Source organism: Cnephaeus nilssonii (assembly GCF_951640355.1).
Source record: "Cnephaeus nilssonii genome assembly, chromosome: 6".
NCBI classification, from domain to species: Eukaryota; Metazoa; Chordata; class Mammalia; order Chiroptera; family Vespertilionidae; genus Cnephaeus; species Cnephaeus nilssonii.
In genome coordinates, this window is record NC_137077.1 from 20,467,083 (window position 1) to 20,536,099 (window position 69,017).

General features: G+C 48.3%; 5 protein-coding genes across 26 annotated transcripts in view; all 5 read right to left on the reverse strand.

The window, feature by feature from the left end:
• Positions 1-1,144: 1,144 nt before the first annotated feature.
• LPAR5 (lysophosphatidic acid receptor 5) lies at positions 1,145-12,210 on the reverse strand. Of its 2 annotated transcripts, none has more exons than XM_079775878.1 (2): positions 12,147-12,210; positions 1,145-3,882 (listed from the first exon to the last, which is right to left on the reverse strand). In XM_079775878.1, the coding sequence occupies exon 2, from the start codon at positions 3,669-3,671 to the stop codon at positions 2,565-2,567; it is 1,107 nt and encodes a 368-aa protein (XP_079632004.1). In that variant the 5' UTR covers positions 3,672-3,882; positions 12,147-12,210; the 3' UTR covers positions 1,145-2,564. The 2 variants fall into 2 exon arrangements, with proteins under 2 accessions (XP_079632004.1, XP_079632003.1); XM_079775877.1 differs by lacking the exon at positions 12,147-12,210 and adding an exon at positions 11,998-12,111.
• Positions 12,211-13,706: 1,496 nt separating this feature from the next.
• ACRBP (acrosin binding protein) lies at positions 13,707-22,051 on the reverse strand (the record flags this gene model as incomplete). Its single annotated transcript, XM_079775876.1, has 10 exons — positions 13,707-13,919; positions 14,508-14,591; positions 15,763-15,930; positions 16,058-16,237; positions 18,710-18,842; positions 19,313-19,811; positions 20,406-20,523; positions 21,221-21,315; positions 21,486-21,701; positions 22,009-22,051. 10 exons carry the CDS (start codon positions 22,049-22,051, stop codon positions 13,797-13,799), a joined length of 1,659 nt encoding a protein of 552 aa, XP_079632002.1. The 3' UTR covers positions 13,707-13,796.
• A 5,983-nt stretch (positions 22,052-28,034) lies between these two features.
• ING4 (inhibitor of growth family member 4) lies at positions 28,035-35,317 on the reverse strand. 6 transcript variants are annotated; one of them, XM_079775770.1, is made up of 8 exons: positions 35,235-35,317; positions 31,960-32,031; positions 30,118-30,284; positions 29,836-29,941; positions 29,554-29,659; positions 29,071-29,263; positions 28,802-28,863; positions 28,035-28,684 (listed from the first exon to the last, which is right to left on the reverse strand). In XM_079775770.1, exons 1-8 carry the CDS (start codon positions 35,269-35,271, stop codon positions 28,645-28,647), a joined length of 783 nt encoding a protein of 260 aa, XP_079631896.1. In that variant the 5' UTR covers positions 35,272-35,317; the 3' UTR covers positions 28,035-28,644. The 6 variants fall into 6 exon arrangements, with proteins under 6 accessions (XP_079631896.1, XP_079631895.1, XP_079631898.1 ...); XM_079775769.1 differs by having other exon boundaries at positions 29,554-29,662; XM_079775772.1 differs by having other exon boundaries at positions 29,116-29,263; positions 29,827-29,941.
• A 2,556-nt stretch (positions 35,318-37,873) lies between these two features.
• ZNF384 (zinc finger protein 384) lies at positions 37,874-57,289 on the reverse strand. 14 transcript variants are annotated; one of them, XM_079774967.1, is made up of 13 exons: positions 57,104-57,289; positions 56,846-56,895; positions 55,931-55,990; positions 50,181-50,251; positions 49,338-49,575; positions 49,055-49,102; positions 48,522-48,855; positions 47,606-47,698; positions 43,474-43,698; positions 42,597-42,779; positions 41,010-41,088; positions 40,108-40,266; positions 37,874-39,466 (listed from the first exon to the last, which is right to left on the reverse strand). In XM_079774967.1, the coding sequence occupies exons 4-13, from the start codon at positions 50,244-50,246 to the stop codon at positions 39,047-39,049; spliced, it is 1,845 nt and encodes a 614-aa protein (XP_079631093.1). In that variant the 5' UTR covers positions 50,247-50,251; positions 55,931-55,990; positions 56,846-56,895; positions 57,104-57,289; the 3' UTR covers positions 37,874-39,046. The 14 variants fall into 14 exon arrangements, with proteins under 14 accessions (XP_079631093.1, XP_079631086.1, XP_079631092.1 ...); XM_079774960.1 differs by lacking the exon at positions 56,846-56,895 and having other exon boundaries at positions 57,104-57,269; XM_079774966.1 differs by lacking the exon at positions 57,104-57,289 and having other exon boundaries at positions 56,846-57,097.
• A 5,222-nt stretch (positions 57,290-62,511) lies between these two features.
• The window catches only part of PIANP (PILR alpha associated neural protein), a gene marked incomplete at its 3' end in the record, with an annotated part of 6,694 nt that continues 188 nt past the window's right edge, over positions 62,512-69,017 (reverse strand). The window contains exons 1-6 of one of the 3 annotated variants that reach the window (XM_079775798.1): positions 69,011-69,017; positions 66,861-66,920; positions 66,096-66,607; positions 65,017-65,098; positions 63,991-64,218; positions 62,512-63,641 (exon numbers count right to left, since the gene is read on the reverse strand). The exon at positions 69,011-69,017 is cut by the window's right edge and continues 188 nt beyond it. In XM_079775798.1, coding sequence (XP_079631924.1) covers positions 63,620-63,641; positions 63,991-64,218; positions 65,017-65,098; positions 66,096-66,607; positions 66,861-66,877 — 861 coding nt within the window. In that variant the 5' untranslated portion in view covers positions 66,878-66,920; positions 69,011-69,017. Of the gene's footprint in view, positions 63,642-63,986; positions 64,219-65,016; positions 65,099-66,095; positions 66,608-66,860; positions 66,921-68,415; positions 68,440-69,010 lie in introns of those variants that run through there. The other 2 variants (XM_079775799.1, XM_079775800.1) reach the window with 2 other exon arrangements.

Below are 69,017 nucleotides of genomic sequence, written 5' to 3' on the forward strand. Positions count from 1 at the left end.
GGTAATTAGAGTTGATTTGTTCTTTTGTTCCCACTGGGTAGTAAACTACTTCACAGCAAGACCCAACTGTGCAACATTCCACAAATATTTATTTGTTCTAAGCTCCATCAGAGAACCATCAAACAAAAATCCCTGCCCTCAGGGAGCTTACAGTCTACCTGGGGAGAGGGAAGAGACAGACAATAAATTATAAAAATTATAATAAATAAATAAGTAAATTATATAGTATGTAGAAGATACTTGCTATGTTGGTTTTAATTACTTTGGAATTTATTTCATGTATCTGCATATAAAAATAATCCAGTAGTTTTTAAAAATTGTGTTCGGTTCTGTTTGTTAATCCCAGGGTTGGAAGGGCACGGGTGGGTCCTGAACCCTAAGGATGACGCAAGACTTAGCAGGTGCTAACCTCCAGGCCTCTTTTAGAACAGCAGGAGGCGAGGGCCTGCTCCAGGACTCTAACCTCCCGCCAGATGGTGGAAGGCACGGACTTGGAGGCTATCACGGAGGAATCTGGGTCAGTTCTCTGGTTTGGCCACCAGGGGTCATTTTACACCTGTAAATCACCATCTGGACGGATCACATAGACAAAAAGGCCCAGATACTCACAGGAAAACCCTGACACTGGCACGAGCGGGCGGGCGCGCGTACACACACACACACACACACACACACACACACACACACAGAAACATACAGCATTGAGAGACAGGCACAGAAAGGCATACAAGACCGAGGCATGGCAACAACTCCCTCGCTAATGCCAGGGTCTCAAGATGTCCTAGTGCCAACTCTGCAGCCCCTACCGGCTCCCGACGCCGACGCCGACTCCGGTAAAAAGGGAAGAAAGCAGTAGGTGGCCCATAAACCAGTCTTCCATTTCCTTTGCCTCCAGCTTGCTAAGAACAGCCCGCCGATTCCTGTCCTCCCATCACACTCTAACTTCCCTGTCAACTTCTTTCCTGGCTGCGGCACAGTTCCTGCTCCCTCTGGGAGAAGCCCCACCCCCTTCTCCCCAGGGTGCCTGTGACTAGTTCCACCCCCACCTTAGGGCGGCTGCTCCAGCAAGCCCAAGGCCAAGTTCCATTGGGTGCGCAGCTCCGACTGTCCCACCCCCACCCCAAACCCCAAGCCTTAAGGGCTACAATTATTAATTGATTTGTTGAGCATTGCTCTCTTCCACAGCAATAAAAAGCACTCTATATAATGCCCTGGGAAGAAGTTACACAAGAACTTTAATACTTGAGTATAGGTATAGTTCTCAAAGTGTGATCTGGGGACTGACTCTTTGAGAAGTCCATGAGGTCAAAACTGTTTTCATAATACTATCGTCGTTTGTTCTTTTCGCTTTCATCCTATCACAAGTACACAGTAGGGTTTTCCAGCGGCTTCATGGAAGATATCATTGCTCTCACAGCTAATGGAATGTGTGCCTGTGTATTTCTGTCTTTTCAAATATGTTTTTTATTTATTTTAGAGAGGGAGAGGGAGAAAGAGAAACATCGATGTGTGAGAGAAACATGGATTTGGATTGGCTGCTTCCTGCACGCCCCCCTACTGGGAATCCAGACCAAAATCCTGGGGATGTACCCTGACCAGGAATCGAACCAAGGACCTGTTTGGTGCATGGATGATGCTCAACCAGCTGAACCACAGTGGCCAGACCTGTATGTTTTGAAAACTTCATTTTAATTTCTAATATGGTCAGTATCAAAAGAACTAAGTATATTCAAAAGCTCTTTGGAATTCTCAATTTTTAAGGGTGTAAAGGGTCTGAGACCAAAAAATTTGCGAACTGCTACTTTAGTACAAAGAATTGTTTCCTTACTCTAGATGAAGCCGTGGGGAGGGGGGTGGCAGGAGTAGACTTAGGATCTAGAATGGAGGAGGTCTTGAAAGGGGGTTGGAGTGTAGGATAAGAAAAGACCTAGAAAGGGGGACAGGGACCAAGATTCTGGAGAAAAGAAAACCTTCTAACTCACAGTTTTGCCCTGCCCCCAACCACCCCAGGTTGAAGGTCAGGTCTAAATTATCACAAGTTTCGAAACAAGAAGGAAACCAGTTCTGTCTTATCCAATAAACTCTTGTATTATGCTCAATGCCGGGGAGGGGAGCCCAGGTGGGAATGAAATGTGGGTGGCACCTACGGCCCTAAGACTGCGGAGGTCAGTCTAAAACCGGGACATCCATTTTTCTGCTACATCTACCAGTGCTGGGCAGTGTTTCAAGTCCCCCGCCAGGGCATTTCATCCATGCCTCTGCCTCTGCCTTGGCAGGCTCACAGCACCACCACTTCCTACAGACTGGGGACGGGGTCTTCTCTATGCTCATCATCACCACTAACATGAAGAAGACATTTCCACCAGCACCCTTCCTTCCCCGCGCCCCTTGCTCCCACACTTTGCTCCTTCTGCATTTATGAGTTGGAGTTGCCACCCAGAAATCCAAGTGTCTGATCCACCGCCCTCCTGTACGCACCCTGCAAGTTTTCCGGTGCGAGAGGCGCGCGGGGGCGGGGGGGGGGGGGGGAGGTGGGTGTAACCGGGCTGGGGCCCTCTGTTCGCTTAGAGGACGGAATCCTCGGGGATTGGCGTCCGGGGGTTGGAATGCCTGATCAGTCCTTGGCTGGAGGCAGCAGGCCTGCTGGTGGGGGTGGGCTCCCGGGACAGTTGGGCGAGCGTCCCTCCGTCCCCGTTGGAGGCCGAGGTCCTGGGCCCGAGAGGCGAGCCCAGGCCGCGCAGGGTGTTGCGGAAACCCTCGGCGCTGAAGTAGTACACCAGCGGGTCGAGCACGCAGTTGGCGCCCGCCAGCAGCACCATCACCATCAGCACCCCGCGCACCTGGTCGCGGGCCGCGGGGCTCGCCGCCACCAGGTCGGCCCGCAGCAGCCCGTAGACGGCCAGCGTGGTGTTGTAGGGCACGAAGCACAGCAGGAAGATGACCAGGTTGACCAACAGGAGGCGCACCGTCTTCCGCCGCCGCCGGCTCTGCGTGGCGTCGGGCCGCGCCAGGGTCCAGAAGACGCGGCCCGACGAGTAGACCACGGCCACCAGCGGCAGCAGGAAGCCCAGCGCCTCGGCCAGCAGCACGAGCGGCAGCAGCCTGCTCTTCCACAGCTTGTCGCCGAAGCTCTCGAAGCACAGGTGCACCCGGATGCCGCGGTAGCTGCAGGCCGAGGGCCTGTGCACGAGCATCGTGGGCACCGCGAACACCAGGATGAGCGCCCACACGCCCAGGCAGAGCAGCCGCGCCACGCGGGGCCGCCGCAGGTGGCGCAGCCGCAGCGGGTGCACCACGGCGGCGTAGCGGTCCACGTTGATGAGGGTCAGGAAGATGCAGCTGCCGTACATGTTCATCTGGAAGATGGCGCCCGCCGTCTGGCACAGGAGGTCCGGGAAGGGCCAGTGGTGCAGCGCGTAGTAGGGCAGGCGCACGGGCAGCGACAGGGTGAAGAGCAGGTCGCTGGCCGCCAGGTTGCACATGTACACGCTCACCACGGAGTGCACGCGCAGCGCCCGCAGGAAGACCCAGAGGGCCAGCGCGTTGAGCGGGAGCCCGGCGAGGAGCACCAGGCTGTAGACCACCATGTGCAGCCGGTGCGTGGCCCGGTAGTCCGGGCACGGGAGATCAGAGCTGTTGGCAGAAGTGTTTGCTGAGGAGTTGGCCAACATGGTGCCGGAGTGTGCCGAGGGGCTAGCCTCGGGGCGTCACGGGGCACACCAAGGTCCTGACTTCGCAGTCATCTCCAGGGCAGGGCCTGGAGGCTGCATGGAGACAGTCCCAAAGCCAGCAGGGGTAGGGCCGGAGAATGTGGGTTATGGCTGCAGGGCCGATGGCTGCCTGGGGTGGGTGCCTTTGGTCAGGGCTTCATCATCCGGAGACCTGGAGTAGGAAGGCAAACCAAAAGTCAGCGTTATGCAAGGCCAGGGTGGAGGACAGATGTTTATCTAGCTAAACTGGCTGGCCTCTTGAGTCTTTTCTCAGCCTCAAGCCTTTTCCCCGCCTTCTGTCCTGCCAGAGTAGCTTTCTGCAGCAGGGCTGTATAGCAGTTCAGACTGCCTGGGTTTCATTTTTTTCTTTTCTTCTTCTCCTCCTCCTCCTCCTCCTCCTCCTCCTCCTCCTTCTTCTTCTTCTTCTTCTTCTTCTTCTTCTCTCTCTCTCTCTCTCTCTCTCTCTCTCTCTATATATATATATATATATATATATACATATATATAATTGATTTCAGAGGAAGAGAGAGAGAGAAACATCAATGATGAGAGGGAATCATTGATGGGCTGCCTCCTGCACACCTCCCACTGGGGACCCAGCCTCAACCCCCCGCATGTGCCCTTGACCCCTTGACCAGAATCGAACCTGGGACCCTTGAGTCTGCAGACCGACGCTCCACCCTGTGAGCCAAACCGGCTAGGGCAAGACTGCCTGGGTTTCAATCCTGGCTTTGCCAGTTCACCTAACTTTAGTCGTCAGAAAAATGACTTAATCTCTCTGAACTTCATTTTCTTTACTTGGGGGTGGAGCGGGGGTCGAGGAGTGGGGGTCATAAGGTCTTTAGATTAAATAAGATTACTGTATGTATATAAAGTGTTCAGGCTTTCACAGGCATGTTCACAGCAGTGACCAAGACAAGGCCTTGCCCCCATTCACTTCCATTCCACTGGGAGAAGCAGGTAATAAAGGGCAAGTAAACAGGTGTCCTGGCAGGTGGTAACGAGTGCTGTGGAGCACCTCCCCTGGAGCAGGTGTTCTCTGGTTCCCTTTTATCTAAAGAATAAAGTTCAAGCTCCCAAGTACAGGACAAAATCCCAGCCTCACTCTTCACACCCACTTTGCTCCTGTGTGGGCTGGGCTTTCGCTCAGAGCACCCTGAGTTTACTTCTGAGCTGACCTCTCTAAGTTTCTTCATCTGTAAAGTGGGGGTAATAATATAACAGGGCTCTCCTGGGCTGACCACACACCAGCCCAGCCCTGCAGGCCGGGCAAGGCCCTGTGGGTTGAGCTTTTCCCCTGGAGAATCCGACTAGGCAGCAGTCCCCAACCAGTGGTCCGTGAGGTCCGAAAGGCTGGCGACTGCTGGACTAGGGAACGCCCCAATGGGGTTCTGTGATAGGGAGAGATGGCTGTTTGTTAGTAAGAGATCAAAGGGGACCCTGAGCCCAGAGAGCAGGGCAGTGAGGTGAGAAAGTACCATGGGTACCGATGAGACTGCTGGAGAGAGGCAACAGCCGGCAGACAAAGGGTATAGTTAAGAGGTGGAGGAGCCAGACGACAGGACATGGTCTCAGTATCCCACCTTCCTTAATGCCACGAGGCCACAGAAGCTACCCAGATGCCATCTATTTTGTGTGTTTGTGGTGAAACATACATAACTTATTTACCCTTGTAACCATCTTGAAGTGTACAATTCAGTGGCATTAAGTACCTTCACAATGTTGTGTAACCATCACCAGAACCTTTTCACCATCCCAAACAACAACTTTACACCCATTAAACATTCCACCACCATTCCACCACCACCACCCCTGCCCTCCAGCCACTGGTAACCTCTATTCTACTTTCTGTCTCTGTGAATTTGCTCATTCCAGATACCTCGCATGGCTGGCGTCATATATCTGTTCCTTTGTGCCTGGCTTATTTCACTTAGCAAAAGTTTTCAAGGTCCATCCATGTTGTAGTACGTATCAAATGGCATTATTTGTTATGGCTGAGTAAAATATTCATATATATGTATATCACATTTTGTTTATTCATCCATCTGTCGATAGTTTCTTCGGTTTTTCTACCTGTTGGCTATTGTGAATATAATGCTATGAATATGAGTGTCCACATGCCATCTTAGGGAGCAAAGTTGTGCGGAGACCCTGAGCAATTATCCTAAGATCCTGGACTTACTCCTTTCAAAAGGAACTGCTTGAATTCTTACATGAAACTAAATTGTAAACCTGACTGTAACAAGTTTTCTTGTGGGTTTTTGTTCATTTGTTCTCCCTCCAACCACTACTAACTGCAGTTTAAGACTTGTGAGAGGTGTAGAACAGTTAAAGGGAATAAAGAAACACTTCCTAGGATTAAAAATGGCGGCAGAGTAAGATGCTGCATGGACATGCTCCTAGGAACAAACTGGTATTACAACTAAAATACAGAACAACTTCCTGAATAATCAGCGAAAAACTCACAGGAGAGAACCCTGATACCTGAGGACCGAAATTAGAGACCGCCTAGAGACTGATTTATTTTGTATATCGTAAAAAAATAAATAAAATAGTTTGGTTTTTTTTTTTTAAAGAAACACTTCCTCTCCAAAATACCAATTTCAACAGGGAAAAATTACACTAACTGGGGCTGAAAAGTAAATAAAACCAGGCTCTGTTCCTGACACATGCCCCATCTCCCATGCTCCTTTGCTCCAGCTACACCAAACTAATCATTTTGCACATACTTTATGTTTTCATGCTGTTTCCTCTTGAATTTCAACTTGGAATGAGCCTCCTCCCATTCTCCAACTGACAGACTCAGTCACCTCTGAGGACTCTGTGAGGCCTTTCCTGACTCCCTCCCCACAAGGCAGATGTGGTCCCTCACTGGCGCTTCCCCTGGGTGCCCGGGTTTATCACAGCTGTTCCCGCCCGCCCGTACTGCAATGAGCTGTTCTTTATCTGCACCTCCCACTCGACTGTGAGCTCCTTGAGGGAAGGCCTATGGACTGTGACTTACTCATCTTTGTATTGCCAGCACCTACGTCAATGTCAATAAATGTTGAGTGAAATAGCTGTCATTTACTGATTGTTCACCATATCCTGGGGTGTTTTATATGCACAGTATTTAATCCTTCCAACAGCCCTTGGACGTCGGTGTTTATCCTCATTTTTACAGGCAAGGAAACAGCTTAAGAGCTCAGTCAGTGAGGAGTGAAGTCAGGTTTCAAACCCAGGACTTCCTGGCTCCCAAGTCCAAGCTGGTGCTACTTCCAATAAGAGTGGATGGTAGAGATGAGGGTGGAGGCTGCACAGAGCTCCTGGTCTTTTACAGATGCCGACATGAAATCTGTGCCCATAGAGAAATGGTTTTACTTCCTCACTTGTCTAATTGAAATATGTACTTTTAAGTAATCTTTCTTTTTTTTTCCCCCACTTCAAACACTGGTAACATGTGCTCACCTGTCTTTCACACACACAAATAAGCCCCTCCTTATAATTTCCACTCATCTACTTAAGCACTTAGCTTGCTGCTTTGAACTCCTCAGGTTGTATTGTGTCTATTTGTTCCATTTCCCCAACTAGATGGTAAGATCCTGGGATGGGACCACATCTTTCACGGCTTTTCTTCCCAAGTGTGCTCACACCTCCATCTCTGTCTACTTAGCAGGCCCTTGTGGAATTCATTACTGCTGGCAGGATATCTGCCCCCTCCCCCATTGTCTGTTATATATCAAATCAGTCAGCTAACCACAACTAACCACTTCTTCTTCTTCTTCTTCTTCTTCTTTTTTTTAACAACTAACCACTTCTTATCACATTTCTGACTATCTTGTCCACATGTATAACTCACTTAGTAAAAGACCATGCCCCTTAAAAAGCCTGTTTGGAAACAGGTTGCATTAAAATTTCAGTAACAGTTCACACTATAATTACTGTAACACTTTATCATTCTTCATCATTACTTGGACAATCAATACTCCTTACAATTAGGGGGCACCTACTAGACGTTGAAAGAGTGAATGAATAATTATTCCCCCAAAATTGCAAGTCTTTCCGTTGACAAAGTTGCACTGTTTAACAGACCAAAATGTATTACATGAGCTGCTATTTAAAGGTAAAGTTAGGAGCCCTTTAGCAAAGCTGAGGCTAATGCTCTTGCTCCAAAAGAAGGGCGTCCCTGGGTTTCTTTATAGTGGAACCTATTTGTCAAAAAGTCACCCCTGCCGGACAGACTTACACAGAATGGCCCAAGCTGAGTGTGGAAAGCTGCCAGGCCCCTGCCCTGGTCCCCACCCCATCCGCCCCGCTTCCCTGAGGCTCCCCTCAGTGGAGCTGAATGGGCACCCCGCCAGGCCAGATGACAAGATGGAAAACTGCCAAAAAGGAGGCACACAGGAAACGGAAGGAGGGTGCTGGATGTGGGGAAGGGGCGGTCTGGGCCTCTCCCCAGCCCTGCCGTGAGGAAGAGGTTGGGTTGTAGGGGAGATGCAGGAAGTAAAGGAACAGCAGCCAACCCAGAAAAGAACCGACACTGGGGTTTCATTTCACAGGGGAGGAGGGATAGGACACGGAGGCCTGTGTGGGCTCAGCCACCTCAACAGGCACGGATGTGGGAACATGAGATTCCTAGTAACATGTCCCTCAGTGTCGCTGCACGCCCTGTAACCCACAAATGCATGGAGGCATGGACAGACGGCCCCAGGAGGAAGGGCAGACACAGCCCCTGCCTTAGGGCCCGTGTCCTTGCACCACAGAGTCAGGCAGCTGCAGGAGCACATACCTCCACGGAAGTGCACGAACAGATGCCAGCGCCAAGGCCCTGAAGGGCAAAGCAGCACCACACACATCGAGGCACCAGGGGCTGTGCCATCCCACATCACCTGCCCACCACACACTCACACCCGAGCGTGCAGCCACGGCCCTCCTCCCTGTGTCCCTGTCCTTCAGCCTCCCCTGTGCACCTCCAGACCCAGGTTCCTTCCTCGTGTCCTTAGGGCGTCTCACACCCGTCCCATTGTCCTCTGAGCTGGGCTGGGCACTGCTCTTTGCTGAGATAAGCGGGGAGGGACAGGGCTATTTTCTGCCACAGGCAGGAAGTAAGAATGAGAGAGTAAAAGTGGGCAGGAGGCTAGATCATGATCATTCCCTCTCTCCGCTACACAGAGCCCGCCAGCAGCACCCACCCTTCTGGCATCTGACCAACAACACAGACAAGAGCTGAAGACAAATGTGTGATTTGGGACAATGGTGGAGGCAGGGCGGGAAAGAAATACCTCCTCTTTGTCCAGCGTTCTTTTCTGCTGCCCTCTCCAGGCTCTTCTCTCCTTTCCCCTCCCACACATTCGTCAAATGCCTTGCTCTCTCTTCACCTCTTCTTTTTAGTAATTAATTCACATATTTCAGAAGTTTGAAAAGTAGGAATCTCAGATATCCCCGTCCTCCTTGCCCCAGGAGATCTGCTCTAGAATAACCCCAACCTCATTTTAGATTCTGAAATCCCGGCCTGTCAGTGTGTCCCACCTGCTACAACAAGCATGTCAAACTCAAAGGCTAAGACGGGCCCAATAAACAAGGTTTGAGTTTATGTGGGCCGCAAAAAAACAAAAGCTTCAATTTTCATAGAAATGTAGGTTTATTTTGATAGAGACATGCTGAATACAAAGGGCTGAGATAAATGAGTAATCATTAACATAAAACAATAGAACATTTTAATAAAATTTAATACTTTTTCTTGAACATTAACTTACCAGACACTGAATAACTCCACAAATTAATAAGTGTAACGCAAATAAACCTATTTTTCTTGTTCTCCGAAAGCGAAATATTTCCTATTGTGCATACCAAACAGGTCAGTCCAAGACTAATGACGTGGCAATCGGCTGCTACAATATTCGCTGCTAGTGTTAGTGGAGAGAAATGGTGCGCCTGCGCTTAAGGTGCGTAAGGGAAATGAATGCAACACGATTATAGTAATCAGCCATTAGCGAACGTTGTAGTTCGTTATTAATAATTATGTACAACAGGATATTGTAAAAGTTAAGTTACAAAATTCTTATTAAAACATTTCTTACATACCGTTATATTGGCTGGGCCGCAAAAATATTCATTGTGGGCCGCAGGCAGGCCGCGAGTTTGACATGCTTGCGCTACACAGCGTGTGCTCTAACCTGCCTTGTCAGCTAAGCCCACTTTCCTCTGCTGCTGGGCTCAGGCAGCATTGGGAGGATGCACCCTGGCACGCAGCCGGCTTCATTACAAAGGCCTCTCGGTATCTGTATATTCAGACTCCCCACACGGATCCAAACTGCCGAGCGTCTGGAAGAAGCCCTGACCCAATCCAAAGGCTTTGTGGAAAGGTCTGTCCCAGAGCTGCTTTGGGGACACGGGTGAATCCTGCTCGTCAGCTTGTCCTGGGTCTGAGGGCTCTGTGGTGTGGAGATAGTTCGAGGTCACCTGAGCGAGTAGATGGCCTCATCCTAACCCAGGGACCACGTTCTTCCCAAGGACAGGCACCTCTCCGGCACAGACCCCAGGGGATTGTCCTGTCCCATCTCCATCCACCCTCCTCCCGGGTTCAGGCCTGCTCTGCTTGCTCCAGCCAAAATGCCTGCCCCCACCCTGAGCCTGTCTCCTGCTGCCTTCCCAACATCATCCCCAGTCATGTCTTCTCCTGTCCCAGGTATTCTGACCTCATCCCTCCCGTTTCTTTCTGGGAAAAGGCAGAAAGTAAAGGCGGCCGACAGCTCAATCATTCGTTTCCTCAATGCGTGGTGTCACCTCCCCACCTGCACCTCTCTCTCCACCCTGCTTTCAAGAGCTGGAAAAACAGGAAGTCCCAATCAAGAGAAATCACTCAGAGGAGCTGTCCTGGCCCCGTGCTCTGAGGGTAGGCATGCATCTAACCTTGCTTGGCGGCCGGCCTGGCAGGGTCCTGCCTGCCTCAGAGAGTCTCCCGCAGCCTTCCAGCCTTGTTGACCTCACCCTGAACTCCCGGCAGCACTGAGTATGCGCCACTGGCTTCTGTCCTCACCCTTTCTACTGTCTCCTTGCCCCGTGGGCCTGTGTTGGGGTGTACACTGGGGGCAGCAGCGTGGGGAGAGCTGACAGCATCAGACACAGGCAGGCAGAGCTGGGCTCTGGTGTCTCTGAGTGGCCAGGAGGTGAGGCTTACAGGGATAAGATTCTGTTCCCCCCTCAAGCCTTGCCTCCATCTCCCCTTAGGGCTACAATTTCAGCTCACCCTAAAAGGAGCTGGAGATACAATCAGGTGGGAGGTCCTCTTCTCTCAGGGAGGCCCCCATAAACATAGATAATAGGTAGGCTGCTGCCCTCATTGGTGTGAGACAAAGGTATCATAAAGCCTTGCCCACCCTCAAATATTTCCCCCACCTGTGCTCAATATCTGAAATTTCATCTCTTTCATGCCACCCAGGAGCCACATTCTAGCATAGCTATAGGGACATTAGAAATAATTTTATCTAACCCTTTTATATAGATGAACGCATTGGGTTAAGGCAGTGTTTTTCAAAGACCCCATGAAAATACCCCTTGGAGGCCTTGGCCGGGTAGGTCAGTTGGTTAGAGCATTGTCCTGATACACCAAGGTTATGGGTCCAATCTCCAGTCAGAATACATACAAGAATGCACCAATAAATGCATAAATAAGTGGAACAACAAATCAATGTGTTTTCTCTCTCTCCCCCTTCATCTCTCTAAAACCAATGCAGATGATAGGTAGGTAGGTAGATAGATAGATAGATAGATAGATAGATAGATAGATAGATAGATAGACAGATAGAAATACCCCTTGGTTAGCTAGGAAGGATAACCATAAGAACACATTTGTGCCAGTGAACCCACTCATGGAGTTTAATCAGGTAAGTTTATTGTCATCTAGGAGAGGGGCTGGCCCTGGGAGGTGAGTGGGCATTAGGGGTTAAGTACTAACTGAGAATGGGAAAAGGTTGGAAATCAATCCCAGAGGACCCTCCTCATTGGTCTTGGGAAGTCCAGGGCTCGGCCTGACAGTGGGCCTAACGGGTGAAGGGGAGAACACAGCCTCCCGAGATGCCCCCATGTGGGGCTTCGAGCTTCAGAGGGACCCTCTAGGGTGTGTTCTGCCTGAGAAGGTCTCTCTGCCTGAGGCAGCCCCTTTTAGCTTTTTACTCTATTCAAAAGGTTTTCTGGGGCCCATGGCCCACCCTCACCTCCACCCCCACTCACATCTTCCATTTCTAAAAGTGGGGTGCGGCCCCTTATGCCCCCATGAGGTTCAAGCCCACCCGTGACACCCCCATACCTGTGCTCCCCGTTGAGCTCTGCCGCTGCCCCAAGCTGGCTTCCGCTGTCTGCTCTGCACTGGGCTGGGCTGGAAGGACCTGCTCCTGGGGCGGGTGGGGACACACCCACCTGGGCAGATCTCAACAGATTCCAGCTCCGCGCACTCACCCAACCCTGCACTCGCACTCCACTCGCAGGAAGAGAGAGGAGGAAGCAGTGCCTTCAGCAGTCTTCACAGACTGGCCAGAGAAGAAACCCCAGCAGATAATGGCACTTAATGTAACCCCAACTCTGGGCCAACTAATGATTCCCCCCCCCCCCCCCCCCCCCCCCCCCGCCCATCGCTCACATACTCCCCACAGTTTCCGGAAAGCCTAACTGGCACACCCACCCACTGATTCGATGACTAATCACCAGCCTCTAGATTTTCTCTCCAGTTCCCTCTGGGTGTCTCTCTTTTGGATCCCTGCAGGTGGCTTTGCTCTTGCCACCTGTGGCTTTGTACCGCCCCTTGCCTAGGGCCCCTCTGCACACTAGGGCTGCTGCTGGGCCCACTCTCACTGCAGAGTGTGCATAGCCTCTCCACCACAGCGGATACCAGGCTGGGCTGTTCCTCCTTGCTTCTGTCTCTTTCCAAGGCTGGGGGTTGGGGGGCTGGAGGGCTGGGCAGAGCTCAGATGACAGCCCCTCGTTTCTGTACCCTGGGGCCAAGACCCTTGTCCTCTGTATCAACAGGGCTGGACATGTTGTCCATGCTCAATACACAAAAATAAGTTCACGTTTTTGAGTGGTGAGTGAAAAAGGATATTGTGGTCAAGTGAGGTTGGAAAATGCTGGCTTAAACAGGTTTCTCTATTACAGGGCTTCTCAGAGCCTTGAACATGCCGTTGAAAGGTTGACCATGTGTTGATAATTGAAGCTGGGTGAAGCATAGGGGTGCATTATCCTATATTATAAAAGGCTAACATGCAAATCGACCAAACAGCAGAAGGACCAGTCGCTTTGATGTGCACTGACCACCAGGGGACAGACGCTCAATGCAGGAGCTGCCCCAGGTGGTCAGTGCGCTCCCACAGGGGCAGCACCGCTCAACCGGAAGCCAGGCTCATGGCTGGCGAGTGCAGCGGCCGTGGCTGCCTCTGGCAGCGCTAAGGATGTCTGTCTGACAGCTTAGGCCATCCCCCTGAGGGCTCCCGTACTGTGAGAGGGCGCAGGCCGGGCTGAGGGACACCCCCTCTCCCCCGAGTGCACGAATTTCATGCACCAAACCTCCAGTACTATTCTATTTGTGTGTGTGTATATATTTCAGAGAGGAAGGAAGAGGGAGTGATAGGAACATCGTTCAAGATGAAGACACACATGCCCTCCTGGCCCTAGGATCCCTGAGCCCCAGCTGTGGTCTTCTTTAATCCAACTCCCTGATGTTTAGGGCCTCTTCTCCCAGCAGATGGCTGCTTCCCTAAGCATCATTCCCATGAGATTATCTCTCCTATAGATGGATCCATAAGCCCCTGGGCAAGGGGGGGGGGCGGTGAGTTGATCCCCATGGGGCACTGTGGCAGTGCTGAGGATAGGATCATAACCAAAATAGGCCACATACGTTGAAAATAAACACTTTATGCAAAGACATCCTTTAAGGCAGGTGGAGTTCCCATCACTTTCAGGGACCCCTGCCCTGACCCAAGGAAAAACGTGAGTAGGGACCAGGTAAGAGACACAAAAGGGGCAGCCTGGACGCAAACTGATGACAAACGGAGTAAGAAAGCAATGGAGAGTGTGGACAGTCTGGGCTGGGGTGGAGACAGGAAGAATCCCAGCTCATCCGGCTTGGCCTAGAGTCAAGGTGCTAAACTCCTGGCTCCATCGAAGCACAAGGTCCTCGCTTTTGGCTGGGGTCAAGATATTGTAACTCTCGTTCTTCAGACATCTCATGCGGGACACCTACACGGGGATCGGGTACACACACAGAGTTATAGAACAAGGAGCCAGCGGTGTGGAGGTGGGCAGGTGTCAGAAGTCCCACGAGAACCAGAGGCAGGCAGGCAGGCATGGGCACAGGGCAGTAGAGGGAAGGAGGAAACTCAGATGTGGGTTTTTCCAGCTGCCAGACACACCAAGGGGCCCCTCCCCCTTTCAGAAATCAGGAGGCTGAGGCTGGGGGAGGAAGTGACTTATCCCAGACTTCTTGATGAGTAAGAGCAGAAAGCAAAACTGCAACCTCAACTTCTAATTCCCAACCCAGCTGAGGTTCTTCCTGTGGTGCCCTCAGGGCCCTCACCTCTCCTCCGCAGCATTCCTGCCAGACACCTCTGGCTGGGGCACCTTGCTTACTCCAAGGCTGGGGGAGTGGAGGAGAGCAAGTGCTCCGGTGGAGGCCTCTGCCCTGAGAGGCAAGTAGGAAACTGCTCTCCACACCCCAGCTGGGTGGAGCAGGGGTTAGGGTGTGGCCCAGAAAGGACACCCAACCAAGGTGACTGATTTAGAGGGGCTGATGGAAGGGGGGGGGGGGGGGCATGGTGACGAGCTCACCTTCTGATCCCGGTTTCTCATCAGACACTGCTGGCTTTTGAAGGCACAGTAGTTTGGGTACTGCACATAGTCTGTGTCACAAATCTAAGCCAGGAGCCAGGGATGGGGAGGCGGGGAGATATCAGAAGCTTTTTGAGACACCAGCCCTCCAGAGAGTGCCCGCGGCGAAAGAACCAAGGGCAGGGGTGTGACCTTTCAGAACCAGACCTTCCACACTGGGGTGGGGGGGGGTGTCCCTCTCAGAGGAACAGGCCTTTGTCCCCTCTGCCTTTCCCATCCCACCCGCAGTCATAGTTCAGTTAGTGGGAAGAAGCCAGGAGCCGGAGCGTGGGAAATGGCTTCCCTGTTGTTCAGTTGCTGGTAAAATGGCTGAGGAATGGGGAATGAGGAAGGGGGGCACTAAGGGTGCAGGACATTGGAAGGGGGCCAATTAATGAGCCAGCCTCAGGGAGCCTTCTAGTGATGGGCAAGTGAGGGAGAGGGTAGAACAATCTAATGTGTGACCTCGGCTGAATCACTTCCCTCTGTGGACCTCGCCTCCCCATCTGCAAACCCAGGGATGCTGCAGAGACCTCTGAGACCTCTTCCAGATGTAGGGGCCCAGGGAGAAGGTCTGGGCAGGGGCCCCTCAGCTCAGTGACCAGCCCTTTCTTAAGCTGCCCCTACTTTTCATTGTCTTGATTTCCCCTGTTAAACCACAGAAAGGAGGGGCCTGGCTCTCAGGTACAACAGGTAGTTCCACAGAGGAGGTAACTTTGGGGAGGGAGGGGGGCGTCAGTAATGCCATTGGGCAGGAAAAGCACCGGAAGTTAGGGAAGGAGACTGTCAGACCGAGGCAGGGAAGCACTGGATCAGGGGAGGGGCGGCCCTTCACCCATCACCTAGCCATTTGTTGTAGGGATGAGTATAACTTTGGCCCCGAGTGGGAAGTAACCTGACCAAAGCCCCTTGGCAGGTAACTGGCAGAGCTGGGACCAGAAGCTCTGTCTTCTGCCTCCCGGTCCTGTGCTTGCTCTCCCACCACTCCCAAATCCTACCTTCTCTGCCAAACACAGTCCTGCTCGGGTGTGTGTGTGTGTGTGTGTGTGTGTGTGTGTGTGTGTTCTCTTGAAGAGAGGCAGCCAGCTTAGTGAGGACTGGTTCTCAGAAGCCAGGGGCCCAAGTCCCCTCCCACATCCTAGGGCTGCCTGGAGCAAACAACCAGAAGGAATTGGGGTGAGGGAGGTGGGGTTGAGCTGTGGGGAAAGGCTCTGACCTTGGTGGGGAAATCCCCATCCTGGAAGCTAAGGAACTCAGCCTGGAGCCAGCCAGCTACTCGAGTATCTTCACAGCCCTTCGTGGCTAGCAGGGCACACCAGAAATCCAGGCGAAGCCCGCCATAAAAATCCATCCCGTAATAGCGGCCCGATTTTACAGTCCCCACCTGTGGCAGAGGGGACAGGGGAGAGGTGTGAACCCCTGCTCCCCCTGCAGGTCTCCCTTCCGGATAGATGGATAGATGTCCAGAGCCGGAGGCCTCCCCCACCGAGGCTGCCCAGTTAGCTAGGTACCTGGATGCCGATGGACATGCTCTGGGATGAGAGGAAGGGGCTCATGAAGGGTGTTTTGTGGGAACCGTCACACTGCTGCCGCTGCAGGTTGGCCTCCGAGTGGCATTGCTCCAGCTTCAGGGAGCAGAAGGCACAGAGGGGACAGATATCGAGGTGGTGCCGCCCAAGGCTGTCACAGACCTAAGGCAAGGACGTAGTGAAGAGGCTAAGGCTGAGACTGTTCCACACCTCCGCCCTCCAGAGCAGCTCCCACAATGTCTTTGCATCCGGGCTCTTCCAAAAGCTTTTCTCCCTGTCCCCCTCCCCAAGGGTTCCTCAAGGACCTCGCCTCAGCACTCTATTTCTTCACCCTCTTCCTGGATGATTTCTCTACTCCCAGGTAATCTTCATCCCTCTGCAAGTGACACCCAGATCTCTATCATCAGTTCTGATCTCTTTCCCAAGCTCCAAATCCTCAATTGCCAGGTGCCTGACAGCTGTCCACCATCGGGTGACCTACAACCACCTCTCACTTAGACTATCTGAATAGAACTCCTAACTTTCCCCTTTCTCTGTCTTTCCTAATGATAGTGCTAATAGTTACAAAGGGTCGACACAGGGCTAAGCACCTAGTAAACGCTATCATCTCATTTAGTTCTCACAAGAGCCCTGCACGAGCATAGGTACTCATAATATCTCCATTTGACTGACAAGGAAACAAGCTCAGTGAGACTAACTTGTTCAAAACCATATGCCGTATAAACAGTGGAGTTGGGACAGAGATCCAGTCCTCCTAACTTCAAAACCTATGCTCGACTTAGGTTTAAACCTCCAAGTTCCTGGAAGACATTCTTTAGAGTGGAGCTACCCATCTCCTAGCTCGATTCTTTGCCCTGACTGAGCTCCCTCGGTCTTCTCAGGAAATCCGCAGTCAATCCCATCCTCCTCCTTCTCCACCCATGGGTCCAGCACGCCGTGGTGCAAAAAATCTCCTTGTTTACTCTGCACAACAGCTCATGAGGGAGGCATAGTCATGTCGCTCACCAAAAAATGGTTACTAAATTCCTTTTTCCTACCAAATTAAATACAAATGCTTCAGACTGCCACCTGGGATTTTTCATGTTATGACCCTTACTATTTCTTTGACTCTATCCCCTCTACTGCTTTCCTCCAGGCAAAATGGGCTCCTTACTGTTCCCTTAATCAGGCCCTAAAATCCAGTGGGCTCTCCATGACTCCTGAACCGCCTACACTTAAAAACCTCTCTCCAACACCTGCCATACCCTTTTGTAATGCTGCTGAGTCCTCCGTGGGCTCCAGGTTCTTTAAGGGCAGGAGCAATGTGCTCATTCTTTGTGCGTCATGAAATCTCTTTCTTGCCTCACAGATTTTGCACATGCTATTCCCTCTAGCAGGAAGCTTCTACCAAATCCTTTCTTTCGCCCAGTTAACTTCCTTTCTCTAAACATCAGTTCCTCTAAGAAGCATTTTTCTTTTTTTTTTTTTTTAAATATATTTTATTTTATTGATTCTTTACAGAGAGGAAGAGAGAGGGACAGAAAGCTAGAAACATCGATGATAGAGAAACATCGATCAGCTGCCTCCTGCACAACCCCCACCGGGGATGTGCCCGCAACCAATGCACACGCCCTTGACCGGAATCGAACCCGGGACCCCCCAGCCCGCAGGCCGACGCTCTATCCACTGAGCCAAACCGGTTTCGGCTAAGAAGCATTTTTCTGATCTTCCCAAACACAGACAGTTATCCACCTCCGCTCTCTCTACACTTTGTATTTATCCATCACAGCGTTTCTCCTGTCACACTGTTCTGCCTGTTTCCTCATCTGCCTCTCCCACTAGGACTTCAAGAGCCCCACGATGATTAGATCTATCGTGCTCATCGCTAACATCTCAAATACCTGTTCAGAATTGGTGACCAATCAATATTTGTTGAACAAATGGATGAATAGATGGCATACCAACTCCCAACAGATGTTTGCTAACTTGTATTATTTAAAAACCTAAAGGGTATTTTCCTGGGAATAGGACTTGCTGGGTGGTGAGAACACATCGAGACTGGAATTTCTCTACAGATCCCTGGAATGGCTTCTATGCCCATTTGGAAAGGAGAGCTGCATTTAAGGTAAAGCCAAGGTTTGAAGATGGTTAACTGGATGAGGAGATGACTAAAGCCTAACAACTCAAAGAGCTGAAGAATGAATTCTGGCCCTAGCCGGTTTGGCTCAGTGGACAGAGCGTTAGCCTGTGGACTGAAGGGTCCTGGGTTTGATTCTGGTCAAAGGCACATGCCTGGGTTGTGGGCTCGGTCCCCAGTAGGGGGCCTGCAGGAGGCAGCTGATTGATGATTCTCTCATCATTGATGTTTCTCTCTCTCTTTCCCTCCCTTTTCCTCTCTGAAATAAATAAAAAAACATTTAAAAAAAATGAATGAAGTCTGAATTGGAATGGATTCCTGACTAGTCGAGCTTTCCTCCTTTAAGGTGGGCTGGAGATGTCCTTCCAAAGAAGGGATTCCCACTGGAAGAGGACCTCTGCAGTGATGCCTCATGCTGTCTGTATCCCTGCCCATCCCCCCACTCCCAAGGCCTAATAGAGCCAGGCCCAGAGGATGCCCAGTGAGCACGTATTCATTAAACAGCATGCTGGGCCTACCGTCTTCCCGAAACCAAGGATCTCATCCTCCAAGTGCCGCCAGGCCCTGGCTGTGGGGGTCATGATGCAGGTGTTCTCCACAATGGAATAGCACATCACCAGTAAGGCCTCCACGTGGGGCAGCTGCAAGAGGCTGCAAGGAGACAGACCTGGTTGGTGGGGAAGAAAGCTACATCCATTCCCTTTCCTTCCCCTCAGACTCTGTTCTTGGTCACACACGTTCAGCATGCTGGATGGGGCCTTAGAGGCCTCTGGACCAACTGCCTCCTTTTAAAAATGAGGAACTGAGGTTCAGAAAGGGGAAGTAACTTCCTCAAAATTGCAATGTTTATCAAGGCCATAAACAAGACCGGAACTCAAGCCTGGCAACTCCAGGTACAAGCCTCACTCCACTAGGAATGAGCCACGTAGGAAACGGGCATCTAAGGCAGGACTTAAACCAATGATGGCCGCAGAACAGGTGAGGCAGGCGGTTACTGGGTGCGCCTGAAGCCCAAGCAGGTCTGAGTGGGTCTCGAGGTCAAAGTTGGAAAGTGGGCTTCTCATTCACAAAGATGGCAGCAGGAAAGGTAGGGCCAGTAGAGGAGTCAGAATTTCCTGTACCTGCCAGAGTTTTGGCTTCTCCAAGCAGAGTCTTCCTCAAACACACCACTCATTTCGTCCATTTCCTGGGCAGATTGAATGAGCTCCTCCATCATCATAGGCGTAGACTTCACTTCCCGCACCCGGGCAGTGAAGGGCAGAGGGTTGGAAGATAAACCAGCCTGGTGCTTGGGCTCTGAGTCTGTCTGCAGCCCATACAGGGCATGCAGTCTCTCCCCTGTCCCCAGTCCTTGCGCCTGCTTCCCCTCCCCCTCCTCTCCCTCCTCCTTCTCATTCTGCTCCTCCTCCTCCTCCTCCTCTTCCTCTTCTTCCTCCTCTTCCTGTTCCTCCTGCTCCTGCTCTTCCTCCTGCTTCTGTTTTTGTCCTTGCTCCTGCCCTTGCTCCTGCTTGTGGTCTGACACTTGCTCTGGGCCTCCCAGGGACATGGAGGCTTGCAGCAGCTCCTCCACGTTGTTCTTGAGCAATTCGGGCCAGGGCTGGAAGGCCTGCCGTTCTGTGGCTGCAGCAGAGTTTGGGAGGGACAGTCAGCTTTCTGGCCTCTGAGTGTTTTTGTTCAGAGGGACACACACACAAACACCAAGACAGAAGAAAGCAGCCGCAATCCAAATTACTCACACCGTCAAGTATAGGTGACACAGAAAATAATACAAATATCAAAATAATATTACCCTGGTGATGGTGGAGTTGGTGGTTTGTCACCTTTCCACCTCCCTACCAGTGCCCCTCTTAACCGCCACCTCAAATTCTACCTGTTGTTCCTCTCACTTAGGAAATAGCACATATTCTGAATAGTTGGCAACTAATCCTCTCTAGACTGAAGATGTTAGCTTACAAAAGTCCCAGGAATGTTTTGGGGAGCTAGGAAAAATGGAGTCGGGGCAGACTTGGAAGTAATGCCAGAATATATTCTGAGACAGGACAGCTCTAACTTGTATTCCTAAAAAGCAGTTTCTCCGTTATGTAAAGAGCTGCCTGTGTCCATCTCCCACCCTTGCTCAACATTCTTCCCGTATCCCCACCACGGAGGCCTTACATCCTAGGCTCTGGGATTTATAGGAGTTGCTGGTAGTCTCCTAGGTTGGGAGGGTCTCACCTGTGTTGAGGGATGACATGGGGGAGGTCATTGTGGTGGGCTGTGCTTCAGTAGAAGAGTCTATCTCCTTGCCAGTGTTAGGTGAGAGAATTGAGACTGGCTGGGAGCATCGGACCCTCTGCAAGAAGAGAAGGGAGTGGGGATGCCTTTGCCAAAGGAATGCCTTACCCCAGTGGTGGACAAACTCATTAGTCAACAGAGCCAAATATCAACAGTACAACGATTGAAAATTCTTTTGAGAGCCAATTTTTTTAAACTTAAACTTCTTCTAACGCCATTTCTTCAAAATAGACTCGCCCAGGCCGTGGTATTTTGTGGGAGAGACACACTCAAGGGGCCAAAGACCTGCATGTGGCTCCGCGAGCCGCAGTTTGCCGACCACGGCCTTACCCCAACTTACTCCTCAGTCCCTCTTCCAGGATGCCTCCTCTCTCACAGTTCCTGGGCAGGGATGAAGGCACATGGTCCCTGGTGGAACCCTCTAGACCTGAGAAAGGGTTCCCCTGCAAGATAAAACTCCATGTCTTGGCCACAACCCTGCCTTTGGTCTTTAATGTCTGATTTGAGTGAATCACTGACTGTTAGAAGAAATGGAAGGGCTTATCTTTTTGCCTCTTCCCTCCTTTTCTTGCAGTAACAGGAGTGTTCTGACCACCTGAATGCCCAAAGGGAGTCTGCATTCATACATAATCTGGGTAAGTGATTGGCAAAGTGGCAGGGAAGAAAGCCCTAAGGATGGCCCTCCTCAGCTTCTTACTGCCACTGCCTCTCCCTTTGTCCTGCGACACCAGACCCACCTTTGTCCTGGGACTCACCTTGGCATAGTAGACGTGGTTGGAGCAACGGTACTGAGTAAACTGGCAGAAGGACTCAAACCAGGAGGCGTAAGGGAGGTCGGAGCACACAGCACCTGGGAAGGGGCAGGGGTGCAGAAGGTGAACACACAGGGGCACCTCCCTCCTGAGGGCGGTGGGCGCCTTGGGTCTGGAGAGTGGAGAATATGTGCGCAGGGTCAGAGGCCAGCCCTACCCTTCCCAGTCTCCAAGGAGCACAGATCTGCCCCGGGAGGCGGGCCCTCACCGTCGGGCACCAAGCCGTGGTTCTCGTATTGGTCCAGCTGGACAAGGGTGGGGTTCCGGCAGCCGTGGGTTGCTCTCAGCCGGCAGGTGGTCTCTGCCTTCCAGGTGGGGGTCAGCAGTGCGAAGAAGTGTTCGTATTCGGCGGGAGAGAGAGGGCTCCCGGGAGTGGAGGTGGGAACTGAATCCTCGCTTGGGGCAGCTGGAGGCAAGAGCAGCACTGCGGGGCGGGGAACAGACGGATGGGTGGACGGACCGAACTCCAGAACCCGCTCCTGGCCCGGGATGGACCCACGCCGGCCAGCGGAGCCCCGTGTGAATTAGGATCGGGGGTGTCTGGTCGGTGGGGATGCCAGGGGGACAGAGGCCAAGGTGAGCCCTGGGGAGATGGGGAGGAGATCAGGTCCGAAGCGAGGGGGCGCGTCCGCCGTGAGAAACGTTTCCGAATCAGTAAAGGAAGGGTCCTGGGGGGCGGGGGGCGGAGGACCTGGCCGGGAGGGAGAGACTGGGAGGTGGGAACCCCTCACCCTTCAGGAGTGAGAGAAGGAAGCCAGCACCGAGCTTCCTCATGGCCCCAGACAATCCGCCCGCGTTCCCTGGACCAAAGCGGCCTCTAACGGGCCAAGCCGGGGAGAGCCGGCGGGTGCGGCCCGCAGACCTGGAGAAGAGGGGCGGCTCTGACGTCACAAATGCCCGGGGGCGGGCCTCCGAAACTGACGTAGGAGTCCTCACACGTCCAATTCCAGTTCGAGAGGATAATGATTAAGGTACCACTGACGCTGTAAGCTTTTTTTTTTTTTTTTTTTAGCACAAAACCAAATATTTATTAGGCATCTACTAATTATAGGTGCGAGGCATTTTCCTTTAGGTGCCTGAGCTATATCCGTGAGTAAAAAAATCCCTGTCCACAGGAATGAATATAAAATGTCTCCAGAAGGTTACTAAGGGAGAATATTCTCCTGTATGTTGCTGTAGGTTTCATGTTCGCTGTTATTGCAGTATGCACTTCCAACATATTATTGCCATTGTTTGTTTACATGTCTGGGTTTCCTTCCTGGACTGTGGGCTTTGGATGGCAGGGATGGCATAGCTTATTCTTCTGACACATGGCCGGCATTCGGTAAATGCCAGGAAAATGAACAAATGAAACTGGACTGCCCAACAGGCTGTTGACGTCTAATGTCTGAGAGATTGTGCTTATCTTGGTCTTAGAAGAAAATTGGTGTTTTTTTCCCAAATATCTTTAAAACATTTTTTAAATGAATTTATTAGGATGACAGCTACACTAAGATAAAGATGCAAATTGACTGTACCTTCACAACACCCACCAGCCAATCAGGAGTGAGTAAGCAAATTAACCCAACAAAGATGGCGGGCCCTAACTGGTTTGGCTCAGTGGATAGAGTATCGGCCTGCGGACTCAAAGGTCCCAGGTTTGATTCTGGTCAAGGGCATGTACCTTGGTTGTGGGCACACCCCCAGTAGGAGGTGTGCAGGAGGCAGCTGATTGATGTTTCTCTCTCATCGATGTTTCTAACTCGCTATCCCTCTCCCTTCCTCTCTGTAAAAAATCAAAATATATTTTTTAAAAAATAAAAAGATGGTGGGTTAATTTGCATACACAGGCGTCAAGTGGCCAGGGGCAGGATGCTTGTGTTGTCACCATGGCAACAATGCAGGTGTTCTGCACCGCCCCAGTCGCTCCAGGCCTCTGGGCAGCATGGGAAGGTGTAAAGGTGTCTCCGGGGCCAGAGCGAAGGCAGAAAGGCAGCTCTGGCTGGAGCAAAGGCGGTGCCGGCAGCCAGGGGAAGGAATCTTCGTGTATCGGGCCTCTAGTTGTTTAACAAAATTAAATAGGTTCCAAGTATATAGTTCTATGATACATCTCCTGTATATTGTATTGTGTGTTCACTACCCCAAGTTAAGTCTCTTTTCGTCACCATTTACCCACCCTTTACTCTCTACCTTCTGCACCCCTTTTCCCTCTTGTAATTACCATACTGTTGTCTGCCTTTTTCCCTTAATCCCCTCACCTGCCTTTTTCATCCAGCCCCCAACCCCCTTCCCTCTGACAGCTGTCAGTCTGAACTCTGTATCTATACGTCTGTTTCAATTTTTTGTTTATTTTGTTCATTAGATTCTACATATAAGTGAGATCATATGGCATTTGTCTTTCTCTAACTGGCTGATTTCACTTAGCATAATACTCTCCAGGTCCATCCGTGCTGTCGCAAAAGGTGAGATTTCCTTCTTTTTTCTTTTGTTAATCTTTACAGAGGATATTTTTTCCATTGCTTTTCAGAGAGAGTGAAAGGAGGGAGGAAGGGACGGGGAGGAAGGAAGGAAAATATTGATGTGAGACACATCAATTGGTTGCCTCACGAATGGGCCCAGACCAGGGGAGTGGGGAGTGAACTAGCAACCCAGGTACATGTCCTTGACCAGGAACTGAACCCGAGACCCTTCCGTGCGTGGACCGATGCTCTAACCACTTAACACCACCAGCCAGGGCAAGATTCCCTTGTTTTTTTACGGCCAAATAGTATTACATTGTGTAAATGTGCCACAGCTACTTTATCTACTCATCCACGGATGGGCACTTGGGCTGCTTCCAAATCTTAGCTATTGTAAATAATGCTACAGTGAACACAGAGGTGCATATGTATTTTCGAATTAGTGTTTCAGGTTCCTTCAGATATATTCTCAGAAGTGGAATCACTGGGTCATAAGACAGTTCCATTTTATTTTTCGAGGAAACTCCCTACTGTATCCACAGTGGCAGCATGAATTGGCATTCCCACCAACAATGAACAAGGGTTCTCTTTTCTCCACATCCTTGCCAACACTTGTTGTTTGTTGATTTATTGATGACAGCCATTTGACAGGTGTGAGGTGCTATCTCCAGTTTTTCATTTGCATTTCTTGATTATTAGTGACATTGAGCATCTTTTCATATGTCTATTGGCCATCTGTATGTCCCCTTATTGATGAATATGTTCTCCATTCAGTGGGTTGTCTTTTTATTTTGTTGATGGCTTCCTTTGCTGTGCAAAACCTTTTTTATTTTTTTTTAAATATATTTTATTGATTTTCTACAGAGAGGAAGGGAGAGGGATAGAGAGTTAGAAACATCGATGAGAGAGAAACATTGATCAGCTGCCTCCTGCACACCCCCCACTGGGGATGTGCCTGCAACCAAGGTACATGCCCTTGACCGGAATCGAACCCGGGACCCTTTAGTCCACAGGCCGACGCTCTATCCACTGAGCCAAACCGGTTAGGGCTGCAAAACCTTTTTAGTTTGATGTGGTCCCATTTGCTTTTTTCTTTTGTTTCCTTTGCCCAAGGAGATATATCACAAACAATATTGCTACATTAAATGTTCAAAATTTTACTGCATCCCCCCTACTTGGGACTGAACCCACAACCTGGGCATGTGCCCTGAGCTGGAATTGAACCAGTGACCACCTGGTGCATGGGACCATGCTCAACAAACTGAGCCACACTGGCCGGGCTTAACTGTTATTTTATTTTTTTAAAGTAACATGCTGTTTTGATTACTATGGCTTTGTAGTATACTTTGATATCTGGTAGTGTGATTTCTCTAACTTTGTTCTTTCTCCAGATTGCTGTTGCTATTCAGGTTCTTTTGTGGTTTCATATTAATTTTAGTTCTGCGATATACACCATTGGTATCTTAATAGAAATTGTGTTGACTCTGTAGATTGCTTTGGGTAGCCTAGATGTTTTAGTGATGTTCTTTCTATTCATGAACATGGTACATGCTTCCATATTTATTTTTATCTTCTTCAATTTCTTTCTTCAATGTCTTATAATTTTCCAAGTATAGGTCTTTTACATCCTTGGTTAAGTTTATTCCTAGTGTTTGGGTATTGTTTTTTTTTAAATGTAATTACAAATGGGCTCGTTTTCTTAGTTTTTCTTTCTGTTCATTTTTGGTGTATAAAAATGCAACCAATTTCTGGATAGTTATTTTGTATTCTGCTACTTTACTGAATTCATTTCAGTTCTAGTAGTGTTTTGGTGGAATCTTTATGGTTCTCTATATACAGTATCATGTCATCTGTAAATAATGTTTTATTTCTACCTTGCCAATTTGGATGCCTTTTTTCCCTTCTTTTATGATTTTCTGTGTGCGTGTTTTCCCCTTTTAATCTTTATTGTTGAAAGTATCACATAGGTCCTCCTCCCACCCCACGCCCCCCTTAACCTCTTCCAGCCCACTCCTGTCCTTCTTCTTGTCTGATCACTGTAGCTAGGACTTCCAATATTAAATTGAATGAGATTGGTGAAAGCCAATATCCCTGTCTTGCTCCTGATCTTAGTTTTTGCCCATTGAGTATGATGTTGGCTCTGGGTTTGTCATATAGGGCCTTTATTATATTGAGGTATGTTTCCTCTATTTCCACTTTGTCAAGAGTTCATATCATAAATGGGTGCAGCCAATATGGAAAACAGTATGGAGTTTCCCCAAAAAATTAAATATGAAGCTGCCTTTTGACCCAATGATCCCACTTCTAGGAATATATCCTAAGAGACCTGAAACACCAATCAGAAAGAATGTATGCACCTCTATGTTCATAGCAGTGCAATTTACAATAGCTAAGATCTGGAAACAGCCCAAGTGCCCATCAGTAGATGAGTGGATAAAAAAGCTGTGGTACATTTACACCATGGAATGCCAAGCAGCAGTAAAAAAGAAGGAGCACTTACTCTTTGAGACAGCATGGAGGGACCTGGAGAGTATTATGCTAAGCAAAATAAGCCAGTCAGAGACAGACAAGTATCACATGATCTCACTTACATGTGGAATCTAATGAACAAAATAAATTGATGAACAAAATAGATCCAGAGACAGAAGCAGGGAACAGACTGGAATCTCAGAGGGAAGGTGGGTGGGAAGAGATCAACCAAAGAACTTGTATGCACATATCCATAACCCATGGACACAGACAAAGGGTGGTGAAGGCCTGGGGAAGGGGTGGAGGCAGGTTAGAAGGCGTTAATTGGGGGGGGGGGGGACATACATACTTTCAGCAATGATTTAAAAATAAATGTTCTGGATTTTATCAAATGCATTTTCTGCATCTATTAATATAATTATTAATTATCATGTAATTATTACCCTTCATTTTGTTTAGGTGGTGTATCATGCTTATTGACTTACAGATACTATATGAGCCTTGCATCCCTGGAATAATCCCACTTGACCATGGTGTATGATCTTTTTTAATGTATTGCTGGATCTGGTTTGCTAATATTTTGTTGAGAATTTTAGCATCTATGTTAATCAGGGATATTGGCCTGTAATTTTTTCTTCGTAGTGTCTTTATCTGGTTTTGGAATTAGGATAATGTTGGCCTCATAAAATGAGCTTGGGAGTCTTCCATCCTCTTGAATTTTTTGAATTAGTTTGAGAATTATAGGACTTAGTTCTCCTTTGAATTTTGATAAAATTCACCTGTGAAGCCACCCAGTCCAGGACTTTTATTTGTTGGGAGTTTTTTATTACCTTTGATGAGGCAGGCCCTGTGTTGTCTTTTTAAAAATGTATTTTTATTGACTTCAGAGAAGGGAGAGGGAGAGACAGAAACATCAATAATGAGACAGAACCATTAATTGGCTGCCTCCTACACATGCCCCACAGGGGACCCAGCTCATAACTTGGGCATGTGCCCTGACCAGGAATTGAACTGTGACCTCCTAGTTCATAGGTCGATGCTCAACTCAACCACTGAACCATGCCAGCCAGGCTATCCTATGTAGTTCTTTAAGTGCATCACCTTATTTCTTTTTCAAGGTAATCCCCTACTGGATACTATTATTATCTCTATTTTTCAGATGCGGAAACCTGCTTTAAGGAACAAATTGCCCAGCTGAAGCCGGTTTGGCTCAGTGGATAGAGCGTTGACCTGCGGACTGAAGGGTCCCAGGTTCGATTCCGGTCAGGGGCATGTACCTTGGTTGCGGGCACATCCCCGGAGGGGGGTGTGCAGGAGGCAGCTGATCGATGTTTCTCTCATCGATGTTTCTCTCTGTCGCTCTCCCTTCCTCTCTGTAAAAAATCAATAAAATATATTAAAAAAAAAAAAAAAAGAAACAAATTGCCCAATTAGGTAGCCAGGTCTAAATATGAGTATAGGCAGGGTTCTGGGGTGGCAGACATGGAATGTACAAAACAAAGTCAGGGCCTACCTGGATAGGAACCAGAGAGGAATTCTCCAGGTAAGATATGAGCCGAAAGGAGAAACGAAGAGTAAGGGTCAGGCGTGGGGGAGCTCAGTATAGGGAAGTGGTTTCCCAGTGGAAAACCCTGGTCTGAGACACCCCCCACCCAGCCAGTCAGCTTTGTCCTTTCCAAGTTGAGAAGTTGTGGATTCTGGTGCCCTTCTGGTTCCCTGTTTTGTCTTGATTTTTGGCATGTCATCCTCCCACCTCTTATCCAACCCAGAAATGCAAAAGTAAAAAAATAAATAAATAAAAAATGCTTAGCACATATACTAAAATGGTATCTTTATAAAAAACACAGCAGGCCAATGGGTATAGCTTTTATTCACCTACCCAAGTTCCTTTACATGTGGCTTCTTTGCATTCCACCTTGCCCCCTCTCCCATTCACAAGGCCAGGACAAAGCCTCTTGGCACAGAGGAAGGGGTGGCCCTTCAACTAGGGCTACAGCCCAGATAAGCTGGGGGAGCCCCCACCATGGAAAAAGGAAGATAACAATGAAAGTTTATTATACCATAGCCCCTCACAGGGTGGAGGGAATCAGGAGGGTTGGGGGAGTGCCCCCATGCTATTGCCCCAGTCCTTAAATACAAAGCCAGGGGAGTAAAGAGGACCATCCCTTGGAAATACAGCACCTACCTCAGCATGGAGGCAAAGGACAGTGGGCAAGACCACTTCCTTCTGAAGGGGGAGGGCTGGATGAGAGCATATACCCTTAGTGGCTACGGAATTCCTCTCTACCAGGATTTGAGTGCAGCCTCAGCACCAGTAGTGGGGACAGGGGAGGAGAAAGGATGACAACACTGCGCCATTCACTTCTCCCTGAACCCTCTGGCCCAGCACAGGCATTCCTCTCCCCACTAGCCCAGGTCAGGGGATGTGGAAGAAACTACGTCAGAATTCAAAGCCCTTATCTATTTCTTCTTCCGTTCTTGGGAACAGCGTGGGCAAAACCTAAAGAAATAAATAGAACATAATAGAGAAGGGGAGGGAGAAAGTGAGTGAAAGGGAGAATGCCCTCTTGCCATTCAGCGTAGGGGCAGTCCAGCTCCTACCACAACTCTCACTCACCATTTCCCCCGAGGCTTGGTTGTCAGCCCCACACAGGCAAAGTGGAACCACTCGATGGAACACTAGAAAAGATGGAAGCAGCAGAAGTCAAGGCAGGGTGGGACAGAGGGAAAAAAGAAGCCCCCCCCCCCTTCATAAATTCCTTACGAGTATTCCCCTATCCCATTCCTTTGAAGAATTCTTAGAGGTCCCAAGGCCCAAAACTCCAACCACCTTCTTCCTATCCTGATGCCCCACTATTGAACCATTTCTTCCCCTCTTGTTTCTACCTCAGGTCCCCAGAACCCGCCATCCTGAGGCAAAATTGTTCTCACATCAGGATTGTCACAGCCAATCATCTCTCCATAGGAGACCTGGTGACAAAGGCAATAGGTGGGTTCGTTGGGATCCACAGGCATATCCAGCACATCAGAGGGGTGGACACTGCCAAAGGTCACTGAGGGCATCCCATACTCAGGACTTCTGTATACCAAGAGGAAAAGCAAGTGTCATCTGCAGGAAGGGAAGCTACTACTTGAGACTCAGAGGTGGCTGAAGGAGATCCTGGTGGGGAAAGTGATTTTGGTGCTTCTCTCTGTCCAGCAGATAACAAAATGGTAAGGAGAAGAAAGGAGGGGTCTAGGACCCTGAGGAATAGATGGGAGGTCTACGGGAGCCATGAAGAGGACAGAGAAAGTGGCAAGGGGCAGTGCAGGGTGGGAGTAGGGCCATGGGAGAGAAGAGGATGTCATCTGGCTCCCAGATACACTCACGTGCGTACAAGTTTTAACTTCTTCTGGGCAGCCTTGGGGGCTTCTTCATCTGAGTTTTTCCCTTTAGAACGAGCACGGGCAGCTTTCTTCTCCTTTTGAGTTCGGCCTTCTAGGGGAGAGAAGAAAGGCAAAAGGCAGGGAGACAGAAAGACAGGTTAAGTCCTCCTTCTTCCTCCTCTTTCCAACCTGGTACCCCTCCCTCCTAGCTGAAGAGCTGGCTTCTTCTCCCTCTGAATCCTCGACCCGCTTCTGAGAGCCCACCCCCCTCCTCACTCTTTTTGCCTTTGCTGGAAGAGCTGTCATAGTCACTTGACTCAATCTGCTTCTCCTTCAAATCAGCCTCAAAACGAGCCAGGTCTGTGTCCAGTCGCCGAATGTGTTTGTCCACCTGGGTGGAAAGGAAGAAGATAGAGGTACAAGGCTGGTGCCAGTGAAAGAAAACAGGCTAAGGCAGATTTTATTAATCTCCCAGACCCAACACAGATCCCAACACAGATGAAGGAGGGGTCTAGGACCCTGAGGAATAGATGGGAGGTATGTGGGGAGCCATGAACAGGGCCATACCATCTCATAGGTCTGCATGGCAAGCTGCACCTTGTCGTCACCAAATTCCTTGCACTTGCCATAGGCTTCCTGGATCTGTTTGAGAAGGGCCAATTTTTCTTCGGAGCTCAGGTTGCGGGCGCTACTCATATACTCAGTGGCCAACTTGTCAATTTCAGCCTTCAGGTCTACAACAGAGAGAGGCCTGGTCACAATGGCCCCTGAGTAGCTAGGTGATACACACTTCTTCCTCTTCTTCCTTGGACCTTTTCCATTGACCATAACCTTTGAACTAAAATGTACTGAGTGTTCACAGACACTGTGCCATGTACTCAAGTAATACAAATCGACAATATTTGTTTTAAAGGTGCCTTCAGGTACTGCAAATTTTGTTATCAGAGTTGGAACTTAAATTATTGAAACATAATGAGGATCCTTTGCATACTGCACTAATACAAATTATGTTTTTGTTGTTGTCTGAAGATGTTTCTTTGCAGAGCTTGTTGCTGCTTCTTGAATTTTTGTCTTAAAAGCCAAAATTTTAAGGTTTTTCGTCACAAAAATATGCCACGACAGCGCTAAGTGCTGCAAACAAGGTTGGGTTATCTGCTGCTGCTGGCTTCCAGGTCTGTGCATTTATAGCTCATCATTTAAAATGAGACATAACAATTCTTCTACTTACTGTCCACCCTTTTTTGCTCATCATTTGCAACTTGCTTATAGTTCTCATCACTTTTTTTCTGTTTGTTATCTTACATACATTGATCCAAACATTTTCATATTGGAAGGCTGGTGATGTCCAAGACACAGACTACAGGTATCTACTGCCTAATATTTGGTAGGATTCATACAAAAAATGCCGACAAAAAAGAGACAGAAGCATGACTGTAACCGTGCAGCAACAGAGAACAGGAAGGACTGCGCACATACTATGCTTATGCCCCACTTCTTCGAGGCGCTTGGAAGAAGCTGAAAAAGCATGTAGTTTGATAACCTCCAAGTGGCCTTTCTGTGCCAGAGGAAGAGCAGGCTGGTTCTCAGAATTCAGCAGGCAGTTCTTAAGGGCGTGTATCCAGATTTCAGATGATGTTCACCTTTTCGTGAGTAAACTTACTCAGAATAACTTAAGTTACAGTTTTAGGTATTATCAGCTTTTACATTCTTGAGCATGGTTTCACAAGAATGGAAGATAAGACCTATATATCCTTCAGCAGGTGTGGGGGATAGCTCCAACAGACACCCTTGACTTTGAAGAGACCAACCTGACCACTGCAGTGTAGCCTCAGGCTCCCAGTGAATGCCTCAATGCAGCCAAACTTGTTCAACTTCCAAGGAAGGCCACAGATGGTATCTAGTGCTTCTGTAAGGTTGAAGACTACAGTGTAGAGATCCTGACGTTAATTGCTGCTTTTTCTTCTTTTTTCCTTTCTCTCTCTTTAAGAACTTCTGACACAGCAAAGCTCCCGTCTACCAACGTGAGTTGCAGTCCAAAGCCACGCTGCATTTTGTGACAGTAACGTTAACAATGGAGTAGAAAGAGTCTCGCCTTCCTATAAATATATTAAACATGGAGAACAGACATGATTCTAGAGTGGGCTGTTAGTTTGTTGAATTCTTCTTGAGGAAGATATAAAGAACATAGCATCTCTGAATTCTTGAGGCATTGTTGCAATATTCCATTTGTTATGGAAAGGCTGATATAGAAATGCAGATCATCATTACTCTCATTTTAAGAAATGCAAGAGAGTAAAAAAGAGAGAAGCCAGAGTTCTTCAGACCAGACCAGATGACAGGGTAACACAACAGAAAAAGAAATAACCACATACACTCAATATTCACATGGACTCCTTACTCTGTACGTACCCTCTGTCCTTTGGTCCAGGTCTCTCATGAGCTGAAAGTTTCTCTGGAGTTCAAAGGGCAGGTTTTCAATACCTAGGAAGAAGAGGGGTAACTGAGACTCACTGGACTTCATAGGCCTTGTAGCTGTTTTTAAAGTACACAACAGTACTCAAATTTCCCTCCTTTGAACCATTGGCTCTGGGACAGAATGCATCACTCCTTCCTCAGAAGAGGCTATGTCTGCCTCTCTCTACAACTAACCTCTCCATCTCTGCACAGCTTTCCAACCCTTTCCCCCTTCAGTGACTTACTCTACAAATTAGTATTTCCCTTTCACTTATTTTCAATTTCTGCCTTCAAGCTCCTTGCTCTCAACGTACAAATATCCTCCTGGTATCCTCCACTACTCATCACATACTCACTTCCAATCTGTTCTCCTTATAGTAGCCAGACTGTTCCTTTAAAAAATGCAAATCTGATCAAGTCACTTACCCTACAGTAACTTCCTATAGCACGATTCCTAGTCCTGTTCTGCACTTTCTGGCCCTTGCTTACCTCACACCAGCCTTAATTCATGTCAGTCCTCCTCTGTACTCTCTGCTCTGATTATACTGGCCTTCTCTGACTGCCTGGAACTTGCCAGCAATCTTCTTGCCACTTGGCTTCCTACATGCTGCCCTCTGTGCCTGGAATGTACCACCTGGTCTTTTTCATTCCACCTCCACCCTATCTCTCGGCCTGCTAAATTCCTGTTTATTCTTCAAAATTCAGCTCAACCCGACTCTCCCATACTCAAATAAGTGCCTGAATTTTGCTGTCAAGTTATTCTATTTCTATTCTTTGCACTTACCCAACTATCATTAAATAATTGTATAATTAGTTACAGTATTTTTTGATATCTGTCTCCCCAGCCTTCCGGAAGGGCTGGACATGCCTGTCTTCTCCTTTTTCTCTAGTGTTGAGAACTATGGTTTGCATATGAGGGTCCTCAATAAATACTTGTAGAAATGCATGAATTCTTAAGTCTCGCCTATAAAAGAAAAATCTCTTTGCATGACTATACTTCAAATTTTAAAATGCCTCCACTGCTTTAACCTATAACCTCAGATCTGCTACCACCAGTTTACTGAGATTACTTTAAGTCACCAATGACTTATGAAAGCAAATGATGTTATCAGTCCTATCCTAAAATATGTGTCTGCAGCAGTTGGTGCCATCTTCTCTCCTTTGAGTAACTTACTTCCTCTTAGGATTCTGAATCTCTTATCATATACTTACTGGTAATTCCCACACTGGTGTTTCCAAAGCCTGTCCCTTACATGTTAATGTTTTCTTGAGATTACTCTCAAACCTTCTCATTTTCTCACTTGTTTTTTTCTGAATGATCTCGAGCTCATTCATTCTCGTGGATACAATGACCATTCCTATACTTAAGTCTAAATTGAATTAAACATATTGCTGTTACTCCTGAATTTCATACCTTGTTGATGACATACTACCTATCTCACTTTCCAAACAGCGAATTAAGAAGTCACCTTAGATCCTTCCTTCTCTCTTAACCATTTACTCATTCAGTCAGTCCTGTCATATTTAACTCCTAAATATTTCTGTCATCTCTGAGCTGGACTGTTATCACTAATTGATCTCCCTATTACAAAGACTATCATGCTCCAATTGACCATATATCAGTTGTTTTCCTTTATAAAAATCACTCCATTTAAAAAAATCTGTTGGTTCCTCACTAAAGTGCAAATTTCTTAGCTTGACTTTGAAAGACCTTGGTAGCCCCGCCTCTTTCTCCAGTCTCACTTTCCATTCTTTCACCTTAGAGCAGTGGTTCTCAACCTTTCTAATGCCGCGACCCTTTAATACAGTTCCTCATGCTGTGGTGACCCGCGATGGTCTTAGGTGACCCTGCTAACGGTTCTCAACTTGTGGGTCACGGGACCATCGGAAAACACAGATATTTTACATTACGATTCATAACAGTAGCAAAATTACAGTTTTGAAGTAGCAACGAAAATAATTTTATGGTTGGGGGTCACCACAATATGAGGAACTGTATTAAAGGGCCGCGGCATTAGGAAGGTTGAGAACCACTGCCTTAGAGTCTTATATATCAAACACTCTTGACCTCACTTTTTCCTAACCTTGCCACAAACCCATCACTTTTGCTGATGCTTTTCCCAACCTGCAATTCCCGTTCTCTTTCCACACGGCAAAATACTCAACCTTCAAGACTCTACTAGTACATCACTAGCTTCTCTTTCTCCACTGTTACCAAGTGTCCTTTTAATGTATTTTTAGTATTTCACTTGCCACACTGTTTTATATTTATTAGCAGAATCTGTTTCCTACTAGACCAGTGGTTGGCAAACTGCAGCTCTTTGGGCCCTTGAGTGTGGTTCTTCCACAAAATACCACGTACCCTAATTAAGTTAATAACAATATACCTACCTATATAGTTTAAGTTTAAAAAATTTGGCTCTCAAAAGAAATTTCAATCGTACTGTTGATATTTGGCTCTGTTGACTAATGATTTTGCCGAACACAGTACTAGACTATGAGCACTTGAGGGTAAGGGGTGTCTTATTCATTTTTTTTATATCCCCAGTACCTGCCACTATGTCTGAACCATAGCAGACCCTCAATAAATGAATCAATGAATGAATGGTTGAATGACTCCCAACACTAAGACAAATGTAAGCGCATAGGGTGACAGGCTTTGTGAAGGGGTGGGTTACATAAACGGTATAAATATAACACTAGATTTCCATTTGATGGGAATTGGATCTTCACTCCAAGAAGAGAAGCTTCCAGTTCATCATCTGACAGTGGTCACTCATAACCCCCCATCCCCACGAGAAGCCACTCCTGAGAAAGAACTAAGCGGAGGGGCCTCGAGATCTTTGTCGCTGCTCCAAATGGCAGTGAGTGATATGCTAAAACGACCAGATTTATATTCTGCAAAAAGGAAGAAAGATTCGGAATGATTTTGAGGAAAACATATACCCAGAGGTTGGAGACCCTGAAGATGGGGCCAGCAAATATTTTCTCTTCAAGCCACAAGCCTCAGCCCCACCGCGCAGCCCCTCCCTCATCTTACACCAAAAGCCAGGGTTCGACCCTGCTGCCCCGCCCCCTCTTTCTTCACACCCTTCAATATTTCTCTCCCGGAAGCCCTTCACAACTGTGACCTCCTAACCACCGGGACCTCGGGGCCTTAGATCTCCTCAGCCCCGACCCCCGCCCCACCACTCTGTGACCCCTGACCCCCTCCTCCAGGCTGCTCTTACTGTCCAGATAATGTTCCAAATACATCCCCGCAGCCATCTTGAAGCAAAACAAAGCAACTTCCGATCCACCCCGGAAGTGACTGAAACGCGACAGACGCCGAAGCTATTATTCTTGGGTTTGGGCCCTTCCGCCCTTAAGAGAAGAACTTCCGCCCTTAGTAAGTTACCCGCCGGCACACACCCGCCCGGGGTCCACACTCGTCCTTGTGCGTAAGTGTCCAGGACCGCCCGCAGAGGCGCCTTGAAGCGGCTTGAGCCCGCTTCCGCCCTTACTGAGCCCCTATACGCGACCGACCGTGGCAGTCATGACGTCACTGGAGATCGCCATTTTGCATCCTCTATCGGAACTTTTTTCTCCCTCCAAGACGGGTACGTGCGGTCATGAGGTAAAACAAACAAAAACCACCCACAAAAACCTGTCTCTCGGATTATTTTTCACAAATATCCCTTTTCAGCACCTGGGGGGTCATTCATCCCTTTTGCAAAATAGAAATCTGGTGACTAGAGCTGATCCCAGCGGAGTCAGAACTTTCTCTAAGGTTGCTAGTTTCCTAAGGAAGTTGGGGAGGCAAATCGAGTGTTATGACATTAAAACTTCGGCATGTGTGTTCACTCAGACGAATACCAACTCACCAGGGTTGTTGTTTTTTAACATGGAAAAAGTAGATTGCGTATCAACTTTGCTTATACATACAAGTAAATCTATAATCCTCACAATAAATCTATAATTATCGACACTTTTTGTCAGGATTCTTGTCTATTTTACATTCAAATACATTCTCACATAAAATGACCTTCCTCTCTTGTTTTTGTCTCCCTTTTTATTCGAGTTTGTATATGATGTAAACTAGCACCAGGATTCTGAAAAGATTGGAACATGGAGCTGTCACAACTGGGCCAATTAGACGCCAGCTATCACCCTACTCAACTACAGTACAATGAAAACGATGCTTTTCATCAGCATGGAAAGCAATCAAGTGCATGACGGGCTGCCACCACACTAGTGACACAGAACTCAAAATCCATAACCTAATGGTGATGTTAGTAAGCAATGTTTTGGAGATCATTGTCACTCCTAACTCACACATTCTTGGTGATTATCCATGTTACATAGTTGGTTTTTTATGAAACAGGTTTTCAACCACATAATTTAGACCAAAATATGTGAAGAAGTATTAGGTGAAACCCCACATTCACTACTGAGCATGTGGTAAGACGTGGCAATTGAACCTAGACTTCACTCTGAAGTGTCATGCCCCTGGACAAGTAATTCAAGCTCTGTGCCTATTTCCTTTCTTATGAGAACAACAGTACCCACTTCATAGAGTTGTTGCCAAGTCGAGCATATCATTTTTTACAAAGTAGATTCTGGTTCTAATACCTGTGATGAAGGTAGGGCTATAAAGGTCTTTTCAACTGTTGGTGAGAGCTGGGGCGGGGGGGGGGGGGGGGGGTAGCAGTTAATACTCAGGAAGCTAACAAATATTGGCATATTTGGTCATGTGATATGCATTATGTCACACCACAGACGGAGACTACCTTGGATACCCACACGAAAGATTGAACCATAAATTAAGTGAGTAACATTTCATTGAGTATCTCACGCCAAACTGGTTTGGCTCAGTGGATAGAGCGTCGGCCTGCGGACTCGAGAGTATCTCACGCCATTGGGTAATGAGCACCATTGTCCAGCAGTCCCAGAGGATAGCCATGTTATCAGGTGTGGGAACTTTGTCACACTTTCAGTGCTTAAACGTTTTTTGGGGGGGTTTTAAATCTGCACTCAAGGATATTTTTCCATTGATTTTTTTTTTTTTAGAGAGTGGATGGGATGGGGAGAGCTAGAAACAATGTGAGACACACCAATTGGTTGCCTCCCACACTTGCCCCAACTGGGGATGGAGCCTGCAACTGAGGTATATGCCCTTTTTTGGAATTGAACCTGTGACCCTTCAGTCCGCAGGCCAACTTTGCTCACTGAGCCAAACTGGCTAGGGCTTGAAGGTTTTTGGTTTAATTCTCAGAAAGGAATCTTGGAGATAGTCTAGTCCAATCCCTTCATTTAACAGCTGAAGATGGATCTTGGCCAACACTGGTTGATAGAAGAGCCAGGGCTGATGTCCAGGTTTTCTGACCATCAGAAAACTGTCCTGCAATGTTATTCAATCCTGGTTATGGTTCCCACCACTGGAAACCTATGGTTTCAGGTGCCATCGTATAATGAAGATACATGTATATAGACACATGCCAAATGGAATTAGCACTGAGCCCACCGATGCTCAGGCAGTACAGGTCCTTTCAAGAGGCCATGCTTGCTATTCTTTGATAAGAAGCTTAGTGGTCTTAACACAACTGAAACCTTGCTGTCACATATTTAGGCAATGCAGTCCCCGTAAGATTTGTATGTAGAAAATCTCATCAACCAAGATTTCACTTCAGAAATATCAAAGCTGTACCCGTCTGTGGCTGGGGATACAGTCTCATCACACAGCATTCGTTCTTCACATATAGAAACTCTAATGTAAACCCTTAGTCCTGGCCTCGAACATCTCTCCAAATAGCTTTTCCCGTGCTCACTCACATCAGTAGCTCCACTGCCTCTGATCCTTTTACATGAATTTATTTCTATACAAGGTTCTAAAAACACCCCTTGGTTTGTACATAAGTTTTTTCTTCATTTTAAATTGCTTTATAACAACTGGTTTCCTGACTTTTTTTTTTTTCTTTCCCATTTTCTTTTCTCTGAAATCTGACATGATTGGGGGAGGGGGGGAAGACAAAGGAAAATAAAAATGTCATTGGTCAGAAGACAGGGTGGGGGAGGGGAAAGGGACAAAAATAAACAAAAGATCAAATATGAAAATTCTCAGCGATAATGCATTTATAAACACAGAAATGGTTACAACAAAAATGGCCGTGATGAGTGGGTATATATATACTTATATATATATATTTATATATAAATCCGTGTCCAGCAACTGACCGTGGCACCTAGGAAGCTAAGTCCAGTCCTTGTGTTTGCCCTGAACTTTCCCTTCTGTGCAACACTCCTTTGTTTGGGATTTCACAAAGCTCCCACGGCTCCTTAAGTTTTGGGATGGGGAGGCTGAGTATACGGCCTTGGTTGGCAGAGAAGGGGAGAGGCTCCAAAGAAAACCATATCCCACATTTCTAAGCTACCCTCGACCATTTGGGATCACTGGCCCCTTGGGGACCACATCTCAGCTCATGCCCCTTTACAAATAAAGGGAGTCTGACCCCCACCCACATCTCCTTCCTCCAGCATTAGGTAGGAACTGAAGTGAAACCATGAGGGGGAAATGGCTCCCAGTGGTCAGGGCACATGAGAAACTTCTGTTCTTACACAGGCAAGATTGGAACAGGAGGCTGGTTGCATTTAGGGCTTTCTTCTCTCTGGTATCCGGGAGGGCCAGCCTCTAGTCTTCTATCAGCCTCAACTTTGAAGATTATGAGGGTAAGGGGAGAGTAAGTGCCCATAATGGAAACGTTTCTATGAGGTTATAGCAAATCCCCCCCTTGAGCACCAACTCCCAATTTTTAAAAGCTATGCTTAGGAGGGAGGCTGCTGGATTACACTACCAGCTCAGTATTCCTTTGCCAATCAGGAGGGCTGATAATCCTTTTGAAGAGGAGTTGAAAATAAGGATGGTATCCTGTGAAGGAAGGCTGTGCCTGAGGCCCAAGGAGATGGAGCCAAGGCCTGTCAAGGAAGAAGACGTTTCCCACCAAGAGAAGTTAGAAGAGACCAGAACGTCTTCTCCCTTTTCCCAGTGGGGTGGCAGCACAGGTCTCTATGAGCTGGCCAGGTGCTCCACCTGGATGGTGCTGGTGGTGACAGTGAGGCAGATGTCCTTATGATGCTCCGCCGTCTTATAGGGGGTCAGGTCAAAAGAACACTGGGGTGGAGGGTTGGGGTTGCTGTCCCCACCACCCCCACCCTGGGGGGTTGCCCCAGGGGACTGGAAGTGTGGTGGCTGTGGTTGCTGCTGCTGCTGCTGTTGCGATGCCTGGGAAGCCTGGGCTTGGGCTTGGGCTTGGGCTTGGGCTTGAGCCTGGGCTTGGGCCTGGGCTTGGGCTTGAGCCTGAGCTTGAGCCTGAGCTTGAGCCTGGGCCTGGGCCTGGGCCACTGCTGCCGCTGCTGCCGCTGCCTGCACTTGTTGCTGGAGATCAGGAGGGTTGTGTTTGCGCATATGTTTCATAAGGTACGTTTCCTGGGAGAGATGGTAAAAAAGAGTTGAGGGGGGAAAAGAGAAGGAAAGAGGTTACTTATAACTAGCATCCTGGGCTCTTACTTTAAATAGAGCAGTACTTACACTCAGATATATTCTGAAGCCATGGGCAAGTTCACCCCACGAGCCACTTTCAGGGCTCACTAATGGCTAGAAAGGAGTAGGGGGTCCTTTAGAGCAGCAGTTGCCAACCTGTGGTCCCCGGACCACTGGTGGTCTGTGAGGTCCGAAAGGTTGGTGACCGCTCCTTTAGAGTCACCATGGACATTCGATTGGCACAGGAAAAGGCTGTCATTTTCTCAAAGGTCTTTGAATGGAACAACTTTAAAACCCTTTTCTGGAGTCTAATGGAAATATGTAACTGAAATCTTTCTCCTCCCAAATTCTCAAGTTGCTTTATTTTGCCTTATGTTCAAGTAAAATAAAGAATCATTGCTTAATGATTTCTATAGGCTTAAGGAATCAGGCATCCCCTAAATTCTTCTGCTATGGGTCTGTTTAGTTTTTGTTCTGTCTGATTCTGTAAGTTGGAGCTAGGGAAACAGCAGATTCCCTGCAACAGGTGAAGTGGATTATAGTCTACAGGCCTATGAGAAAGGAAAGAGAAGACACTGAGCACTCACCGACGTATATGCCCGACTACAGATAGTACAGGTGTACACCTTGGCATGCTTCACTGTATGCGTAGATAGGTGCACCTCTAGTGAGGCTGCGTCTGTGTACGCCCGATGACAGTTGTGGCACTTGAAGGGTTTATCTTTGTTGTGCTGCCGTCTGTGGGACTGAGAAAATTGGTAGAAATGAGGATGAGTGTATTGGACTTTTCCCTCTTGCCTCCTAAGTTCTCTCTCCTTCTGAAGGCAGTAGAAATTGCTTCAAATGAAACTTCAGGAGCCACAGGCTAAGAGAAGAAGCATACCTCATGCAGCACAGACCAGGATCCTGAAAGTCAGAATGATGACTATGCCTGGTCCCACTAGTCCAGTGGTTCTCAAAGTGAGGTATGGGGATTGTTAGGGAATACCAAGACCTTTTTAGGGGATCTATCTATAAGGTCAAAACTATTTTCAAAATAATAATAACGTTGGCCTTTTCACTTTCATTCTCTCATGACTGTATGAGATTAAATGATGCATAATATTGCAATAGATTGAACACAGCAGACACGACAATCTAGCCATCTTCTGGTAAGCCATACATTAAAGAAATGTGAAAAAATGTAAAACAATACCATTCTTCTCACTAAATTTTTTGGGGTGTGTGTGTGTTTGGGAATGTTATTTGTGTTTTGCAATGGGTTTGCTATTTTTTAAATGAATTACTAAATATCTTCTCCAGTTTTTCAGTTTCACAATATCTATGTAGACAGACATTACCCACATCAACAAAAGCTCTTTGGGTTCCCCAATAATTACTACAAGTGCGAAGGGGTCCTGGAAACATTTGAGAACTGCTAGATTAGTCAAATGGCACTTCGACCCCGAGTCTTAAAGTCAAGGCCTCATGCTGAAGGAGGAAAGTTTACCTGCAGATTGGAGAGCTGTGTGAAGGCTTTCTCACAGCCTGGGTGTACACATTTGTATGGTCTATCACCGGTGTGGATTCTGCATGGGATGAGAAAACAAGAAAGGGAAAGGATGTCAGCAAGGCCACTTGGGGATTGGCTCCTTAACAAGCCTCCTCAAGGACACTCCTGCCCTCCCACAGGAGTGGGAGTAGTATGAGATGGATCTCCAGGATGCCTCAGCTGCTCTCTGACACGGATCAGGCTGTAGTGCCTGATTTCTGCTCATTGCCTGCCATCACTCAGCTCAAGATGGGCTCCTCTCTGCTGGGGGAGGAGGGATGGGTGGCATAGCAGCCCAGGGACAGGCAGTTCACAATCTGGTATACAAGAAAGCCCTTACAGTAACTGTCTCTGACGAATGCTCAGAAACATAAGGTCAACACAATGGTAGGGCAAAAAGAAACACGTAACACTTTTTCCTTGGCCTCCACTATCCAATTAGAAACTATCTCTTCAACCTCAAGCACTACTCCCAGAGAAAGTCCTAGTGTCAAAGAAAAATACAGAGTTATGATAATTGTGGAAAGTATCAGTGATATGAATACTTGTACAAATTCCTTCAGGCTTTTCCCAGTACAGCCCCCTAATGGCAGGAAATGTCTAGTTTAGTATCAATTTGACCTCTTTCACAATCTCTACTGGGACCTCTACTGAAATGAGCCAAGGACTTGAAGGTGCATGAACATCTGCTCCTCATTAGGGACTTCAGAACCATCTTTGTGGCCAAGTGGTTTTCTGGACCTCTGGTATAAACTCTTGAAAACATCACAGGATATGTCTCCTTGTGAGGAAAGCCCGACTCCTCTTCACAAAGCACGAAGTCTGACCACTTTAAGATCACCACATCCAGAAGCAGCCAGGTGTCTATTAAGAGTCTGGACTCCACTTCAACTTGAGATACATTAAAGGACATCAATTCTAGTTGGCAGGCCCACTTCCTCCTAGTCACTCCAGATTCATGGTACAAACAGTAGACATCCTTATGAAGTATGAGCTTTTTCACTGTTTGTGGCTCTTTAAGATTTAAGACATGTTTGGTTTTGTTCTCTACTCCTGGCATCCCTTGGAGCTTGCTTGTTGCTTTGTCACCAGGCTGGTACCCAGCTAAAGTCTGTATCTCCCATTCATGAGCAGTGCTCTAAGGACTAGAGGTAACATCTTCAAATGCCCCAGCTTTGGCATCAAGGAGAAAACCTTGCAAGATGTGTGCATGGGTATATTCAAGGAAGGAAATGAGGAAAATAAAGTTGTCTCTGCTCCAGATCAATCTCTTCCTCCCATGCATCCAGGAATATCAGTCACTGCATCTCCCCAATGTAGCTTTTGCCTCAGAAAGGCTCTCTCTGAGCATCCATGTATTCCTCAAGCTCCATGTTGCTGCTTGTTCTTTTTCCCAGACGCCAGTCGTGTTCTCCTCCAGCCAGGTCTCTCCTCCAGCCAGGTTTCTCCCCCGCCCCCCGCATGCGGGTTGTTGTGTGTGTCCGGGGCGGGGGTGGGGAGGGCATGCCAGCAGGGCGGGGGCAGTAGCCCGCCACTCTCCCTTACCGTGTGTGCTGCTGGAGGTGGGAGAGCTGGCGGAAGGCCTTCTGGCAGTAGGAACAGTTGTAGGGCTTGGCCCCCGAGTGGATACGGAGGTGCTGAGCCAGGTAGGAGGTGTTGGCGAAGCTCTTGGAGCAGTGCGGGCACTTGTGGGGCTTGATGGTCTCCGTGTGCATCTTAGAGTGGATCCTGCCGGAGAGGAGAGGAAGGAAGGGGGGAGGAGGAAGCAGTTCGATACCACGGGCTCAGCTCTCTGCTGGGTGAAATGATGTTGCTTGAGGGATGAGAACACCCCCTCCTCCCTCCTCCCAAACACACTCCGGCCTGGAGAGGCTAATGACGAGGACACCAAGATCTAGGTTGTTGCTGATCTTAAGTCGGTGGCTAGAATGGCAGTGAGATGATGAAGAGCTGCAACCCCTGGCTCCTGGTAACCTTAAAGATTTCAGTTTCGTCAACCCTCCGTTTGGTGCTAAGGTTACACACTCACCACAGATACCCTGCTTCCAAACTGTAATTTGAACAAAGACCAATACCGCCTGTTCCCCATGGACCTGAAGTTGAATGCACACCTTGGCTCTGAACTGAAGCATATAGTAAATGCAGGGCCTGCTCTGCAGAAGATTTCCAAACACAGACACAGAGAGAAACCACAAAAATCGTTCCAGACTTTGGGATTGAAGACCACAATTTTCCAGGCCCCCCACACCAAACTCCTAAGACATAGTTTAATTTTCACAAACAGTAATGGGAGAGAATTGAGGCTCCCAAAGGGCAAAATTGAAAAGGAAACGTGTGGAGGGAACAATAGGCACTGGCAACATGGTCTCAGGGTGGAGGGGTTCAAGGCCAGGTAGAGGGGTAAAATCAAGAGCAGCCTTACCGGGTGTGCTGCTGGAGGTGAGATAGCTGGCGGAAGGATTTCTCACAGAAGTTACAACTGTAGGGTTTAGCCCCTGAGTGGATACGGATGTGCTGGGCCAGGTAGGAGCTGTTGGCGAAGGTCTTGGAACAATGTGGGCACTTGTGGGGCTTGGTCTCGGTGTGTGACTTGGAGTGGATCTGCATCTCCGACTTTGAGTAGAATGTCAGTGAGCACATCCGGCACCTGGGCCAAGTGAGGGCAGCAGTTAGAAGCTTTCCCACCAAGAGGGCATTGCTGAACCCTCCCCTCCACTTCCAAAGAAGCCAACCTTTCTGATCTCTCTCTTATTCCAACTACATTGTAAGGTCCAGGAGAGGAGCTGTTTTATTTATTTTTATAGTTGAAGCTTCTAACACAGCCCAGTACAATATAAATACTCAATACATATTTGCTGAATAATTGGATTCCCAAGTGTGTACAAAAACAAGAATTCAACCAAGGAAGTCAGAAAAATCTTATTACGGGCTTTGGCTGATGTGAATTTCGCTGGGCTAGGATCATCAGCTAACTTCTGTTTTCCTTCTGCCTATAATTTTAATTTTAAAGAACTCTTTCCTTCAATTCCCCATGTAAAAAGTACATCCATCAGGTATTCCTCAAGCTCCTGAAATGATGAGGACAAACTGACTAGATTACCCTGGTCTCCTTTCCCATCTTCTTCAGATACAGCCTTCTCTCAGATTTTCTATTTCCTTTTTGCCATGATTTCTAGAGGGATGGGGGTGGGGAAGTATCAGAATTTCAGTACTTGGGAGGGGCTTTTCCAACTCATGTTTATCTGGCCTCCATCCTGTATCTGACGTTTCACGAGCCAACCACCCCCACCCCCTAGGCAATCAAGTGAAAACCACTTTTGCAATGAGCCAAGGTATCTGTTAGGAGTGGGTTGTGTCCCTCAAATATGTAGGAGAAAAAGATTTGCAAAACACCAAGCTTCCGTGCTAAGGCTTTCCTCTTTCCTCACACATGGAGCCAACATTAGCACTTTGGGTTGACATCAATAGAATCTGAGTACACTTTTATTCATCCCCTGAGTTGGTAATCTTCCTGCTCTGACACTGTCCAACAATACCAAGTAAGAAGGCCTCTGAGGACAAACCACAACTATTCAGACATTATTGGATAAAAGGTGTTTATATGTGAGCTAGAACCCTAACATTTCTAAACAAGTCACCAGTGTACAACGTGGACTGGTAGAAAGGGCAATAGCCTAGAAGCCAGGTAACTGGGACAAATCCCTCTTCTTTGGGTCCTCCCAATTTATCACTGTAAGAGGGGCTTGGGATGGTGTGAGGGATGATTTCTACTTTTTCCTGATTCTAGGAGAATCTCTGGAGAATAACTGAGATCAAGGCTACAAAGAACTCTGAGCTCCTCAGAGAAAAAGATATCACTGTTAGCTGGGGTATGGTTTCTATTAATGCTTCTATTAAAATTCTAATCATTAAGGCCAATTTCGTTTACTTTAGTTACTTGATAAATCTGAAGGAAACTAAATTACCAGTTTACCAATCCCTGACTATTATCTAGGATGCCCAACCATTGTAGAGGAGATGGGGAGGTTCTGCTTATAGGTAGCACAGTCTAATGGACACAGCCAATGGAAGACACCCAACAGGAAATCTGGACACCTAGGCTCTCTACTCAGGGTTCAGTTATAGGATTGCTCATCAATCCAGACCTTAATTTTCTGGTCTGTAAATAGAGAGATAAATTAAATATCTGCCTCTACAAGGGCCAGCAAACAGAACAGTCAAAAGTAAGCCAGTGTTCCCTAATAATAAAACTGCATTGCGCTGGCTGGTATGGATCAGTTAGTTGGGTGTCATCCAGTGCACCAAAAGGTTGCCAGTTGGATTCCCAGTCAGGACACAAGCCTGGGTTCGGGCTCCATCCCCAGTAGGGGGCATGCAGGAGATAGCCGATAGATGTTTCACTCTTACATCAATGTTTCTCTCCTCCTCCCTTCCTGGTTAAAAATCAATAAAAATATCTTTTAAAATAATAAAACTGCATTAATGTTAACAGCACCAGTGTGATGGCTGCGTTCATGCTACTATAGTTTCACTAAGACTGAGGTTAGGAACTGGACACATTGCCACTTGGGTGGGGAACTGAACTAAAGATACAAAATAATTTCCCTTGGTTGCTAAAACTTCTTAAAAGTGGAACAATACATTCATTTTAACTCATTTAGCTAGTATATATGAGTGCTGTTTACATCCTTAATATGAAACTAATTATAAAAGAAGAAATAACCTTCATCAAAGTTTTCAACTAGACAAGAATCCGCAAAACTTAAATTAATCGATAATGGACTGGCAACATAACCAGCAGTCTCAAAAGGTACTAAGTATAATAATGATGATAATAATAAGAGTTTGCCATTTGTTGTTGCGCCTGATATTGCCAGGGAACTTTGTTTCCACCCCTCACAACAAGCTAGCAAGTATTATCCCTGTTTTATAGAAAAGAACACAAAGGCTCAGAAAGGTTAAGTAATGTGCCAAAGGACAAACAGTTATTTACTATAAAGCTATGATTTCAGCCTAATTTAAAGGTTCCTCACACTAGAGGTATTCAAGGAAAGGTTGGACAGTCATCTTCCAGGAATGTTTAGAGAACTAAAGCTTAGGGAAGAGACAGCATAGGTGACCATTAAAGTATTTCCAACTATGAAATCTTATGAAGCTAAATAAGAGTACAAGTCCTTTAATGCAGTGTCGGGTAGTCGAAAAGAGATCTGATTTAGGCGAGTTGTGGCAGTGGACAGTTAGCGGGGCAGAGAAAAGCCAGCACCCCATATAACTGGGTGCACAGCTCCAGGAGAATCTCATATTCAACAAGAGAAAGGTGCCCCTTTGGAGGCATGAAATACAATGGCCTTGCTTACAATAACTATTCTGAATTATCATCCCATTTTTTCCCCTAAGATGCTCAAAAACAATTTCAAATACTCTGATTTTTCCTCAAAACAGTTCCACAAGACAGACGAGGGCCATGATTGACCTTCCATTTTACAGACAGGAACTCTTTAGTCAGAAATAAGTTGACCTGTCCAGAGCAACAGAACCCAATTCCCCCAATACAGTCAAATGCCACCTGCCACAGGAATGGATGTGGTTGACCCACATATGCATCGAAAGAGGGATTCTTAAAAAAAAAAAGAAGAAGAAGAAGAAGAAGAAGAAAGAGGGATTCTTTGTGATTAAAAAGATTCCATTGGAACTTCAGAGTTCTGAGTTTCTGAAGAAATCCTGTCCATCTAGAATATAATTAGTTGCCCTTAAATTTCAGAGTTCTCTTTAGTCACCTAGGAATAGGGCCGTCAAGAATTCCAAAAACATGGAGGGTGTAGAAAATCCCACCAGGGCTTCCTTCTAATTGTGTATTCACATTTCTTTCCATATAAACAATTTGGGAAGTCCAGAGATAGCTTTAATGTAGGTCCAAAAAACTAATAAACAAGAAAACCTTGGCAGAATCAGAGGACCCTGATCCATGTGAAGGGATCCACAGGGTGCCAGAGAACATGCCCTCCCCCCACTACTTCTAACACAGCAAATTTTGTATAGGTGAACCTCCATGTCACAATGACCTCACTTTAAGCAAATACATAAAAATCCAGATTTCTACAAAATATATTTAAGAGGGATTTTCATTTTGTGAAATGATATATAAAATAATGCCTTTAAATTAATCAAACTTATCAGGTACCTTTATAATATGATATGATGTAAACATTTTCCAGGAACACTTTTATTGTATAAAGTGGGATATACCTGTAATAATAAAGCTGCAATGAACTTTCAGATTATAAACTGAATTCTGTAGTGCTCTACACTTTCTGCATAGCAACACTCCCCTCACTTTCACTTACAAAGAGGGATTTAAATTCTCTGTAGTTGTAGCTGCTCTCTACAAAAGTGTACAACACAATAATAAATGCTAACTACTTTTATCTCTTTTGAAGTTCCCAACATTTCAAATCTTATCTGAAATATACTCCCAACAAATGGGAGGCAAAAACAGAATTCTCCCCATTTTATAGATGAGGAAACTGAGGCCCAGAGAGGGGGAAAGGACTTGCCCAGGGTCACACAGCAAGTTCGTGGTGGAGCCGGGAACTGAATCCATGAGCCCAAGGCTCTGTCCATTTCCTGTGCCGCAGTTCCCTTCGCTCCTAAAATGGGAACAACATTGCCCATCTCGGTACACTAAGGACAGACCCAGTCTCCCAGCCATGCATATCTGCCCCTGTCTGCGTCAAAGCTGTGGCAGTGGTTATCCTACTCTAAACACTGGGACCAAACTCCCCAAACCCACTAGGGCCCTTGATAGGTCTGAGGGAATTAAAAGATTTCCAATGTTCAAAGGACAGGGAAGTTTGCTTATGTAATTATTTTTGTACAGTATCACATGCAAATATAATGCTTTTTGGCCATGGACAACTTAAAGGCAGTCAAGAATCAAAATGACTTCCATGAATCAGAGAGTAAGCAGTCATTTTATAAGCATAAGTGGGGGAAGGGAGGCATCTTATTCCTCCCACCTTTTTATATAGACCCCTCCCATTATCCCAACCATGCAGGGTCAGGCTGGCTCAATGCACAAATATGGCTCAAGGAGCAGTGGATGGCATACTGGTGAGGGGCTTACCAGAAAGGTTTCTTGGAAAAATGGGAATTGAAAATGCAGAAAGCAAAAAGGAGCTAGAGATAGAATCTCAAACCCAGTCTAAAACCTCATTACAAGAAAGACCTCCATTATGCCACTCAAAAATAACTCAATGCTGATGACCCCAAAGGGTCTCCATCCTGGGGAAAAAGGCACCAGAGAAGTGCTAGAAGCTCTACATTCCTGCCCCATGGCAAAATACCTGCATGCATGTGGCTCTGAGGTGGAAAGCTGGCAGAGCATACAGCCTGATTAGGGGCAAGACACAGATAGGGTAGGGAAGCTGAGACAGGGATCCTCACCCCATCCTGCCCCAGGATGACTCATACCTATAGGTCTTGCCGTCTTTCTGATGGTCATCATCATCCTCAGGGGAGAGGACATAAGGGTCGTTCATCTCGGGCAACCCTGATTCCAACATCCGCTTCTTCTTTCGGCCCCGGTGGGGCTTTGGAGCCACGCTGCCACCTCCACCTCCACCGCCGCCTCCTTCTTCGGTTAGGGTTGAGGATACCTTCTTGGAGAGGTCAGGGACCACCTGCAGGGCTTGTGAGCCAGGGGGAAGAGCTGAGACAATCATGGGAGCCGAAATGGGGAAGGTCTGAGCTGATGAGGCTGTGGTCACAAGGGAGCCTGAGGGGGACGTGATTACCAAACCAGGACCTAGGATTGGGAGAAAAAGGAGATGGTGTCACGTTGTCCAGTTCTGATCCTAATCCTATTTCATTTCCCCAGATCATTGTCTAATTAAACCCTTACCACCTCCCCAGCCCAGAGTATATAGGAAACCCCAAACCCTGTAGAAAAATAATGGTCTCCTAACCCCTGTCCCCACCCCAACCCCAGTAACAGTGAGATTTACCCCTTGATTGACTCCCTTCTCTTCTCCACCTCTGAGAACAGGAGACTCCTTGATTCAGAGAAGGAAAGAATGTCACCTCCTCAAAGGCAGGGACCGCATCTTCTACTTCTTTGTATCCCCCACAATGCCTAGAGCATTGCTAGGCACACAGTAGGCTCTTAATAAAAATCTGATTGAGTAATCAAACACATTTCCCACTCCCCATGTTGTTGGAGCCCTCCAGCCTGGGGTACTGATCATGGAAGATCAACACCTCAGATTGGAGAAGAGCAGAGTTGCTCACCAGCAGTCATTAATCCTGTAGACGGCACAGGGACCACCGTGATATTCTGGGTAACGGATGCCTGGCTATGTGGGGTCAGCTGGTCTGACTTTGACTCTGTGTCCATACTGATGCCTGAGGGCAGGGACACTGAGGCAGGCACTGTCAACAAGGTGGGGTAGTGGGGTGGAGCCAGCCCACAGCCCTTCTCTGGCAACAGCTGATCCTTCATCTTGTTGATGAACATCGTGTTCTCAATCTGAAAGAAATGGAAAAGGAAGAAAACAAACTGATGGTCACCAGATGGGAAGGGGTAGGGGAATGAGCAAAAAGGTGAAGAGCACTAGGAAGTACAAACTGCCAGTAATAAAAATAGCTACGGGATATAAAGTACATCATAGAGAATATGGTCAATAATATGATAAAATAACTTATAAATGGTGCCAGATGAGTACTAGACTTATGGGGAGTAGGGGGTCACTTTGTAAATTACATACATGTCTAATCACTATGATGTACATCTAAAACTGATATGTCAACTATAATGATAAATAAACAAACAAATAAATAAATAGGAAGGGAGGGAAGTGGCCTCTTAAGGAAGATTCTGATTTTGTCTGCTCCCTAATCACTTAGCATTGTCCTTGGATATCAAGGAATGATAGTTATTATCTTTGTGTTTCCAGAGAGAAGCCAAACAGAAACACTATACAATTCTCAGTGATGGGGACCTGATGAAAAAGCAGGTGGTTTGTCTTGCTTCAGTCTCCACCTGCTTCGTCTCCGAGTAGCAAGTAGAACTTACTACTCAGAGTTGAAAAAAGTACACCATGGGGGAGGAGCAAAAAAGCAAACCCCACCTACCTGTCCTGAGACTGTGGGGATAGAAGGCCAGAAGTATGGGTTAGAATTGAAGTGAGATTCTTCCATTCTACCTGAAGAAAGAGAGACCACATCACACTCAGGAATAAATCTGAAGCTTAGCAATGGAGAAGTGGAGATGACGAGTTCCTGATTTCTTCTTTGACAACATGGCTGGGAATTAGTGGTCAAGACCTTAGGATCTAGCATATTAGTCCCATTGGTCAGAACCACTCAGCACTATACTCCTATCCAACAGAGGCTATCCTAGTTAAGATGCTGATGAAAGAACTTATACACATCTCAGTTACCCACAGAATGTTTCCCATATCCCAAGAAAACAGAATTGGTATTACTTTCCTTTGCTGGAAAAAAAAAGAAAGAAAGAAAAGAAACTGAAGTCATGAGAGGGAAAGGGATGTGCCCAAAGTCCCACAAAGCAAACTACTGACTAGCTTCAAACAGCAGGGTACCTATCACTGTTCCTCTTTCCTTTATTCCGTAAATTCTCCTTCCTTGAAATAAAACATTTCTGAGTTTCAAGCGACAAATCTATAGTTCTAGGAAGCTTGGAAAGGTTCTAGGTCAGAACACAAAATGCCCAAGGGAATTAAAGAATGAAATGGGCAGGAATCAAAGTTAAGGTATTTTTTGTGTACCATATGATACCTGGGGACCACACCGCACTGATCCCAAGGTCTAAGAACATCCATGGTGCTACACTGGACACCACACATGTTGGGCTGAGCAGTGAGAACCCTAGGAGTTACCAGTTTAAAAAAGGGGCCTAGCACCAGCAGTAGCAGCAGCACCCCAGATTTCCACCTAAAGGGATTCAGAATAGGGACAACAGTGGGCCAGAACACATATACAAAGCTCCTGCTCTGTAGTTCTCAAACACTAGGTTTCTAAGAGTTTGAACTTCAGAACTTGATTCTTCTCTGTACAGAGATGATAATTAAGCTTAAAACTCTGGGAGTGAAGAATAATCAAGAAAAAGAATCACTCAGAATCACACTGCAAGTCACAGATGAGTACAGAACCGAGGCATCTCACCACTCACTCATTTTTACATTCTGATCACTTCTAGAAAGGCTTAATTGACAGTATGTTGGTCAAGAGTAGCTTCCCAAAATTCTGGACCAGGAAAGATCCAGCCCAGAAGAAAGCCGGTGAAGATGGAGGATGAGGCTGGTAGAATGTGGAAACAAGTAACAGCAGGAAATAAACATGATCACTCGGAGCCAAGAGCAGCCAAGCTTCAGGTGGGAAAGGACCTGTGACCTACAACTACAGGTCCTGCAGAGGAAATGCTGGCAGCAGATACCAGAGATACTAAAACCTGGAGGGTAGACTGAGCACAGAAACTTGGTTTCAAGTAGTGACTAAGGAAATAGGGAAGATCTTCAACAAAAGAAGTGAGGCATAAAGGATCTCTCTCTAAAAGTAACCCTGTCCTTATCTTTCTCCAGAAGTTTCATCACATTTTTTGCTCTACTAAACAGCACCCTCAATTTTCATAAATCCTAGAAAGGGAAGAAGAATTGAATTTCAGCCTACTTTTTCCTAAACAGTAGCAAGGGAGAGAGACAATGCACCAAATCTGTGACAACAGCTTCACACAAATGAAGCTCAATATTAAATGACCGAGGATTGATTGCAGGTAAATTCTGCTCCCTGAGTTATAAAATACAATAAAGTCAGACAGTCTCCGAAACAGGTGCTGACCCTTTCCTCCCAGCATGAGGGGCCTCAGGTCCTCCTCAGGCAAGATAAGTCAAGAAACAATCCAATTAGTTTAGGGGATCCAATCTTGCCAACCTTCTCAGGAGGCGGGGATCACATCTTGGACCTCTCCAGAGTCTCTAACACAGGACTCATCACCCAGGAAGAAACTCCATATTTAATCAACTGAATGACAGTGGACTCCACACATTCAAATTTTGAAAATACTGCAAGGGGCCGAAACCGGTTTGGCTCAGTGGATAGAGCGTCAGCCTGCGGACTAAAAGGTCCCGGGTTCGATTCCGGTCAAGGGCATGTACATTGGTTGCGGGCACATCCCCGGTAGGGGGTGTGCAGGAGGCAGCTGGTCGATGTTTCTCTCTCATCAATGTTTCTAACTCTCTATCCCTCTCCCTTCCTCTCTGTGAAAAATCAATAAAATATATTTAAAAAAAAATACTGCAAGGGGCTCAAATCTTAACTCACAATCCCACTTTGTCTAACATTCCAGCTGAGAGAAATGAAACAGCAAGAGTGGTAATGTATAAAAGAAATGTAGTAGAGAATTAGGCTAGAGAGTAAAAGAAAGGAGGGTCTAATATATAATATCCCTCTAAAGACTAAAGGAAATGAACACATTACGGACGTGAAAATTTAGGAAGGAGGAACTGAGAGCCTGAAAATATGAATGTCCTCAGATAGGATTCCTGTGACAAGGCCTCGCCCTCCCCAAAAAGATTGTATCTATTCATATTGTCCTACCAGTGACTCAGGTGAAGCAGTTTCTGAGGGAACTAGGGGGCATACAAAGTGATGTAGTGGACAATATCACCACCACCATCACCACTGACATCTATTAAGTGCTCAGTGTGTTCAAGATACTGTTCTAAGCACTTCACAACTTCACATCATTTAACAATTCTATTAAGTAGGGTACTGTAATCCCATTTTTCAAACAAGGAAACTGGAGGCAAACAGTAAATAACAGAGCAAGTTAGGGAAAGGGGTTCAAAACCATACAACTGAAGTACATACTCTCTGTCACTGTAATTTGATTCACGAAATAAAATTAAGAATATTTCCAGGAATGGACTACGCATTTTTCAGGTAGTTCTCATTAATGTTTTAAAAAATGAAGTTCTGATGACAGCAATTAAAGGATATTCTCTGTCCACATCCTGTGAAAACTGATTAGCCACAATAACTGATTTTAGAATGATGGAGTCTGAGTAAAAAGGCCAGGCTGTCCGGAGGGGCCCCTCCACTCCCATGGATACCCAATCTATCACTCTGCTTTGGTTCCTAAGAGAACAGAGCTGAAGATCAGAACCACAGCTGGTCCTAGAACAAAATGATAAATGTGCTCTGTGGGCTTCTGATAAAAATGTCAGCCCAAAATGGGGGTTCATGGAGAGTATGCTAGGCCAACCAGAAGCAGTATTTGCCTGCATAATGACACCTGATAAATGCTGTAACGCTGTTCTGAAAAGGCTAACTTAAAACTCTGTATCCCTGAAATGAGATGAGATGGAGAATCAAGAAGGCTCATACCAGAAATACATATAAATGGGGCCCCCAGAGTTGTGTAACAGGGTACCCCTGGGACAAGATCACTCAAATACCTGTTTACTTTACCACTTATCCTCTTAACTCTTTCTGGCATGAAACTCTCAGCAAACTATCCTGACACCCAAGCAGGCATGCATTAACAGTCCGAAACCTTAAGAAATCCAATGATATTATGAGGAAATCTCATCTCTACAGAGCAGCAGTTTTGATGACTATGCCAATATACTAAAACAGCACTGGTTTACCCTAGACTGAGAAAACCTCTAGTATAGTCCCAAAGAGCAGGAAAGGAGGAAAAACACAGTAAGTGGGGAGAAGTGTATTGGCAGATTGAAAATCTGGGTTCTAATTTCAACTTTACCACTGCACTGTTAATAAGAAGGGAGGTTTACTATGATTAAAGTTGGACAGTACTTTTCTTTCAAGAAGTTCAAGGAACTACATATTTCTTTCTTTTTCAATCTCAAAAGAAATCTTGGAAGCACCGAGAGATGAAGAAAAAAACAGTATTACATAGCATCCATGAAACACATAGTAGGACTTGAACTCTTACACCAGAGCTCTATCCATCTGTCCATCCTTCCATAGTGCTACCAGCCATCCAGGAATAAAGATGTCACTGCCTCCAGCATGTGGTTTTTGTATACATGATGAAGACCACCGCCTCTTTCCCGGTAGTTACTATTTTTTGCTGTTTTTCAAATACAGCATGATTTTCTTTTCTCAGATAAATAATATTCTCTTAGCACCACCAACCTTTAGAAAAATCATGAAATACACCAACCACCTAGGAATCAAGACTTCTGGAATCTAATTTTAGAATTATCAGTGGATGACTGAATAACTTATAACTCTACTAAGTTTTTATTTGGGTAAAGGATGGAACAGAATAAACAAACCCCTTTAAAAAAATTCACACGGCATATAATTACGGAATGAAGGCAGCACAAAACAGGAAAAAAAAATGCTCAAAGTACTCCTGAAAGGAACAAATAGAGAAATATTTCCGTGTGATGAGAACTATTAGGAACAATTAGTGAAAATTATATAAAGACCACATAATTACAAAGGAACTACCCCAAGTATCAGTTCTATAGCCTCCAGCTCAGTAATCACCAACTAGAAGCACTTATAAGAAATAGAGATGCAAAGAACAATCAATTCAAATTCAACTACAGAAAGAACTTGACTCACAGATCTCAGACATTTCTACTGAGCAAAACTGTTCCAAAATGCACAACTGCAGAAAGGTTGCAATATTAGTTAAGGGCCTGAAGTGAAGAAACAGAGAACCATTTTTAACTCAGTAAGCAGACAAAGTCTTTTTCTCGGGTCCTAAGGACATTCAAGGACTGTCCCAAAAGAATTTAGGGCCTTCCTACTACCTGTAAACTCTCCCAAGTACAAAATAACTCTGAACAGGTTTATCCCAATTCTATTGGAAAAGACCATCACACCACATCTATTTGAGACCAACAGGACCACTACCACCACAGAGCTGGCAATCTGGGCCATCACCATCTACCCTGGGCACTGCTGGACCATCATACCCTGTATTCTGTGGGAAGAACAATTCAGTGGTTCCCCTTGCCCTGCCCATTCCACTATAAATAACGGATGTAGGCAATGTGAGGCGGGGGGGGGGGGGGGGGGGGGGCGGGGGGGGGTAGGGGGGAAAGGCTGGGGTTCAGGGAGTATGCACCTAATATTTAATCATGAACCTGGCTCAGAAACCTATGGGAAACACATTTTAAAAACCAGCCTGGAATTGATTCTTAGGAGACACATCTCTAGGATTATAAGCTGTGAACTCAAAACTCTTTTGAATCAATACATTGTCGTTTTCAGGCTACCTAAAACTCTATCACCATCAAATCCTGTATTTTGAATTCTTCATACAGTTTTATCCACTTCAAACTACCTATGAACCTGTTTCTTCCTGAAAACTTCACCCTGTCATATCAAATTCAAATAACTGCCATGGATTCAATCACTCAACAGATCCACTCCAAACACTAAGCTGTAATATTAAGGATATGGACCCCACTCTAAACTCAACCCTGCTGGTTCCAAATATCGGAAAGCAACTCCATAAGCTATGCCACAAGGACTATACTAGCAACTAGGGCCCATTTGTCCCCAAAGTAGAAATAAGTTTCTCCTTTGGACGCAATGCAGCGCTACTCCACAATTTCACGTGCACATTTCGTAATTCATTCCTGATGAGTACTGGTGGAAATGGAAGGTGATGGGGACAGAGACAACTTTTTGCACAAAAACTTCCTGTGTACCCCCAAGAGGCAGTAGAAAAAGGTTGATTTTTCTCCCACAGCAAACACCAGTATTACAATTGCTATTACTCAAAGAATTCTGTCCTACGGTCTCCCAAAGAAACCTATTTCATTATGACCCCTTCTCCACCCAAAACCAGAAAAACCATTAACCCAAAATTGTCTTACCCTCTCTCTCTCTTCCTCCTGTTGTTTTATTCTTTCTCCTTTCCAGGGCTCCTGAACTTTCTGTAAACAAATTGTCTGGGTTACACGGGCCAGTTAAGGGTGCAGACACCAGAGAACTGTGGAGGAATTCTTTGACTGTCAGCTGTCAGTCCCAAAGGCAGGTGGACCCCCAGCCAACAATCCAAAAGGGCAAGGATATAAGAGCAGGAGTGCAGTGCCACCCCTATGTAGATACAAGGGAAAGAAATCTAACTCCCAGATACTAAGATGATCTCTATCACCAGTGTTTGGGTTCCACTCCTGAAGAAGACACTGATTCTTCTTCGATCCTCAGGGCCACAGGTAACCAGGGGCCAGAGAACAGAAGGGTTGGGAGAGAAAGGTCCCTGCCCTCAGGACTGGCTCAGAGGGAAAACTGGGGACTAGGGGGATGCACAAGCCCTTGTGTCAGGCACAGTGCCAGTTCAGGCCCAGCCACTTCCTCTGGTCTCCCCCCTCCACTTCGTCCCTGCCTACCAAGGGCCTTGCACCCAGAAGTACCTCCCTCGGGCTGCACAGTGGTCGATCTACTGGAGACCCCAGCTGTCCCCCCAACACCTTTGCTCCCTTGAAACAGCCCCTGGCAGCTTTCTCCTGAGGTCGCCGCCCACCCCTTCATCAAAGACCCTTCTTTTGGGACGTCCCTCCTTCTCCTCCAGGGAGCTGAACTCTGCCACCCACCAGACAGACACCCGCCCCCTAAGCCCCCCCATTCCTCCTCATCGCCCGCTCCTCCACAACCACTTCCGGTTCCGGGACGGACACACGTACAGTCACACCGTGAAGCCCCCCCTTCCACGCCCCCCCACAGCGAGAAGGGGAGGGGGGAGGAGCAGAGAGCTTGGCGCGCGCCGGCTGCAGCGGCGCGAGACTCACCCAGCGGCGACGGCAGCGGCGGCGCCAGAGCGCGGGAGGGGCGGCGTCGGCTGGGAGAGGAGGGAGCCGATTGGGGCGGGAGGACCGAAGGGGGCGAGGGGAGGGGGGGCGCGCGGGGGAGCGCGCGGGCACGCACTTTAGGCGCGAGACAGACCCACACACTCACACACACGGAATGCGTGCGAGACACCCGCAGGGCGGGGGCTCCAGGCAGTGGGTGGCCCCCTTTCTACCGCCCTCCCTCCCCCTAACACTCACCCGGAAGTGGTGCTGCCGCTAGTGCTCCTGAGAACCCCAATTCCTCCACGCCCCCTCCCCCCCTCCCCCCCACACACGGTCCAAGTTGAGCCGCCACAGAGAGAAGGCGGGAGCGCCGGAAACGAAAAAGGGGGGAGGGAGGGAAATAGCAATGTAGGGGGGGGCCGGCAATTGGGAAGGGGGGGGAAATGCAAAGGTCGAGTCACTTCCGGAAACGGCAGAGCACATCCGGCGCCGCTCGCGCCTGGAACCCTGAGGACAAGTTACGCCGAGGAGGGGCGGAAGTGGCTTCGGCTCCGGGACCCGGTGGAACCTCCGTGGATGTGACGCCACAACGGAAGTGAGGGAGGGTTCTGCTGAGGGCAGAAGCTGAGCCTTCCTTTCCGAACGCCCGGCGGGCCCCTGGCTTCCGGAAGGGGCTTCTGGGGAAGTGGGAGGGTGGAATCGCGACCTGTTCATGAATTATGCATCAAGGTACGAGCGGACCTACGGATTCTTCAAGACCAGCGTCCCGTCTCTGTTACCGCGGTGGGGGAATAGGCGATGTAGAAAGTTACCGGGGTTTTTTTTGTGTGTGTTTTTTTATGGTACTCTCAAGAATGTTTCAATGCGTTGAATATGCGGGTAAGGACTGGATGTGTCCGTTTTCTGAGGTTCCTACTTAGGCCCAGAGAGTAATAACCTCCCCCAGCCATCAAAATCCCACCCCGCCCTAGCCGCGTAGGCCTGCGGACCCAAGGGTCCCGAGTTCGAATCCGGTCAAGGGCACCTACCTTGGTTGCAGGCTCCTCCCCCGCCCGGGCCCTGGTCTGGGCTCTTGCTGGAGGTAACCAATCCATGAGTTTTTCTCACAACGATGTTTCTGTCTTTCCCTCTCTCTTCCACCCCCCGCACCCCCCAAAAAAATAAAACACCAATGGGAAAATATCCTCCAGTGAGGATTAACAACAAAAAATACGATCCCTCCCTGACCACACCCCTTACTCTCTGCTTTGGTCTCTAGGTTCTTTTTGCCCACGTCCACATCTCTGTCTCCCGACTCTGCTTCGCTTTTACACCTGGCACTCATCACTACCTGACATTGTATTGTTTCCATCTCTTCCCACTAGAATACCGGCTTCGTGAGGGCAAGCTCTTTGAATTGTTTGCTGCTGTGTCCTCAGAGCCTGGCATTTAGTTAGTGGTCGGTAAACGTTTGTTGCATAAATGAACACTTAATATGAACTCTTTCAGGAAGCCTTCCCTGATTGCTCCAACCCATACCAGTGCTTTGCTCTGAATTCCTACAGCATTTAGTCTGTACCTTTCGTTGCTGTTTTATCTATTTCACATATGTGACTCTTCAGCAAGGTTGTCAGCTCCTCAGGGAAGAAATTGTCTCATACATAGTATCTTTCCTGCTGCTTTGCTGAGCATGTAGTAGATGCTGAATAATTATACAGCAGTCACCCAGTTTTGCTTTCCGCTGTTTCTGTTACACTTGGTCAACTGTGGTCCAAAAATATTAAATGGAAAATTTCAGAAATAATTCATAACTTTTAAATTACGTGCCTTTCTCAGTAGCGTGATGAAATCTCCAGCCATCCAGCTGAGTCTGGGACATGATTCATCCCTTTGTCCAGGCTCTCCAAGATGTACATTCACCTCACTCATTAGTTCCTTAGTAGCCATCTTGGTTATCAGATTGACTCTGGAGGTGTTGCAGTGCTTGTGTTCAAGTAACCCTTATGTTACTTAATAATGGCCCCAAAGCACCAGAGTGGTGGTGCTGGCAACTCAGATATGGCAATTCAAAAGCCAGGAAGTGATTCCTTTAAGTGAAAAGGTATATATGGCCCAGCCTGCATTGCTCAGTGGTTGAGTGTTGACCTATGAACCAGGAGGTCATCTTTCGATTCCTGTCAGGGCACATGCCCGGGTTGCAGGCTTGATCCCCAGTCAGGGGCATGCAGGAGGCAGCCAATCAATGATTTTCTCTCATCATTGATGTTTCTCTCTTCCTCTCTGAAATCAACAAAATTTTTTAAAAAGAATAAGGTATGTATGTATAGGAAAACACACATTTTATGTATATATGTGTGTGTGTGTGTGTGTGTATACACATATATACATATATGTGTGTGTGTGTGTGTGTATATATATATATATATATATATATATATATATTTCCATACCATCCCCTGGGGGCCTTAGAACTTATCCCGTGCAGATAAGGAGGGACTACTGTATGTTATTTGAGTAAATGAATGCTGCCACTAGCCTGCACCCTGATTCAGCTCTGGATTCAGCTCTTGGCTGAAACAGAATTGAAGTCCCTCCTACTAACAGAAACAGCCCCTTGGTCAGAGGGCAAAATAACCCCAAAATAACTATAATGCCCATTTTACAAATAATGAAAATAAGACTGAAGATTTAGGTGATTTTTTCCCCCCCAAGATCACAGCAATGAACTAGAAAAGAACATCTAAAAATAAACACAAATTAAATGTTTAAAAGATATGTATCTTTGGCCTGTAATTATTTGTATAATTTTTACAAAATTAACCTTTATTGTTGAAAGTATTACATATGTTCCCTTTTTTCCCCCCATTGACCCCTCCAGTCCACCCTACCCCCCAACCCCAGGCCTTCACCACCCTGTTATCTGTGTCCATGGGTTATGCATATATGCCTACAAGGTCTTTGATTACCTCCCACCCACCCCCACCTTCCCGCCCAGATTCTGCACTCTGTTGCTGTTCATATCTTTTTTTAAAGTATCTAATATTCTTATCACCTTTTGGGGGTCTGCACTGTCTGTGTTAACATGGTAGCTACAGCTAGCAGGATAAGCGTCTTAAGGGCTCAGATGTGACCAGACCCAGTTGCTGAATGAGTTATAGATCAATGATTTGAGAAATGTTGAATTTGGGGGCTGAGAGAAAAGTGGGAGCAAAATAGTAGTCATCACTATAAGTCCTGGTTCTCTTCTAGTTCTTTTCCTCTTTACATTAACCGACACTCCCTGGGCCTCAGTGTCTGCAACTGTCAGTCCTGCTCTTGCTCTAAGAAGCAAGTCTTAAGTTCCTTGAACTCCTCAGAGAAAGCTTTAGAGAGATAAATGTGGGGTGTAGAGGGAGGAGGGCTGTTAATTTTAGCTTGGGGTTTTCCAGCTGGCACACTGTTACCATCTTGAATCACTTCCACACCCTGAGCTCTGCCTGGGAGATCCCTCCTCCTGGGGGCTTCCCCATTACTGGTTTGGTCTAAGCCACAATGGTAAGCATTCCAGAAAAATGCTTAAGAGAAGCCTGGCTGAGTCACTTGATGCACAGCTCAGGAGGCAAAGAAAGTACAGTGATGAGAGACCCTGGTCCCAGTAGCAGCAGTGCCTGCGATCCAAGAACCAAAAGGGTAGTATAGTCATTATTCATGTTCTTCGTCTGTCACTATGCAGTGACTCTCTGCTCTACCATTTATTGGCAGCCTTCTGAGGGCCTCCAAGGTCCCATCGTTTCATTTTCAACTCCATGAGAGAAAGGTTAGGATCTGTTCCCTGTGGGCTCAAGACTATTCCTGGTTAGCACGGCAGTGTGATTTCGTTTGGGGTAATTCCTTTAGGACAGCTCAGAAGACTAGGATGTCTCCTTTCTCCTCTGTCTCTCCACCTGACTTTCCATAGGGAAGAGAGCATTTAGGGAGAGGGAACAGGTGAGGATTTCCAGTGTTTTTCTGGTGTATTTTAATATATTTAAATTTAGAGAAACAGCAGTCTAATCAGGCAATAATTAATTCCCTCTTCATCAGGGGCCTTCATGTGTGCCTTTTGCATATGGATGAGCCACAGGGTCACACTGTCCCTCTGAAGAGACAGTTGTTGAAGGTGACAGAGCTGAGTGTGCTCTCCAGGCACTTGAGCTCCTTCCCCTTCCGTCCTGTGCTTCCCCCTCCCTGCACCTGACAAGGACTAGATTCCTGTGGGGAAAGAAGAGAAAGGTTAATGAGGCTTCCTCTCCCATCCTCCAGGATTCCTCTCTCACTGCCCCCAACCCCTCCCATCAGCACCTCTTCCTGGACCCTCAGGTCCCATCCAGCCATCCCACCGACCAGCTACCCACTGGGATCTCTTCAGGCCCCACGGGGTTGCCTCTGAGCCCTCATCAGCAGCTTATTTGCTCTGTACCTCTGCTTTTAGTTGGTTTATCACTCCTTGGCCCCACTCTGCTTCTTCCCTCTGTCACAGTCTGTCTTTTTCTTAGGGAGCCTGACATCCCAAATACACACACTGCTCTGGTCCTGGGAAATATGCTGCCTCCTCCCCACTAACCTTTGTGCGCTGCATGGACTCAGTCTTACTTCCCTGAGTACACAGTCAAGCTCTCCAACACCTAAAACACACACCTACCAACCCATGTACATTCCTAATTTGAGCTACAAATATAAACACATGTATGCATACACAGCCCGGGGCAGCCCAGATGCCTTTTGGCATATTACTGTCTCCTCTCCTCCCTGGAGCTCCCCATTTCCAGGGAGCAAGGGGGGAACAGATGGGGGTGGGGAGAGAAATGGGACCTGGGTGGTTACCATGGCAACGGAGCCTAGCAACAGCTGAGAGGCTGATGTGTGTGTGGGCTTTTGCAGGGTTGTTACAAGAGCCAAACCTAGAATTGGGGGCTCAGAGGTGACTGATCCCAGGTGGGCAGCTTGGATCCCCTCCCCCCAAACACACCCCTTGATTCCACCTCAACACCCTATCAGAGAAAGCAGAGTGGGGGAAGCTAATGAGTTAACTACAGGGCTTCTAATGCTACACAGCTTTTGGGGGGCAGGTTAGGGAGCATGGCTGAAAATAAACCAAGCAAGGCAGCCTCTTTCCCATTGCTCATTTTTCTCTTCTTTCACCTTTCACCCTCCATCTGTCTTATTAGCTCTCTCTTCTTCATTTTCTTGCTTCTCCATTGCCTGTCCTTCTATGTAATTTGCCCTTATTTTGTCTCCTTTCACATGGTCTCTCTTGACCTGCACTGGCAAGTAACAGGCAAGCCATTCTTCCAGTTTCTCTTGCTCTGTCTGCTCCTGATCAGGACTGCTCCCTTAGTTTCTCTTCCTTCCAGCTAGTCCTAAAGTAAAGCCCATGAATCCCAACTCCAGGTCAGAGCAGGCCGGTCACATTGGGCTGGAGGGGTTCCCGGGTTCATCCTCTTTCTCCCCCTTGGCTGCCCATCACCTCTCCTCCCGTCCACTCTACAGGGCTCATAAGACAGAATCAGGGAACTCGGGTATCTTGCAAAGGCTTTATTTGAAAATTTTGAAACTTACATCCCACAAGAATTCAAGATTATCACCACAAGAAGAAAGAGATAATACAAAAATATATATCACAGCATAGGAGCCAGGTAAGAGAGGAAGAAGGAAGGTGGAAAAAATTATGAGAAGTAGGGACAAACCTGGGGGCAGGGGGGCAAAAGGAGGGAGAGTGGAAGAACAAAGGAGGGAGGGAAGGAGAGATGTTAAGGAGCCCAAGAAGGGGAGGGATAAATTGGGAGGTAGAGCTCCCAATGGCCTTGAACCAGCTGGCCCCATTCCCTGGCAGCCTCAGTGGAATTAGGGAGGCCCTTAGAGAGGCTGGGATGTAGAGGACTGGCTCAGGGGGCTCTGAATTCCAGAGAGTGACACACACACACAGACAGCCAGGACAGATAAGACAAAAGGGACTTAGGAGGAAGGGCAGGGCAAATGGGAGCCCCTTTCTTGGGTAGTGCAGCAGGTGACTCCCCAAAACCCATCTCCCAGACAACAGAACTCAGCAGTGGGGTGGGGGAGAAGTGTGGGGCCTCACTACCCTCATCCTTATGGGAGCCCTCAGGGTATGAGATCACCCATGGAGTGGAATGAGGGAGACAGTGAAACACATGACATAGAACAGGACGGGCCGTGACAGATGGGGGCACAAGGAGTCCCCAGCTCACCTCCCACCCACCTCTGGGGCAGCATGCAGGAGCCACAGAAAATAGATCAGTGGGTATTCATGAGGGAGAATGTAAGCACAACACGCAACACAGCATGGGGCCAGGAAATGCATGTGAGAGGAATGGTGAAGTCACCTACTGACCACTGAGTGACTGAGATGAGCATGAAATGTGGGAAGAAGAGAAAATGAAAAATGAGAAACGAAAGGGAGAATGTGAGGGGTCAGCAGAGGAGAGAGAGGTGGATGGGGAGAGGGTGCAGAAGGCTGGCTGCACAAGAGCATGAGTGTGTGCAATGGCCCGTGAGGGTGGAGGTGAGTGTGCAAGGCTTTCATGTGAGTGTGCAAGGGTGGGGATGGGGCACCAGAAACCAGAGGCCCCACTTAAAGGAGGGTGAGCAGATAGGATTGCCTATAGGGCCAGTGAGTGCTCCAGGGTGGTGTGCCAGGGCAGAAGCCAGGAGCACCTGCAGCCCCAGCTCCCACAGCTGCCCTACCCTCAGTGGGATGGTGGCTATGCCGGCCCCTTGGCCTCCTGCTTGGTGGCACCCCAACATTGATGGGCATCACAGATTCACCAGGGGAATCCTGAGAGGAAGAGGGAAAGGGCGCAGTCAGGAAACAAGGGGTAAGCCGGAATTGAAAGGGGAGTCCAAGACAAAGGGAGTCAAGGCTAAGAGGGTGGAGTTGGAGTTAAATGGCAGCATGAGAATAGGACAGAGATCCACAGAGCAGGAGAAGGAAGGGTCCCCCCAGAGAGGAGGGGTCCAGGCTCCTTGGGAGGGCCAGGACCAGGTTGGGAAGGAGAGCCAGGGGCTCTGGGAGGGCCAGGCCTACCTCTTTCCCACCCACCCAGGAGGGAGCACCCCCAACCACAGCTCCAGAAACCTGAACGTCCTCCCTTCCCCGCCCTCCATCGTTTTGCCCTGGCCCTCACCGGTTCAACTGGAAGGCTGGAGCCCCTTTGGGCTGGGGCATCCCAGGCCCAAGCCGGGGTCCCCCTCGGGGCTCCTCGTGGTCAGGGGTGGGGGTTGGCGAATCCCCGAAGGCCCCCAGCACAGTGACCCCGGCTGGGGACAGGTCTGTCAGCGGCTGCTGGCTCTCCTCCTGCCTCAGGGCACCTTGCTGTCCTGAGGGCCTGCGCCGCTTCTGGCTGCGGTCCCAGCTGGTGCACCGGAAGGGAAGAGGTTCTCTCACACACTTAAGCCCCCATCCTGAGCCTGCAGGGTTGGTCACCCCCAGCCTCCCTGAGGCACCCCTAAGATCCCACAGCTGAGAAACTGGCCTCTAACAGTTCCCTACACCAAATCTGAAACCAAGTGTCCGTAAAACCACTTCTCCCACCCTGCCCCCTGGGACGCTGGGATCTAAACCATCCTCCCAACCTGGTCCAGATCCACAGAGCTAGCACTTCCTCCCCACCAACAGGTAGAATCCCCCGGAATCGCTGCCTGGGGAGGCGCACCCAGAAAAACCGTTTCTCTCCTCAGCAAGCACCTTGGCAGGTTTAGTTCTAGTTCAAAGTCAGCTAATGACCTGGACACTTTAATGATTCTCTCAGTAAAGTGTGAAGGACTGGGTGACCCATTATTAAATACAGGCAAAGAAAGTTCCAGATTTACTCCCTCCTCCCCAGGTGCCCTAAGAAGGGGCTCTGCAGACTGGGCCATTGTTCTCAGTCTTGGAGGAAATGGGGACAAGGGATGCCCATCAAAGCCCTAGTACACACAATAACCCCGCCCCCCACCTCTCCCATTATCCTTGTATGTCCCTGGGAGGAGGAATGTGCCCAGGTTTCTCACTGTCTCCCCCCACCTAAATCCTTAACCACCTCTCCCCAAGGTCTTGCCTTAATCCACCACCCCCTATCCCACCCCCAGCAAAACTGCTGCCCTAGCTCCTTCCCTCCTTCCAGCCAAACATCCAGTTCCCAACTGCCAGCACCCTCGTCCCCACAGCTTACCAGAACTTGAAGATGATGCCAGTGGCCACGAGAACAATGATGATGGAGATGGTAATTGTGACATAGAGCTGGGGGTCCACACCTGATTGGGGTGGGAAGAAGGTTTTAGGGAGGCTCAGTGTGGTAGGAGCCACGAGGGAGTGGGGACGGGGCCGGGCTGCAGGTTCCATAAGCTTGAGGAGGGCGGCCACTGTGAATTCACGTTGCCCACCTCTTCCTAGAGCCCCTCCCCCTTTATTCCACTCATCAGCTTTACCCAGAGTTTTCAGCTCTTTCCCTCCCAAATCCCCCACTTTCCCAATCCTGTATGTATGTGATGAGGAGGGGGCTCCAAGGTCAGAGAGAACCCTGTTCTCTGTACAGAAACCAGAGGGTGGAACCATCCTTCTCACCCCCAAACCACTGGCCCTGGCTCTGCACTCTCTGAGCTGAGCTGTCACCCTGGAGTTCCTTTCATGGTGTTCCTTTGCATGGAATGCACCCACTCAAGATTCAGTTCAAATGTCAATTCTTGGAAGGCGTCCTGACCCCCAGGTAGAGGCAGTCTCTCCTCTTTCTTTTCTTTTCTTTTCTTTTTTTTTTTTTAATCCTCACCCTAGGATATTTTTCCATTGATTTTTAGAGAGAGTGGAAGGGAAAGGAAGAGACACAGAGAGAGAAACATCGATGTGAGAGAGACACATCAATTGGTTGCCTCCCGCACGCCTCGACCAGGACCAGGAATCCGTGGACCAGAATCAAGCCCAGGGCCCTTCAGTCTGAGGGCTGATGCTCTATCCGCTGAGCCTAATTGGCTAGGGCTCTCCTCTTTTCTTAAGCAACATGCTGTGCATGCCTCTAGTAGAGCACTTATTACACTGACATCCCCAAGTGTTTACACATCTGTCTTCTTCAATGGCCCTGAGCTCCTCCGGGGCTCAGCCGCATCTTCATCTCTGCCTCCTGTGCCGGCGTGGTGCCTGGCACATTTGTGGAAGGAGCGAACAGACAAGGCCTCTCTTGCTGCCCTGAGCTTCAACCACCCTCATATGAGCCTCCCCACCCTCGTATCCCTACCACCCTCTCACACTCCCACTCACCTTCCCCACGACCCCCGAACAAGAATGGCCGCAGGGTGGCAGGTGCTTCTCTAAGGATGATCCCATCTCCATCACCCCGCATGGAATCTGAGTTGGGGTGTGGGGTAGCCAGCCCATGGGGGGCTGCAAAACCATAGTCCAGGGGCAAAAATCCGGGATTGGCAGAGTTGGGATCCCCCCCATCCTCTCGAGACACTGTAGGGCCCCATACAATAGCCCAGGGATACTGGGATGAGGGTGGCCCCTCTTCAAAGCCTGATGGGGTGGCAGGGGGCGCAGTGCCTGGCAGGACTTGCCGCCTGGATCTTGGAACCCGAGGGGATCGGCTTGGTGGGGGTGCCCGCTCCCACACACATACATGGCGTGGGGCTGAGGGACCTCCCCGGGCGCATGGGGGACGTGCTGGGGCTGGTGGGGTTCGAGGGGAGGAGGAGGAGCCTTGAGCAGGTGGTGGGAAGGGCAGCAACAGCAGTGGCCAGAGTGGGAGGAGGTGGGACAGCAGCAGTGCAGGCCTACAAAAAGGGAGAAAGAGAGGGTGAGACAGAAGCCCATCTCGGGCCTGTGTGTGGGGAAGACAGGCGCATACCTGTGATCCCCAGCTGCCTCTCTCCAGGTCTCTCTGCAAAAGCAGGTGGGCTTTGGGAAGGTTCAGTCTCATTTCCTATCTTCCTAGGGTCTAGCCCTTAGGATGGAAGACCCTTGATGGGTCTAGGGAGGAAAGGGCCAAGACCTCAGGGAAAGCTCCCTCTGCTGTGCCAAACTTACCACATCCTGGACTCCATGTTCGAGATCTTCCTCAGCTGTGACCCAGATTTTCAGCCTTTACTGGGGAAGAGAAGGGAATGTCACATCCCCACCCTGCCCTGTGTTCTTCCCCAGCTCATTCATCCACCAATTCTACCCACATCTCCCCTCCCCTGCTGCTGGCTGCCAGCAAAGCTGCTGCCACCCAGGATTCACTGCTGCTGAGCATCCTTTGGGGGGCAAAACTCCCAAAGTGGCTCCCTATCTAGCTCCCAGCCCCTCTCTACAACTACCCGGGTCGCTGTTATCTCCCCAGCTCAGGGTCTACTCTCACTTCTCAGGCTTCCTTCTCACTTCCTTGCTCACAGCTCCAAGCTTTTCTTGGATCTTAATTTAGAGTCAAGAACCTTGTGATTCCTTGAGCACCTACCGCTAGGGCAAGAGTCAGGGTGGGGGAGGGTAGAGGAAGTCAATCTGAGTGTGTGAATGTGTGTGTGGCACGCGCCCAGCCAGCCCACTCCACTGGTAGTGCCAGGCAATGCTCTTAGGATTGGCCCCCAGGAACCTGCATCTTTAGGAGAAGGGGAAGAGGAGATGGAGGGAGGGAAGGAAAGAGGCAGAGAGAGGTGAGTGGCAGAAAAACTACAGAATATACTCTTTGCTCAGTATTTAATCATACAAATGCATAGATGCCCCCTTCAATGTAGCTCTCCTGGGTGAAGAATCCTGGAAGAATCGGGATGGTTGGTTTCGAAAGAGGAAGGACATGTTTTCAGGGTTGAGGGTGCTGGCCCCAGGGTGGGCCAGGCCCCCCTAAGTAAAGGAGAATATGATACCCTGAGGATTATGGGTACTCTAAGTACTCCCAGAGCATAATGGGAATAAGATAAGAAAGTCTGGGGAAGGGATTGGGAAAATGGGCCGCGGGGAGGGATGTGAAGGGGTGAAAGGGTGAAGGGCCCAGAAAGGAACCGGTGGGTCAGGAGCGAGAAGGAAGGAGAAGAGGGAAGAGGAGGCCAGCAGAGAGCACAGGGGGAGGGACAGGAGTCCGTCCTGAAAGAGAACAGAAGGGGGGCGGGTACAGAGGCCTGGAAGCCTGGAGGATGCTGAAGGGAGAACAGGATGAGTTAAAGGTCAGGGAGGGAAACAGAGGGTGAGGGGGTCACAGGAGCAGGGGAGGAAGGGGAAAGGGCAGGAGGGGACAGAAGGAGAGGTCCCGGCTGGAAGGGAAGATGAGACCCAGTGGAAGGGGAAGGGAGAAGGGGGAGGAGAAGAGCAGGGTTGGGGAGAAGGGAAATGGGAAGGGAGGGAGCAGAATACCGAGGACAAAATAGGAGGAAGGGATGGGGACCGAAGACAAACAGCAAAGATGGAGGAGTTGGAAATTGCTTCTCTCGATGTAAAGGGATGTGGAGCGATGGCAGGAGACAGGGCTAGGGGCCTGGTGGGAAGAAGGGAGAGAGGGGTGACCGCGGAGAAGCAGGAGGGAGGAAGGAAGGAGTGTAGGAGCGAACCAGTGAAGCGGAGAAGGGCTCACAGGGCTGTCTGTGGCCAGCTGACTCCAGGACTCACTCACCTCTCCGCCTTGTGCATCACCCCCTCCCCCCGACGTCAACTCGGGTCCCAGGACCCCAAGCCCCTCCAGCCACCCCTTCCAGGAAGCCCGCAGTCCCCAGGCTGGCGCGCCACCCCCACCCTTTCCTCGCGCCTCGCGGACCTGTTGTGCGCAGGAGACCAGATGGGGGTGGGGCGGGAGCCTTGAGGTGGGGGATCCCGGCCCCATTCCCAGCGTGGCCCCAGCCCACCCCTCTCACAGGCCCGCGCTCCCCGCTGGGAAGCAGCGAGAGTTGGGGAGAAAACGAGGACCCGGGGGTCGGCGAAGGGACTCCAAGGGAGGGACCCGATAGGGACCCGACGCCAGAGGATGCGAGGAGCCTGAGCCGAAGGCAGGATGGAGGCGGCCCGGGGACGGCGACCGCTGCGCCAGGAGGGTAGGATGGAGCGGGGACCGGAGGAGGGATGGAGAGCACCGCAGGGAAGGGGCGCTTCGGCACTGGAGGCTGGGACCCGGGGAGGGACCGCGCCGGGAGGAGCGGGGGCGAAGGGCTCGGAGTTCGGAGGGACAAGGCCGGGCTCCCTCGGGTGGGGGCGTGGGGGTCCCTTTCACTCACCTGCGTG

Excerpts from the sequence above, each read along its gene's own strand:
- ING4 (XM_079775767.1), bottom strand. The coding sequence starts at position 35,271 with ATGGCTGCGGGGATGTATTTGGAACATTATCTGGACA. Across the intron at positions 32,032-35,234 it reads TTTGGAACATTATCTGGACA|GTATTGAAAACCTGCCCTTT; the intron begins GTAAGAGCAGCC and ends TCTTCTTCCTAG. Across the intron at positions 28,864-29,070 it reads GCGGGTTCTGGGGACCTGAG|TGTTCCATCGAGTGGTTCCA; the intron begins GTAGAAACAAGA and ends CATCTTTTCTAG.
- ZNF384 (XM_079774955.1), bottom strand. The coding sequence starts at position 56,588 with ATGAAGGGGTGGGCGGCGACCTCAGGAGAAAGCTGCCAGGGGCTGTTT. Across the intron at positions 55,991-56,446 it reads TTCTGGGTGCAAGGCCCTTG|AAAGTTCAGGAGCCCTGGAA; the intron begins GTAGGCAGGGAC and ends ATTTGTTTACAG. Across the intron at positions 48,856-49,054 it reads AGAAGGGAGTCAATCAAGGG|GTCCTGGTTTGGTAATCACG; the intron begins GTAAATCTCACT and ends TCCCAATCCTAG.
- LPAR5 (XM_079775878.1), bottom strand. The coding sequence starts at position 3,671 with ATGTTGGCCAACTCCTCAGCAAACACTTCTGCCAACAGCTCTGATCTC.